The 72,089-nt window shown below is 38.8% G+C and overlaps 1 protein-coding gene across 1 annotated transcript; it reads right to left on the bottom strand.

Annotated features, from left to right (window-relative positions):
* Positions 1-47,255: 47,255 nt before the first annotated feature.
* LOC126272775 (zinc finger protein 436-like) lies at positions 47,256-47,900 on the bottom strand. Its single transcript, XM_049975920.1, has one exon. The coding sequence runs from the start codon at positions 47,898-47,900 to the stop codon at positions 47,256-47,258; it is 645 nt and encodes a 214-aa protein (XP_049831877.1).
* Positions 47,901-72,089: the final 24,189 nt, after the last annotated feature.

The following is a 72,089-nucleotide window of genomic DNA, read 5'->3' as shown; positions in this document are numbered from 1 at the left end:
GTTGTTTCACTTCTGATCGAACATGCTTAAAAACAACACTTTTTAATGTGAAACAGGTGCACACGTGGGTTGCTAACTGTAATATGAAATAGGCCCCTACGAACAGGTGCCACGACATTTTTATTTCCCATTACTGAAAAAGTACCATACTGAATTGTCAAACACTACATACAAAAGCCATCTTTTAGCTACAGCATTATGGGAACTCTCATGTCAAAAGTGGTGGCAGTTTTTACTCCCATATATTTACATGTAACTTTCTGTAAAATTTGATCAGGTCTGTTTTTTAAGATCCATTCACAGTTTTACTTATCTTGTGTCAACCTTTATTAGTGACCATTGGTACCACTACACTATGTATTTCTCCAGTAACTCTGACAATGTTCGTAGTGTGCACTTGTAGCATAGTGCAGTAATAATGATACTTTAATCCCGACAGCAGGTGATAGTGACGATACGAACAGCTCTCAGTATTCATTGCGCTCACGTGCAATTAGCATGCAAGTGGAGGTGGAGGCTAACGTTGGTGGTATGATTGACACAGACCAAACAATTGAAATGATTCTCACTTGTAGCAACCCAACTGTAGATACGAAAGCAATGCTCCTTCAAATCCAAAATTGGATGGCAAAGGGCAAGAAAAAATTGCGGTTAGAAAATGAAAAGAAAAATCAGGAAAAGGAACAATTTCAGTTAGAAAAGGAGCGAAAGGCAAGAGAGAGAGAGCTGAACAAGAGGAAGAAAACAAAAAAGAACTTATGCGAGCTTTTACTGATTTAAAGAAACAATTTGATGCAGTAAATGAAAAATTTGAAGTGGTAAATGGAAAATTTGACATAGTAACAACTGAAATAACTACCGACTTGAAAACTGATCTGAATATCCAATTGGGCAAGGTCAAGTTGGAAATAAGTGGACAAATCAAAGCAGTAACAACTGAGATCCGTAAACAGGTTGAGATCAAGCAGGCATCTAGTAAATTTGATGCAGTGCTAGGAGCCGCCAAGGATGAAATTAATGCCACAGTAGAAGCATACCACAGCGAAACTGTAGCATTGAAGGGTAATTGTGATACCATGTCAAAGGAGGTCAGCGCTGTGAAACTGGCTGTCACTAATATGGGAAAGGAGACAGACGATATGACGAAACAAGTGGAATCACTTGACATAGAGGGGCAGGTAAAGGCTCACACTGAAGCGTTATCCGACCTCAACACAGAGTGGATAAAAACCAAAGACCGTCTGATAGAAATAAAGGTAAAGACAGAATTGAAGGAAGTAGTAAGGGAAGGTACATATGATATTTTGGCGGAACCAGGAAAATCGGGAGACAGTGTTATCTGAGCTAGGACAGATAAGGCGAACTTTGGCACAAGACCTTCCTCAATGAAAGCAGCAGGTCATTGAAGAGGTGCAAACACTAAAGAACAAAGTGGAAAGTCCCTGACATCCGATGGGTAGCGAATAATAACCCAAATGCAGGAAGAAAGTGTATTGAAACACAAAACATTTCCAACCTTTCACCCACATAAACGTAACATATAACTGATCGTATTTTTGCGAGACTTCTCTGGAGTATTTCCCAACAGTTGGACAGACAAGAAAAGAATACAGTTTGTAACATGATGTAGAACAGGAGATCTGCCTGATGGGTAATAGAAATGACTCACGAGTAGGACCTATAACGAATTTGAGCGGATGTTTCCGAACAAATTTTGGAATGATGGTGTTCAGCAACGCTTAAAAAAAGAAGTGTTCAATGCCGAAATGTTCAATTCGAAACATGACAGTCTCAGAAGATATTTCAAAAAATATTCCAGAAAAAATAACTTCAGGGACTCGCCAATTACAAATAGAGATGCGATCATGATTTTGAAAACTAAATTGCCCCTCTCTATGAGGGAGGAATTAGTTAATGTTTCTGAGGATGATACCAAAGAATTTCTTTTCATATTAGACTCATTGGTTTTGAGTCACGAAGACACGGTAGCAAATGTTGGTAGCACTCCAAATGCAGTGAGCAGGCGAAACAGTGGAGGTTACGCGGCCAACAATGGCAATGAGGGAAGAGCGCGCAGTAGCGACGCTTACTGCCAACCGTCCGGCAGCTACAAAAATCGACAAGTGTCGTATGGAAATGGACAGTTTTGACCGAAGGATAATAATTAACAACGGTACAATTCAATGGATAGTACACAACGGCCACAGTACGGAAACTCGACACACAATTATCCACAAAATCAGTATGGAAACAAACAACCACAGCAAAGAAATTTTCAGAACAGACCAGCCTTTAACAGGACACGTGAGTGGAAATCAAATAAATGTCATGGGACGAGTGGAGGACAACAAAATTTTGCTAATAATGACAACACAATGCACTACATGGCCCAGAACACATTCTGACTTCTGACAAATATACATTTTTCCGATCACTCAAATGATTATACAGGAACTCGGAGCTGAAATGGCAATAGACTGCACAAATCTATTATGTGCAGAGTGGATCATACACAGGACAAGATCCTTGTCCACCACCCTTTGTGCCACAGTCGCAACACCAACACAAAACGGAGGAGACGTTAAGGGCGATATCCAATAGGGAGAACCATCACTATCAGGAAAACTAGGAACAGCATTTTTTAGCCTCCGCAAGAATGCTGCAGAATGAGATGGGGACACAGAATCCATCAACTAATTTTCAAATAGGTGCAGTAAGGTATGACAAAGACACCGACTTAAGTGATGACTTATTGCAAGAGACTGACAATAATGAAGGTGACAACATATGGGACGAACACCTTCAGGCTTCTACCACGATTCCAATAGTCAACATGCTCATAATCGCTTTTATTGATATGGGAGCCAATGTTAATGTTATATCTTCATGTTCAAGCAAATTTCTTCAGTGAGTAAAGTTTTATCACTCCCTATACAAGGCTGTACAGTGTCTGGAGCAATAGGAACTATGACACAGCATGTAATCTTGCAAGCATAACTTGGAGTAAATATTGACTCTGTTTCTGTTATGTGCAATTTCCATATAGTAAAGAATCTATCGGTACCATGCTTACTTGGAATGGAGTTTCTCAGACTGGCAAAAGCAAAATTTGACATTGAAAATGGGACTTTTAGATTAACGGTGAACCAGCAGGAGGTAACAATAACATTGTTACACAACAAGGTGGAACCAATGCTTAACAAGTGTCTATTTAAGGTATGGTACTTCACTGGCACACATAGTTACGGACGGGCAGATGACGAAACAAATCCTGTAGATAACTGTGAGCATGAAATGTTGACTTACTACCTGACAAAACTGAGTTATATAACAAAGCTTTTGGAGTGACTGGTTTGACTAAGGATCAAAGGAGTGAACTTTTGGCTTGCTAATTAGTCATGTGCAGATATTCTCCAACAAACCTGAAGTAATAAAGGGATATGAGTATTGTATGGATGTGCTACCCCATAAGACGTACTGCAAAACGAGCTATGCAGTTCCCTAATTACGGCTAGAATAAATTTCAGTCACCGTCAGTATGAGGTTGATATTTGCCTTAACTGCTGTCATAAACAAGAGCAGAAATCAGTGCAAAATGAAAGAAAGAAACAAAGAAATTATCCTTACTGATCCTGAACCCATTGTAAATAAACTGATAATTTTAAGTAATACTAATGCAGAGTATTCTCTATTTATGTTGCATATTCCATGAATTGACAGAGGATCACAAATTCCATTCACTGAAGTGATAGAAAAGGGACTCCCTTTATGAGTGATACTTGACAAACACTTCAACGGCACTGTGTGATCCACGAACCACTGTACAATGTGTGTAAAATAAGAAGGAATATTACGATGAAATTAACACGTGCCTATGAGCTTGTAGAGACACTGAAAATTTGGAGAACATGTAAAAGAATAATGAAAATGTCATGTTAATTTCATAGTTTGTAAGCATTTAAGCATTATATAGGTACTTCTATGTATATGTATTTTTTTTTATCTGCGACAATGCCTGTCATCTCCATGTAATGTATATAGGCCTAGCTCTTTATTGTGAATAGCAATATTTTCCATGTTGTTGTAGATGTTAAGAAACCCTGTGACCAAAACACAGATGCAGATGAACTGCACAAAGACAGTTTTTACTAATGGTCTTCACAATGGATATTTTCTCTATTATGGTAACTACATGAAACATCAAGTGTATAGTACTATGTGACTACTCAATTTCATCAATAGACATGTATTAAAAGCCACTAATATTACGAGTGACATAAGGACGACTGTCTTCCCTCCTCATGGGAGGCAGTGTAATATTAGTGTCTGTTTCAATAGCTTAAATAAACTTACATTCGATAATTTAACCATGCAGGCTCATAAGAGCCATACAAATTGTGTAAAAATTTCTTACGTCGTTGCTGATCAGCAACTATCTGATACTTCAAAGAATATCTTCTGTGCCACAGCGCAGAATACGTACTGTTCATAAATTGAATCAGTAGTGATATTTTGTGTTTCTTATTTTTTGACAGCTGAAGAATTGTATTCCTCTTCCGTTACCACAGCCATGATATATTTTTTAAAGACAGCGGACACGTATGTGGCGCGGTCTGCAATCACTAATTAGTTATTATAAAATATTACTATTGTTCAGTGCTATGTAAGAATTTATGTGTGCATCTAAGATGAAATATCGCATATGTTAAAGGACTTTATTTAAAGAAACAGCCAGCAAGATAGAAAATTGAAATTGTACATAGCCTATTGTCAGCAATACTGACCAAGGTAATTAAATTGGTTATTGTGTTCTCAAATCCTGTAGTGGCTGCTTATTACTTAAAGTATTTCCATACTATCAATCTCCTATTAATGGCAACAAAAATAACGGTGTTTTTATAGTTTTCATACAGCTACCAGGGACTGACTGCATGTCGGCAAACATCGTAGTTAAGGCAGAAGGTGCATTGCCATTTACCTTGTTTGTGATTTAAATCCAATTTCTTTTAACGTGTGGTGTAGTATAGCAAAGAAAATTTCCAGCTCTGTCTTGTCCCTTAGGTTGCTCTGTTCATAGTTGCTATGTCTCATATCTGGTCGTGATCGAACATGATCACGACACAAATAAATTAAGTGGAAATTCAAACTCTGTTTTTGATCTTGAGAACACTACACCTTCTGCAAATGATTTCAGGTGACACATAAAATATCATATACAGTACTTAAGTTTTTGGAAAGTCTTTGCTCCTCGAGCCAACAAGTGGTGCTAAACTCACAACAGATTTCTGTATCTTCACAAGAGAATAATAATTTAATCAAAACATAAATATTTTTTACACCTTTAAGCTCTGTGAGGATATTTATTTGAACATGGTCGGAGGTTTACAGAGGCAACACCAGTCTTGAGTTGGTGTATTGAATACTGCAGGAAGACCTCCGTTTGTCAGGACGAATACATAAAGAAATACGCAATAATTAATGTCGTAAGTTACTGCTTGCTTCAGTAGATGACTAATTGAACAGAACCACTCCCTGAGTACTATACAACCTATGCTGATGCAGTTCTTCTGACTTCCCTGTCAAGTTCCTACTATTCCTTTCAAAACTGAGGTACTTTTCTTCAATAAATTGCAAAACTAAAGCAATAAAAATATGTCAACTTATTAAAATTACAATAGATAAGCATTAGCTTATGATTGCTTCTGTAGTTATAAAGGACTGCTGCCTCTTGGTGCTATATTGTCTAGTTTGACACAGCTCTTGTGTCTTTGCATATTAACCTCCTACTGTACAGTTCGAAATTCAGAAACTTTCCACAATAGCAACTATGTAGCAGAACTATATTTCTTGTCACAACAGCACAACAACAATAACATTAAGCTCTGGAGAACAGTTATATGACCACTGTCTCACACTCTATGAGGAACGGGACACTTAATGTGCAGTAGCCATTGCCAAGTTGGCATCTTCTTCACAGCACAGTGACCTTAATCGGTGATGGGAGTGCTTATATATCAGCACTATAATAAATGATAACGTATTAAAATCTCTGTATATAATTATTAGCCCATGTTATCTTCTGTAGATGATAAATTGAGCAGGACTGCTACCTCCTGGTTCTGTACAGTCTATCTTGACAAAGCTCCAGTAGCAACATAAAGCAGAACTATATTTTCTTACAAGAGCAACTATGAAGCAGAACTAAATTTCCTTACAATAGCAAGCATAAAGCATAATTATATTTTCTCACCACAACATAAGAACACTATTAAGCTCTGGTGAATATTCATTTGACCATTGTTTGATATTTGATGAGGAGCAGGATGCTCACAGTTGTGATAACCACGTTCAACTTGGTGTCTTGTATACAGCAGACCAACCTCTATTTGTCAGAGAGAAAACTGTTAAGTCCTATTATACAGACATAAACATCTCAGGAACTTTTTCATAAAAATCACCTGAGTAGCTCCACCAGTGCACTGCCCTTTATACTTTGTGTGCATGATACTACCACCAGCTGTATACATGCATATCATATCCCATGACTTTTGTACCTCAGTGTGTGGTTTATCTCGACACAGCCCATGTAACTTTCAGTGGTAAGTTCCTACAATTCCCACCCAGATCAAGAAACTTTCTTTATTAGCAGACATAAAGCAGAACCAGCTCTTTTTACAACAGCAACTACAAAGAAGAACTGTATTTTCCTGTCATTTCAATACAAAAATACCATTAAATTTGGTGAGAATAGTCACTCAGCCACTGTTTCAGACTCAATGAGGAAGACGACCCTTGCACTGGTAATAAACCTTCCCACCTAAGCAAACTGTATGCAGCAGAAAGATTCTACTTTTTAATGGAGGATACTTGAAAAAAAAAAAAAGAAAAATAAGATGGTTACTTATTAACATCTCTAGACACAAACATTTACACATGATTCCTACCACATATGACGAATTGCACAGGACCACTATCTCTCGGGGATATATGGTCTGCCTTGACACTGTTCTTGTGACTTTTTGCAGTAAGATTTTATTGTTTTGATTAGGAAACTATTCTTCAACAGCAACTATAAAGAAAAACTGTGTTTTATTTTAATAGCAACTATAAAACAGAAGTATATTTTCTTATCTTAGCAGCTGAAAAATACCATTTACCACTGTGACGAGACTTGTTCAATCACTGTTTGAGGCTCAGTGAGGATTAGGGCACTTATGAATTTTGTATCCTGCACAGGGACCTCCACTTGTCAGAGACAATATGTAGAGAATATGAACAGTGAAAAATATGGTAACTTATTAAAATCTCCATGTTTGCTCCCATAGATGACCATCTGTGTGGAACCATTGCTTCATGGTGCTATACGGTCTATCTTGACTCATTTCTTGTGATGTTCTACAATAAGTTAGTGCACGTTCCCTTAAAAATTCACAAACTTTTCATCAGTTGCTACTATAGTGCAAAAATATATTTTGTTATCATAACTAGACAGTTACCCATACACCACAAAGCACTATGAGAATACTAATTTGATCACATTATTCAGACTCAGTGAGAAAAAAAGACATATACAGTAGCAATAACCACTTTTATGTTGGTATTTTGTATACAGCTGGGAGAGTACTTGAACAGCATGACCAATAAGAACTGAGGAATGTTTTTAGGAAATGGTATGAGTACCAAATGGTATTTTTTCAGCGAATGAGAAATGCATCTCATATATTATGAAATGTTTGTTTGTCATTAGTAATGACTTCGTTGAATGACAGACAGAAATATAACTAGTACTGAAATGGAAAACTTTCAAAAGAACAAATACAAAAAAGGAAGAGTTAAGTGTTTTGAAATTTAATGCCAATTGTCTGTTAAATTGAATTGCCTCACTGACAAACATTTCTGTAAAACATTTGGTATTTCTTATCCTTCTAAGGAAGCATAGACAGAGGTTCTTTTTTGACAATTATTTGAGGTGATGGGTTTAACTGAAGAAGATCCTCCAAATGTGTCACATTTTGCATTGTATAACCTTCCTTAAAGGTTGAATAAGCATTCCAGTCCTCAATTTCACTGAAGATTTTTGTCCAGAATTTTGCTGGAATTATTCACTTTAATTAATGAGAGTTGGGTCAGCTCTAGTTTTGGTGTACTGATGTACAGATCTGGTAGTGCACCCATATCGAAGAAGTCTTCACCTTGCATGTTAATAACTGTGTGGAGGCTTTTCAATGTGGCTGATGTAACCATTTCCTGACCTCCTTCAGGAACCATAGGTTTTCACTTCCTTTTCCAGTTTTTGATTATACTGAACTCCCTACCACAAGGCATATCTTTGACATGTAATGAGGAGGTTAAATATCCATAGTATAAAAATATAAATTACGGGAAAGGTACATAGCAGCCATCAGCACCATTCTGTTTCTATTTTGGACCACACAGTTGTCACAACACACTTGTAGCTTTTTCTTTGCTGTGAATCCACTCTTTAAAACTTTCAAGAAACAGGAAGCAATGTGATTGTCCCCCAACTGGTGACACCCTTGTGCCTCACACACATAACTTTTAACACTATCACCCACATATGCACACAAGTTATGATCTGAAAACCACCTCAAATAAAACGTATTGCTATTTGTGAGTGTGGGGCAGAATATAACCTGTTCTACATCCATTGATATCAAACATTATCACTTGGAGAAAGCTGTGACTCTTTTATAGACTTATTTACCAATCTCAAAGCCTTCCTGGTCTTACTTTTCATGCAGACCTAGTGCTGTTCTGAAGTTAAATTGATCTTTTGGTATTTTCACTTGTCCTTTTTTTTACTGTGTGATTAAATGATGATGGCATCCTCATGGGTAAAATATTCTGGAGGTAAAATAGTCCCCCATTTGGATCTCCGGGTGGGGACTAATCAAAAGGATGTCATTATCAGGAGAAAGAAAACTGGTGTTCTACAGATCAGAGCGTGGAATGTCAGATCCCTTAATCAGGCAGGTAGGCTAGAAAATTTAAAAAGGGAAATGGATAGTTTAAAGTTAGATATAGTTGGAATTAGTGAAGTTCGGTGGTAAGAGGAACAAGACTTTTGGTCAGGTGAATGTAGGGTTATAAATACAAAATCAAATAGGGGTAATGCAGGAGTGGGTTTAATAATGAATAAAAAAGTAGGATTGCGGGTAAGCTACTACAAACAGCATAGTGAACGCATTATTGTGGCCAAGATAGACACAAAGCCCTTGCCTGCTACAGCAGTACAAGTTTATATGCCAACTAGCTCTGCAGATGTTAAATAAATTGATTAAATGTGTGATGAGATAAAAGAAATTATTCAGCTAGTGAAAGGAGACTAAAATTTAATAGTCATGGGTGACTGGAATTCGACAGTGGAAAAAGAAGAGAAGGAAACATAGTAGGTGAATATGGATTGGGGCTAAGAAATGCAAGAGGAAGCCATCTGGTAGAATTTTGCACAGAGCATAACTTAATCATAGCTAACAGTTGGTTCAAGAATCATAAAAGAAGGTTGTATACATGGAAGAATCCTGGAGATACTAAAAGGTATCAGATAGATTACATAATGGTAAGACAGAGATTTAGGAATCAGGTTTTAAATTGTAAGACATATCCAGGGGCAGATGTGGACTCTGACCACAATCTATTGGTTCTGAACTGTAGATTAAAACCGAAGAAACTGGAAAAAATGGGAATTTAAGGAGATGGGACCCGGATAAACTGAGAGAACCAGAGGTACAAAAATGAGATCGACAGGAAATGCAAAATGACTAAGCAGGGGTGGCTAGAGGACAAATGTAAGAGTGTAGAGACTTATCTCACTAGGGGTAAGATAGATACTGCCTACAGGAAAATTAAAGAGACCTTTGGAGAAAAAGAGAACCACTTGCATGAATAACAAGAGCTCAGATGGAAACCCAGTTCTAAGCAAAGAAGGTAAAGCAGAAGAGTGGAAGGAGTATATAGAGGGTCTATGAATTTTCTGTATATGACATAATTAAGGCTGAGAATCTAATACGTTGTTGTTGTTGTTGTGGTCTTCAGTCCTGAGACTGGTTTGATGCAGCTCTCAATGCTACTCTATCCTGTGCAAGCTTCTTCATCCCCCAGTACCTACTGCAACCTACATCCTTCTGAATCTGCTTAGTGTATTCATCTCTTGGTCTCCCTCTACGATTTTTACCCTCCACGTTGCCCTCCAATGCAAAATTGGTGATCCCTTGATGCCTCAGAACATGTCCTACCAACCGATCCCTTCTTCTGGTCAAGTTGTGCCACAAACTTCTCTTCTCCCCAATCCTATTCAATACTTCCTCATTAGTTATGTGATCCACCCATCTAATCTTCAGCATTCTTCTGTAGCACCACATTTCGAAAGCTTCTATTCTATTCTTGTCCAAGCTATTTATCATCCATGTTTCACTTCCATACATGGCTACACTCCATACAAATACTTCCAGAAACGACTCCCAGACACTTAAAGCTATGCTCGATGTTAACAAATTTCTCTTCTTCAGAAACGCTTTCTTTGCCATTGCCAGTCTACATTTTATATCTTCTCTACTTCGACCATCATTAAGTTATTTTACTCCCCAAATAGCAAAACTTCTTTACTACTTTAAGTGTCTCATTTCCTAATCTAATTCCCTCAGCATCACTCGACTTAATTCGACTACATTCCATTATCCTCATTTTGCTTTTGTTGATGTTCATCTTATACCCTCCTTTCAAGACACTGTCCATTCCGTTCAACTGCTCTTCCAAGTCCTTTGCTGTCTCTGACAGAATTATGATGTCATCGGCAAACCTCAAAGTTTTTATTTCTTCTCCATGGATTTTAATACCTACTCCAAATTTTCCTTTTGTTTCCTTCACTGCTTCCTCAATATACAGATTGAATAACATCGGGGAGAGACTACAACCCTGTCTTACTCCCTTCCCAACCACTGCTTCCCTTTCATGTCCCTCGACTCTTACAACTGCCGTCTGGTTTCTGTACAAATGGTAAATAGCCTTTCGCTCTCTGTATTTTACCCCTGCCACCTTTAGAATTTGAAAGAGAGTATTCCAGTCAACGCTGTCAAAAGCTTTCTCTAAGTCTACAAATGCTAGAAATGTAGGTTTGCCCTTCCTTAATCTAGCTTCTAAGATAAGTCGTAGGGTCAGTATTGCCTCACGTGTTCCAACATTTCTACAGAATCCAAACTGATCTTCCCCGAGGTCGGCTTCCACTAGTTTTTCCATTCGTCTGTAAAGAATTCGCGTTAGTATTTTGCAGGTGTGACTTATTAAACTCATAGTTCGGTAATTTTCACATCTGTCAACACCTGTTTTCTTTGGGATTGGTATTATTATATTCTTCTTGAAGTCTGAGGGTATTTTGCCTGTCTCATACATCTTGCTCACCAGATGGTAGAGTTTTGTCAGGACTGGCTCTCCAAAGGCTGTCAGTAGTTCCAATGGAATGTTTTCTACTCCCGGGGCCTTGTTTCGACTCAGGTCTTTCAGTGCTCTGTCAAACTCTTCACGCAGTATCGTATCTCCCATTTCATCTTCACCTACATCCTCTTCCATTTCCATAATATTGTCCTCAAGTACATCGCCCTTGTATAGACCCTATATATACTCCTTCTACCATTCTGCTTTCCCTTCTTTGCTTAGAACTGGGTTTCCATCTGAGCTCTTGATGTTCATACAAGTGGTTCTCTTATCTCCAAAGGTCTCTTTAATTTTCATGTAGGCAGTATCTATCTTACCCCTAGTGAGATAAGCCTCTACATCCTTAAATTTGTCCTCTAGTCATCCCTGCTTAGCCATTTTGCACTTCCTGTCGATCTCATTTTTGAGACGTTTGTATTCCTTTTTGCCTGCTTCATTTACTGCATTTTTATATTTTCTCCTTCCATCAATTAAATTCAATATTTCTTCTGTTACCAAAGGATTTCTAATAGCCCTCATCTTTTTACCTACTTGATCCTCTGCTGCCTTCACTACTTCATCCCTCAAAGCTACCCATTCTTCTTCTACTGTATTTCTCTCCCCATTCCTGTCAATTGTTCCCTTATGCTCTCCCTGAAACTCTGTACAACCTCTGGCTCTTTCAGTTTATCCAGGTCCCATCTCCTTAGATTCCTACCTTTTTGCAGTTTCTTCAGTTTTAATCTACAGGTCATAACTAATAGATTGTGGTCAGAGTCTACATCTGCCGCTGGAAATGTCTTACAATTTAAAACCTGGTTCCTAAATCTCTGTCATACCATTATATAATCTGTCTGAAACCTGTCAGTATCTCCAGGCTTCTTCCATGTATACAACCTTCTTTTATGATTCTTGAACCAAGTGTTAGCTATGATTATGTTGTGCTCTGTGCAAAATTCTACCAGGCGGCTTCCTCTTTCATTTCTTTTCCCCAATCCATATTCACCTACTACGTTTCCTTCTCTGCCTTTTCCTACTACCGAATTCCAGTCACCCATGACTATTAAATTATCGTCACCCTTCACTATCTGAATAATTTCTTTTATTTGATCATACATTTCTTAAATTTCTTCGTCATCTGCAGAGCTAGTTGGCATATAAACTTGTACTACTGTAGTAGGTGTGGGCTTCGTATCTATCTTGGCCACAATAATGCGTTCACTATGCTGCTTGTAGTAGCTTACTCACATTCCTATTTTTCTATTCATTATTAAACCTACTTCTGCATTACCCCTATTTGATTTTGTGTTTATAACCCTGTAGTCACCTGACCAGAAGTCTTGTTCCTCCTGCCACCGAACTTCACTGATTCCCAAGATATCTAACTTTAACCTATCCATTCCCCTTTTTAAATTTTCTAACCTACATGCTAGATTAAGTGATCTAACATTTCACGCTCCGATCCGTAGAACGCCAGTTTTCTTTCTCCTGATAACGACATCCTCTTGAGTAGTCCCCGCCCGGAGATCCGAAGGGGGGACTACTTTACCTCCGGAATATTTTACCAAAGAGGATGCCATCATCATTTAATCATACAGTAAAGCTGCATGCCCTTGGGAAAAATTATGGCTGTAGTTTCCCCTTACTTTCAGCCGTTCGCAGTACCAGCACAGCAAAGCCGTTTTGGTTATTGTTATAAGGCCAGATCAGTCAATCATCCAGACTGTTGCCCTTGCAACTACCGAAAAGGCTGCTGCCCCTCTTCAGGAACCACGCGTTTGTCTGGCCTCTCAACAGATACCCCTCCGTTGTGGTTGCACCTACGGTACGGCCATCTGTATCGCTGAGGCACGCAAGCCTCCCCACCAACGACAAGGTCCATGGTTCATGGGGGGGGGGGATCTAATATGTATGTAATAATAAAGTGTAATTGTAGTTAATACGTCTATAATAGTTGTTATGTTATTGTCTAGTAATGATTGTATTACAATTCATTTTGGTAGGAATCCAAGAAATGGTGGTAAACCACCTAGAGATAGAAGAGATATTAGAAATTTAATTTCAGTTTTTGCATGGAGACTTGTGCTATGGTCGCAGGTTCAAATCCTGCCTAGGGCATGGATGTGTGTGATGTCCTTAGGTTAGTTAGGTTTAAGTAGTTCTAAGTTCTAGGGGACTGACGACCACAGCTGTTAAGTCCCATAGTGCTCAGAGCCATTTGAACCATTTGAACCATGGAGACCTGCATCAAACCAGTCCCAGGACTGAAGACCACAACAACAACAATTTCAGTTTTTATACACGGGCTATGTTCTTGAGGACAGTATTATGGGAATGGAAGAGGAGGTAGATGAAGATGAAATGAGAGATATGATACTGCATGAAGAGTTTGACAGGGGACTGAAAGAACTAATTCTAAACGAGGCCCCAGGAGTAGACAACGTTCCATTAGAACTACTGGCAGCTTTGGGAGAGCGAAATTCCCTCAGACTTCAAGAAGAATATAATAATTCCAATCCCAAAGAAAACAGGTGTTGACAGATGTGAAAATTACCAAACTATCAGTTTAATAAGTCACAGCTGCAAAATACTAACGCGAATCCTTTACAGACGAATGGAAAAACTGGTTGATGCAGACCTCGGGGAGGATCGGTTTGGATTCCATAGAAATGTTGGAACACGTGAGGCAATACTGACCCTACGACTTATCTTAGAAGGAAAGTCAAACCTTTGTTTCTAGCATTTGTATACTTAGATAAAGCTTTTGGCAATGTTGACTGGAATACTCTCAAATTCTAAAGGTGGCAGGGGTAAAATACAAGGAGCAAAAGGCTATTTACAGTTTGTAAAGAAACCAGATGGCAGTTATAAGAGTAGGAGGACATGAAAGGGAAGCAGTGATTGGGAAGGGAGTGAGACAGGGTTGTAGCCTCCCCCAGATGCTATTCAATCTGTATATTGAGCAAACAGTAAAGAAAACAAAAGAAAAGTTCAGAGTAGGTATTAAAATTCATGGAAAATAAATAAAAACTTTGAGGTTCACCAATGACATTGTAATTCTGTCAGAGAGAGCAAAGTACTTGGAAGAGCAGTTGAACGGTAGGGACAGTGTCTTGAAAGGAGGATATAAGATGAACATCAACAGAAGCAAAATGAGGATAATGGAATGTAGTCGAATTATGTCAGGTGATGCTGAGGGAATAAGATTAGGAAATGAGACACTTAAAGTAGTAAAAGAATTTTGTTATTTGGGGAGCAAAATACCTGATGATGTTCGAAGTAGAGAGGATATAAAATGGGCTGGCAATGGCAAGGAAAGCGTTTCTGAAGAAGAGAAATTTGTTAACATCAAATACAGATTTAAGTTCAGGAAGTCATTTCACAAAGTATTTGTATGGAGTGTAGCCATGTATGGAAGTGAAACATGGACGGTAAATAGTTTGGACAAGAAGAGAATAGAAGCTATTGAAATGTGGCACTACAAAAGAATGCTGAAGATTAGATGGGTAGATCACGTAACTAATGAGGAGGTATTGAATAGAATTGGGGAGAAGAGGAGTTTGTGGCACAACTTGACCAGAAGAAGGGATCGGTTGGTAGGACATGTTCTGATGCATAAAGGGATCACCAATTTAATACTGGAGGGCAGCGTGGAAGGAAAAAATCGTAGAGGGAGACCAAGTGATGAATACACTAAGCAAATTCAGAAGGATGTAGGCTGCAGTAGGTACTGGGAGATGAAGAAGCTTTCACAGGATAGAGTAGCATGGAGAGCTGCATCAAACCAGTATTAGGACTGAAGAGCACAACAACAACAACAAGGACAAGAACAACTTATGTAAATCACCAGTTGCACAGGACCACTGCCTTCTGCTGCTACACAGTCTACCTTAGTTCAGTTCTTGTGTCTCCATAACATGTTCCTACTATTCTCTGAAAAACCAAGAAATTTTTTTGTCACCTGTAACTATAAATCCAAACTATATTTTCTTACAATAGCAACGATAAAGCAGATCTATATTTTCTTATCATAACACAACAACACCATTAAGCTGTGTGAGAATAGTTATTCAACCACTGATTCAGATGCAATGAGGGACAGAATGCATAGAGACAATAACCATTCCCAACTCACCATCTTGTATACAGTATAATGATCTGCATTTGTCAGTGAGAATACCCAAACATTATCAGCAGTAAAAATTATGGCACCTTATTAAAATCTCTGAATGTACGCATTAGCACATGATTGCTTCTCCAGATGGGCAACTGTTCAGGACCACTGCCTCCTGTTGTGCATGGTCCATCTTCATACAGTTCTTTAAATTTCTATTATGAGATCTTACTATTCCCTTCTAAATTAACAATCGCTCTTCAGCAGCAACAATAAAGCTGAACTACATTATATTACAATAGGAACTATCAAGCAGAACCATATTTTCTTATTATAACAACACTACAGCATGATTAAGCTCTGTGAGAATACTCATAAGACTACTGTTTCAGACTCAATGACAAACCTAACATTTACAGTCACTATAACCACTTCCAACTTGGGATCTCATATTCAGAAAAGGGACCTGTGTTCATCAAGGACAATACTTAAAAATATCTGTCACAAGCATTAGCTCATGATTGCTTCTGTAGATGACCAGTTTTACAAGATCATTGCCTTCTGGTGCTATATGTTCTATCTCTACAGTTTTTATGACTTTCCATGATCGGTTCATACTATTCTCTTCACAATTAAGAAACTTTTCATTAGTAACAATTGTAAAGGAGAACTATTTTTGCCTGCAATACCTATGACAAAACAGAAGTATATGTTCTCATTATAACAAAATGTCAACACCGTTAAGCTTTGTAAAAATACTTATTCAACCACCGTTTTAGACTCAGTGAGGAACAGGATACTTACAGCAGCAAAATCGAATCACGTATATCAGTTGACTTAGAGGAAGGTATCAGTGATCACAAGCCTTCAATAGCAACTAGGACTATGAGTATTATAAGGAATGTTAAGAAAGATAGGAAAATGTATTTAGTTAACAAGAGTGACAGGATACAAATTTCATAGTATCTTAGTAGTCAATATCAAATATTCACTGAGGATATAAAAGTCAACAAAGATCAGTGCTCTGTTCCTGCTGTAGACCGTGCCACTCAGGTTGATGCTGAATTTGTTGTTTTCAGGAAGGCAGTTGTCCCAATCTTGCACTGCCATTTAGTGAAAAAATATGAGCTTACCAAATATCCGGCCAGATTTGTGACTGGATTCCAGACTTCCTTGCCAGATAAAAGTTGACCCATCACTATTAATGGAGCACAATCAACAGACATAAAGGTAATTTCCGTGGTAGCACAAGGGGTGTAATACTAAAATAATAATAATAATAATTTAATTGTCATTTGGCTGATTACAGCAATAGACAAAGTCAAGAGTATATATTTCTACATAAACTACGATAGTACCCTTACTGTTTACAATGTATATAAGTGATCTAGTAAGAACTGTCAGAAGCTCTTGAAGACTGTTTGCAGATGATGACATTGGCTACGAGAAAGTAGCAACCCCAGAACACAGTACTGGTTTGGGCAATGACTGTGTGGTGCAGGCTCTGGCAGGTGATCCAGGATGTAAATAAATGTAAAGTATTGTGCACACATAGGAAAAGAAATCCGCTACTGCACAACTACACTATTGACAGCAAATCACTGGTAACTGTATCTACTATGTGGAGTAACAGTTTGTTCCACTTCTTCCTCACAATCAGATAATAGAAGTTCATGTAAACCTATTGCTTAGGCACTTAGCATGTAGGGAATTTCCACAGTGCACACTTTCATTTTAGTTTGTGCAGAGATGATGCGGCATTACAACACAAGGACAGGCCTTAGAAGAGGTATCTAGAAAAGCAGACTCTTCAAATAGCAAAACTTCCAATACAGGTATCACCTTGGTAAACTTACCTAAGAAGTTACCTACTGAGCTAGATAAATCTTCAACTCATATCTTTGAAATAATAAATGACCTAATCTCAGTTATGTGAGAATATGAAAAGGGACTTGAAACACAGTGCAAAAGTTTTTCAAGTAACTATAACAGTAACCCAAATGCTTTAACTAATTTGGAGGAATTGAAATAGACATTAGTTGGGCAGGAAGTATAATGTAAAGTTGAATTTGTCATCTCTACACCCGATTCTTTGACCAATACTGTAGAATACAAAATAGAATATATATATCATGGTGATTCCCTGACACTTGTGACCCTCAGTTTGAGAAATATTTGTGCTGCAGAGGATGTGAATTTTGATTTCAACACATGTCACAGAAGTAGCTAACTAGTAAAGGTATCCATAGATATTATGAATTTAACCTTTGTGGTAATCAGTGTGAGAATGTAAATCCATATTTAAAGGAAGCTTTAAACCGTAACAAGTTTTCTAATGAAGATTTTCGCTCAAGGTGCACTGGAGATGAGAAAAGTAGACCTACCAGGGAGTATGCACTAGTTTTAAGTTTTGTGACAGTAAGCGTATGGGTATGGGTCAAATATACACATGAATTATTGGGTGCTGAATTCATGTTACATAAAGTGCCAGGTCGTTTATCATTGACTAAAGGAATAAAGTTTTTTAGTAGTGAACTCTGTGCTGTTTCTGTTTGTGCTACATTCAATAGATGGACTGTATGTGTATTATTTAATCTGAGAGGTAGAGGTGAGGATGTAAGCTCTGTTTATTTTACCAGTCTAGAGAAGGTTAAGATAGTTAATTTAAAGGGTACCAAAATATCATTACCAATGAGGGGTGTCTCACACCAGTCACAGAATTGGAAAATGGACCTTTATATATTTCAATCATATGTTTATGTTTACTTAACTGAGGCAAAAGTAGCCATAAATTTACTCCTCATTTACTGGAAACAGTTTATGTATTTGTGTATCACAATTAATGTTTTCATCTGCTTTGACAGAAAACTTAGTATTAAATGTAATCATTGATCTAACAGCAGAGCATAAACTTAATGTTGAACAAATGACTCATGGATGCATGGCATTGCTGCACATCAAATTTCATATTCAGTTTATTGAAATAGTATGTTATAGAAATATTATAAGTGTTGGTACATATATCTTTAGTAATATGGGTAAATTTATTATTTTCTTGTTAACTAACTGGGGCTTTACATCCACATTACCTTTTTCTTCAGTGCTTAGTTAAAGCTAAAGGAGATGTTTTATACTGCTTTACAAACAAAGTGAATCAGGAATTCAACTGTTTCAAGTCAGGTGAAATAAGTAAGTTAACATTATTACTGGAGCAATGGTGGAAATACTGTAGTATTACCTAATTGCTAGTAGAAAAGGTGAAGCATGTCACAGAGTAAATACTCTATCATATGCAACATTGGTATGCTAAAAAACACTAAACCCACAGGAGGTGGGTTGTCGACCACTAGCTTCTGAATGAATTATCTCATTACTTCATATTTAGTTTTCCATGGAGAAATTTCTTGCCCTTCAGCTATTCTGTTGCTATAATTAACATCCATCTCCTACAATAATATCTTGCAGCATGAATGTGACAAGGAAATCCTGTTATTTTGAGCATAAAAACAAGTGTTAGTGAATAATGATTATAAACTGTATTTGAGTGAAACAACAGTGCTTTAATTTATTTTGTACATGGGATTTTCTGCCTTTCCTATCCACTCATAAATAATAGTTAGGTTTGGTATATATTTTACAGGGGGGATAGATGGTCATCATCATCAGTTATCTGCTATATTAGCAGGTCGTTTGCCTCTCCATTTTCTGCAATCCATTGCTTCCTTCTTAAGGCTGCTGTATATTGTACTGTACATCATGTCATCCAGTATCTGGAATCTATTCCTTCCTCGCTTCCTTTACCCTTCTACATAACCTTCTAAAACTGTTTTTATCAGTCCGTCACTCTTTCTTAATATATGCCCAATCCAATTTCTTTTTCTTCTCTTTATTACATCTAGTAACTATCTTTTCTCTCCCACTCTTCTCTGTACCTCTTCATCTTTTTTTTACTCTGTCCATCCAACTTATTCTTTCCATCCTCCGCCATGTCCAGATCTCAAAAGCCTGCAGCCTTTCTCTGTCTTTTTTCCTCATAGTCCATGTTTCAGTGCCATATAGAAGAATATTCCATGCGAGACATTTTATGAGTCTCTTTCTGAGTTCTCTGTCCAGACCGCTGCAAAAAATTCTCCTTTTATTGATACATGACATTTAGTATGTGCTGTAAGTCATTAGGTACAGAAGTACTTCATTGCCTCAAGTGTATGCAAACGTTTCATAGTGAAGCTAAATAACAATTGATTGTGTGATTTCAAGTTCATCTTGCCAACGTCATATAAATGGGTGGTGTGGGGAGATGGGGGAGGGGGAGCAGTAAAGGAAAGTAGTTAATTTGCTTGTGGTTTGAGGATGGGCACCCAATGGCCAGGTTATCAGTGCCCTAACTATGATACTCATCTTGTGGCTGGGATTTGTTAACCTAGGCTCCATCAGAGTATAATGTGACCACTTCAGTGACCCAAAAATACAAACATAACAATCTAATAACAATAAAAACCAGGGGCAAAAGGCTTCTGACAACATATCTAAGAATATTGTGAAGGAGATGAAAACATCCATTTAAAATAGCCACAAGTAAGGGTCATAAGCTGTGCATACAGTTTCCAATTTTGAAGATGGGATGGGTACACTGTTATGAAGGTATGAGAGAGGAAAAGGAGAGACAAACCCAAGAGAAGGGGTTTTCTAATCTTTGGTCAGGTGAATCGATAGAAGAAATTGCCTGCACTGTATCATGGATGGTCTGTGTCTATGATGGGTGAGTCAAAAGTTCTCAGTGCACCTGTGAAATACTTATCCTAGCCATATGTCAGTTTAACAACTAATAGTATATTCCTTTGCTACGTTACATACCAAACTTTTCATGAGTGCCTTTTCTTGTTTCAGGTGTTGGAGTTTGAAGTGTCCATTTTGAAAAATGGGTAAAGTGGACATGCATGTGGTCATCCAGTATGTGCTGAAAAAGCAGACAAGTGCACAGTAGATCCATAATGGCAGGATGAGAACATTATGGGAGGAGGCAGAATTCAAGTGGGGCAACACCTCTTCACAGTGGAAGACTGGACACAACAGTACAGAGTGAAATATTATTGCAGTCCAGGATATCATTACCTCAGACTGGCATATGACAGAATGCTACATCACCGAGGGAGTGAGCTCATCTCAGGAAAGTGCTGGACACATCATAAGAGTTGTACTTGACATGCACAAGGTCTCATGTTGACGAATTCAAACAGTGTTCACAGAAGAAAACAAATGCTGGAGATGTATCATGTCCAATGAAAACTTGATCTTTTTTGAGGCAGATCCTGTGAAATTTCTCAAATGGTTCATGACAATGGATGAAACATTGGTTCACCACTTTCAACTCGAATCTGAGGTTCAATTGAATCAATGAAAACACCCAAATTCACCCAACCCCAAGAAATTCAAGCAGTCACATCAGCTGGGGTCCGAGGGGTGTTATCCTGGCTGAATACCTCAAACATGGTGAAACACCGAATGGTGCATATTATGCTGTTCAGCTTATGCATTTGAGAAAGACCGACAGAGTGAAACTCTTTGGATGTCAAATTAAACAATCAGCAGTCGACAGATGATGGCTGAAGTGACTGCTATAGCAAGTAGAAATCTATTAATACCACTATTGCTGGCTCCTGTTTTCATCACAATCGAAGTAGAATCTTCCTACACATTGGTCAGGGGTCTGAAGATGGTGTAGTAAAATCCTGAAACTAGTTGTCAAATAAAATGAGGTTGGTAACTAAACAGTTGAAAGGTGTTTAATTTGACATCCTGTATTGAACAGTAAGTCCTGCAACCACCTTTAAAAAGATGGACATACAGAGACTTGAAACTCTTTGGGATGTTGACAAAATGAGTGCTCTCGTACACGTGCACATCTGTCAATGCAGTGTCTGCTACTGACTCCTGTGGCTTCAAACTGCTTTGCAACCCATTTAATTCGCCCAATTTTGGCTCCTCTGACTTTCACCTCTTTCCTAAGATCAAGAAACATCTAACTGGAACCTATTTTTAATCAGTAATGGCTGTGGTAGAGGACTTTTTTGCCATGCAGGAAGAAATGTTCTACAAGAAGAGTATAATGGGCCTGAGCATCAGCGGCAAAATTTGTTGCCCTAAAAGACTAGATTGAGAAATAGACATAAGCATTTGGACTTATTGGGTGGGCTGAGAACTTTTCAGTCACCCCTCATAAGTCAGGTGAATCCGTAGAAGGAATGACCTGCAACACTTCTTTTATGCCTAGGGGTGAGGAAAGGGGTACCCATATCACTGCCAATAGGATAAGATGTAGGTGCAGTTCCTATAAAGGTAGGAAGCTGTAAAGTAACGGTTAGTCATGCTTATGAGGTAGTCTAAAAAGAAGTCAAAAGTAAATGGACTTACCTGGGTAACGAATGTTCTTTGAACTTCTGTCTCCATACATGCTGGCTTACAGAAAACTTGAGATGTGAAGTCGTGGGGAAAGTAGCATACAGTGAAATGTCAGCATGTAACTCCTCATAGTAAATTAAGACTTAAACCTCATGTATCTCGATAACTTGAGAAACTTGTACTATTAGGGATAACAATTTAAAAACAGCATTAATATACTAGCCTTTGAGCAAAAGTAATAAACTAATGATTGAGCCTGGTCAAATAGAACAAATCTCTTATGGATTTACTTTCTGCTATGAAAATCCAACAATATAATAGCAATGGAGTTGGATGAGTGAGAACATAGAAATGAACTTAGTAGATAAGATAAGGATCTTTTAAATAAAGGATCTTTTAAATAAATAAGCATAAATATGTGTAAAGACATAACTGAAAGGGAAATGATACTTTGATAAATACAGAAATTACAAACTTAAAATGAATAGCTATACATGTTCAGCTCTGGGCATTCACTGTTGCCCTGTGCTGCAGGAAGTGGATCAGAAGGGGGCCATCTCGGTCAAAGATGAATGTCAGCATAACCTGCAACTGGCAGCATTGGACAATTGATGCATGGTGCTGCTAGCTCTGTATAGTCACGTGACATGCACGCGCACCCTCGACAGCTATGTCTACATCTACCTACATATACAGTAGTATGCTACTTTGATGATCATTCCTACCTATGTAGGTTGGGCTCAACAAAATATTTTCGCATTTGGAAGAGAAAGTTGGTGACTGAAATTTCCTAAAAAGGTCTCGCCGCGACGAAAAACGTCTATGCTGTAATGACTTCCATCCCAACTCGTGTATCATATCTGCCACACTCTCTCCCCTATAACGTGATAATACAAAATGAGCTGCCCTTTTTTGCACCCTTTCGATGTCCTCCGTCAATCCCACCTAGTAAGGATCCCACACCGCGCAGCAATATTCTAACAGAGGACGAACGAGTGTAGTGTAAGCTGTCTCTTTAGTGGACTTGTTGCATCTTCTAAGTGTCCTGCCAATGAAACGCCGCAAAGAAACCTGCCTTTGCTTCAGTGACTGCCACCCTAACTCGTGTATCATATCAGCAAGACTCTCACCCCTATTGCACGATAACACAAAACGAGGTGCCCTTCTTTGCACCTTCTCGATGTCCTCTGTCAATCCCACCTGGTAAGGATCCCACACCAAGCAGCAGTATTCCAGCAGAGGACAGACAAGTGTAATGTAAATCTTATGTTATTCTGTCTCTTCCTTCCCTCACTCTCTGTCATCCATCTTGACATTCCCCTCACCCACCATCTCTTCACTCCTTTATCTTTCCATTTCGCACTCCCCCTGTATGTATCCATGTCCTCCTCACCCTTCTCCCTCCACATTACCAGAATAGCGGACAATTGGTAAGAGGAACACGCACCCAATTGTTGTCAGCACTGAGAAACAAAGAAGAAAACATTTCCATTATTACATTACACCTATAAAGGTGACAGAACAACTTTGTGTGCTCCTACTTACAATTCTTCCATCATGTTTTTCATTTGACGAAGGAGACAGGTACAGCCAACAACTGCAAACCATTTTTTTTTTTTTTACCAGATTTGGATATATATCATTTTTTGTTCTTCAGAAACTGTAAATAATTGTACTTTGGGAAACAAACCATTCACAACTGTTGGATATATGGGACTCCTTCGCCAAGTATCACTGCTGTGTAGTCAGTCTTCACAGGAGTCAAGTGTTGAGACAGGCTGGAATAATCATTGTGGTAGCATGAGTCAATGTGAACATGACTTTCACAGAAAAACTGTCACTATGTGTATGAGTGTTGAAAATTGCATAAAATGCTGCTGATCAAATTTCAGTAAACTGGAAAAAGCATACAGTGCCTCAGACTAATTCATTCCAGTTTAATTATCTCTGTGAAAATAAAATTCACATGACTTGCATCATCTTACATCATTCTTGTAGCTAGGCAGGAGCATATGAAGGGTGAAGGGAATCATTAGTAGTTTTGAGCCACTACCAAAAACAAATCTGGGATCAGTGTATCTTGTTCCTGAAATTTATTTTAAAGTACTTTTATGCAAGATGAGATAGATGAATTATTAAAATATTATATTACATTATTCAAGTGGCCACAAAATCTTTATTATAATTGCATTAATCTCAAACTTTCAAAAATGTAGAAGTAAATAGTAAATTTTAAAAAATAAGATAAAGGACAGATGCACTTCATATGCAGCAGGCAATATAAGACAGCTACAGGTCTTTTATTGAATCTGGTTTTTATTCATTATAATTGTAAAACAAACGTAAATACAAACATATAATTTTTCATTAATGTGACATGTTACGTTGAACTTTTTGGCTATGTCACCTACATCTACATCGTTTGCGAAACATGCAATCCTCATTGCGTCTTCTAAGTGACTGGACAACCGATTATGATATTTATTTTTCACGTACTTCATTTTCGAAAATGAAGATTCACAAAGTTAAGTTCAAGGAAATAGTATTAAAATGAACTGTGCACAGTCTCGTAAATTTTTATAATTGTTAGGCACACATTTCCAAAATTCAGTATACTGTTGTGTTTCACAATGTTCTATAAACTGAGCTTTAAGCTGTGTGTCATACTGAAGTTCGATTATTTCATTTAGCAAATTAGTTTTAGGAAATCCAAATTGGCAGAATAATTTGATATCATCATGTCCAACATGCCAAGGGTTCTCTACAAGAATGAAACAGCTTTGAATATTTCTAATATCTGCAAATCTGTTTTTTATTTCTTCCAAATAGGCTTCCAAATATTCTTTCATGTTTTGGTAAATAGTTTCGGCAATAGTTAAGCCTGATTGGAGCATAGCAACAGTTGGAAAATTAGATCTTCTACTTCGAGTTCATTTATATATAATTGCAGTTTGGCTTCAAATGTAAATATTTTGTTAGTCATTTGCCCAAATATCTTGTTTGGTCCTTGTAATTCCAAGTAAGTGTGTTGAATTTTTGTCTAATATCAGCCGAAAAAGCTGTAAGTATCCACCATTCATCAAGTTCAGAATAATTTTTGCCACTTTGTTGTAAGAATAAAATAATTTCAAATTTCAAATTGACAAACCATTCCAGCACTTTTCCTTTGCTTAGACACCTGACAGCAGTGTGTAGGAGAACTTCACTGTAACAAGCTTGCAATTCCTGCCGAAGTTCTTTAAACTTTTGGTGATTAAGTTCACGGGCACAAATGAAATTTATAATGCTTATAACTGTTTGCATAGCATTCTTCAATTTGGTATTTGAAATTTGACATGCCAAACTTTCTTGATGTAGTAAGCAGTGAATGGAGAGTAAATTTGGCAAATTCCATTCCTTCTTAATCAGTGCTGTCAAACCATTGTTGATGTCCGTCATTGACAGACAACCATCTGAACATACTGATATTAATTTGCTCCTAGATAAGTCTTTTTTTTTTTACAAGTTCTTCAATTGCATCCACAAAATCACATCCTTTTGTGTGATCATTCATGGTGATAATTGCAAAAGATCTTTCTCTATTACCCCATCATTTGTGCAGTAATGCACAAATAATGAAAACTGTGGCATCAAAGCTAAATCTGTACTGGAACCACATGCAAGACTGAAGTATTTGCATAGTTTGACTTTATCAATTACTGCTTCAAACACATATTTTGAAATATCTTCTATATGATGTCGACATGTGGATTCTGAAAGTGTGAGCTTATTTATTTCGGCTGATATTTGTTTACTGTTGGAGAAATTTTGAAACAAAGTTTCAGAAACAGTCATCATACAGTGCTTCACTAATTCAGCATACGTGAAAGCTTTCATATTTCTTCCAGAATATTACATACTTGGTATGATGCTCTTGTGACAGCCTCACTTTGCACAACTGCTGCTGACATGACATTCTGTTGATGACGAATGGTAGATTTTAGATGAGCAAATTTTTCCTTTCTTTCATTTGAATTCGAAGGAAAAGCTACTGTAAATAAATTGTGCTTACTTGTGTAGTGGCAAAATAAATTGTCTCTTCAGTCCCACAACCTCATCCCGGCATATTAAGCAAGTAGCACTACCTCCTCTGTGCCCTCTTACAAAGCAAAATTCTTCTTCCCATATTTCTTGGAAACTTCTTTTCTCTTCACTTACTTTCCTCTTAGTCACTGTTCTTGAGGGTACATCAGACATTATTTATTCCACTAATAATTATATCACCAAATATGAGCACAAATACACTCAATATGTGACGAACGCTCAGGGGTACCAAAACTTAGTTCACGACTGACATGACAAAGCTAACAATGAGATGGCTGCAGGATGAGCCCGCCGACAAAAAAGTGACCGTGGACACATGGCGCATTTGATGCATGGTTCACATTGTTGGCCAGCAGGCCGCTCATGCCTTTAGTGATGCAGAACACCGGCAAGTGGCGCATTAAATGAAAGTGGTGGATGGTATTCAGTTACCTAATTACTTCCTCGACTTTAATCACAATTCTACATAGTTTCTGGAAGCAAAACACCTCTACACCAGGCATGTAGGTAACTAATGCTACCCATACGAAGTCGAGGAGGGTCACGGGCCACACGAAAACATGATCTGGGCCACTGTTTTAGTGGGTTTGTCGCATCTTCTAAGTGTACTGCCAACAAAGCGCAGTCTTTGCTTCGCCTTCCCCACAACATTATATATGTTGTCTTTCCAATTTAAGTTGCTCGTAATTGTAATTACTAGGTAGCCCTCTAGAGACGGGCTGCAAACTTCCACACTCTGGTCAGAACCACTCCTCGTTACACACACCACGATATTATCCTCCTATCACCAGTTTGCCCATTCCAGGCTTCGGCTAATTTCTTTTTGAACGCCTGGTGCAGTCAAGCATTACTAAACTGGCAGTGTTGTGTTTATCCAAACTGAATGACAGTTTGTTTCCTGAGAGCCAGTTACTAATTTCAAGAAAATTTTCAGGTGTTAAAGTCACTCCTTTATGCTCAATTTTAATTCTTGTGTGATTAACAAGGAGAATTAATTCTGCTTCTTGTTTATATGAGGCACTGAGAGCATAATCGGACTAACCCACACGTTTTGTGCATTTGAGGTATTGACATGATGTGATAACAGTATACGATTATTATGCAATGCCTATTGACCTGTTCGTTTATCTGAAGTTTTGTGTCATTTAGCAATGTACACACTGCTGTTGGACTCAACCGCTGATAGATACAGTTGAGACCTGGAGTGGAATATGTGTCAGAGTCCTGTGCTTTGTACTCTCCATCCACTGTCACTGCGTGTGATGCTGGCAGATGAAGGACTTGTGTATTCAGCATGGAGCAATGCATTGGACCAGTGACCACATGGAATTGTATTTCAGTTGTTCAGCATGGGAGCCCCTGTGAAAAGTGTGGAAGAGGAAATGCATGGCTAGTAGTAGTTGTGTTCAATTCTTTTGTTTGTGGATAACATTGTCAAATGTACAGTAATACGTATTCAAAGATGTCCAGAGGTATCTGGAACAGTTACTTTGCTCACAAAGTGCAAGTTGCTTTCCATACGAAAACACAATGAAATACAAACAATACTTTATTTGTTGCTATATTGTGTAATTGAGTAACGATCACTTTTAATGTTATGTGTACAACAATGTCTTACTACCCACTGAGCTGTGTTGTGCAATTGCTTCACCTGTGAATACCAATGCCCACATTGACCATTACTGTTGTGTAGTTAATTTTATGTTGATGGATGGATATTTTCATTGCAGAGATGTTTGCCTACAGTGGGGAAGTGCCAGGAGAAGTGAGAGTGAGCAAGACTACAGCAACAACTTTCCCAGAGGACGTGCCAGACACAAACGACGATGCCGTGATATGGAGCTGAGGAAAGAAGCGCCTTAGAAATGGAGATAAATGGTTTGAAACGTCAGGAAACAGTGGAGAGCTCTAGGTCAAGAGTATTCCTACCGTAAGTGTAACCTTGTACCTCGAAAGGAATTGTGGACAATCAGTGAATGTTCGTGCCGGTATGAGGGCCACAAAGACATTAACGAAGAATGGGAGGAAGAAGTGTTCAATAAGTTTTCTAATTTAAGCAGCCACAATTTGCAGTCGGCTTTCCTGTTTACCATGATTAAAGTTGTTGATAACACAGGGTCTTGCATAGGTCAGCAACATTCCTGCAGGGAGAAGACAAGTTTCTATTACTTGCTCAATTCAAATTGCTCTTCTGAAACTAGAGTGTGCAAAAGATACTTTCAGAATACTTTGGTCCTATCTGCTGGAAGAATTGATAGGGTACTGAAGAATAAAGGGGGAAAAGCAACACCACCTTGTGATAGTAGATGGTAGATGGAAAGATGAACCCAATAATAAAACTCCTCCCCACAAAATTGATGTAGTAAAACATTTCATAGAAAAATTTCTAGCTTATGAAAGCCATTATGCATATCATAAAAATAATTGTAGAAAGTATTTAGCACCAAACTTGAATTTATCCAACAGAGGAGAAAATGCCCGTTTCTCATTTTATTTTCTGCAGTACTTTTTACAGAAACTGCAATTTATCATTTCAGCCATCAGGTAAAATTAACAGCTGCTGATAATGATAAGGAGAGAATGGAGTTAATTGCAGAACGTGAATTACGGTAGCAAAAAACTGAGTATGTATGCGCAGTTTTACAGAGTGATACTATGCTTAGCAAATCAGATGGTAATGTTACAGTGATAACATTTGATTTGATGAAAACTTTGCTATTACAGATGTCAGTTGTGGACATATTGCTTTGGCATCCACAATATGCACAATATGCACAATGGTGATGCATACATGTTTCTGTGGAATGAATCCATTGCATCGAGAGGGCTACAAGGAATTGGTTCTCGTTTGTTGTATTTTACAGGCAATTTTGTCAGGGCTGTAAAACTAATTATGTACTCTGATCAGTGTGGACGCCAGAACAGAAACACGAAATTTGCTGTACTATGCCAATACGCTGTAAGCAGCTCAGAGTTCTGTGTGAAGGAAATAGACCATAAATTTTTAGTTAGTGGACACTCCTACTTGCCCTATGATCAAGATTTTGGCTTGCTTCAGAAACGAAAAAAGTATTTTCCAAACACTGGAATGATGTGGTAGTGTTTGCCAAAAAAATGAGTTTTTTTCAAGGTAATCAATATGAATGCAGAAAACAAATCGAAAGAAACATCACGAGTCAAAAAACGTTTTGTGGCAATTGTAAAATACAATGGTTGAACTACAGCGGCTGCAGTTCAAAGCAACCAACAGATTCAGAATATGGTATAAATACTCAAATCAAAGCCAAGTGCCATTTCAGGGAATTGATGTAGCCAAACAAACACCCACATGCATCATCAGTCTCGAACTGCTTTATCCTAATAGACACATAATTACAGAGGCAAAAAAAGGAGGATCTGCTCAGTTTGCTTCTGTATGTACCCCCGCTTCCTCAAGATTTCTACAAAAATTAAAAGGTGTCTTCAAATGCATTGCCTGTGGATGATTTTGAAATGCAACATAGTGCTTAAGATTGTAGAAACCAATGTAAAATGTTACATGTAATCCATACATTGTATAATAATAATAATAAACCCTGTGGAGGCCCGGGAAAAGAATAGGCCGCCGGTATGTTCTGACAGTCGTAAAAGGTGACGAAAAGAACAAACCACTAATAGGGCTAACCCCCCTTTTAGTGTGATTAGTTGGTTCAGGACAGAATTAAATAAGCCTCAGACAAGCGCCATCATGGTCGGGGATGACGTTTGAACCCAAAATGGTAATGACACTGCTAGCCAACTGGAAAATGATTTAAATCCAAATAGAGGTGTTTTGCAGGATATGCTTCCTGCAACCACACTAGAAGGAAAACAGAGACAGAGGATGAGATGGTCAGATGAAGTTAATCAACACCTCATGTTCTGTTATTACCAAGCAACAAACCTAGGAACAAACACAACTGGATACAGATCACAAGTATTCACAACATTTATTATCAGATACCCAGAATTAAAATTTTTAACAGAACAATGACTAGCTGATCAGATCCGTGTAATAATCAAAAGTAACAGGATACCCCAGTCAGAATTGGAAAACATCAAACAACAAGTACAACAAATACTGGAACAAAAAATGTGCAATCAGAAGAAGAAGAAGAAAATACAGTAATGGACTCAAACATCCCAGAGCAAACAAACAAAGACAAACACGCTCAATTAAACAATCAGAGGAAAACGAAATCTTAAGACAGCCTCCAGAACAAGCACAAATGGAACTCGAAGTGACACACATGTTAGATATAGAAGAAAAATTTCAGCTGACATATATAGAGTACAAAGACACAAATACAGACATTAGACCATTCTTGCATAGACCACCAAATAACCCACAAGTCGAAACAACAATAACAACTATCAACACAATCATAAACAACAAAATAAATGAAAATACAACTATGGAAGAGTTACAACTGGTTTATATAGGACCACTCACTACACTAAATATACAAACTAGGCAGAGGTCAGAACAAACCAACACACAGAAGAAACCCACAAAACCAGCATGGCAACACAGGCTACAGATCAGAATAGAAAAACTGAGAAAAGGCATCGGATAGCTAACACAATATATAAGAAATGAAATGTCAGAAAAAAAAAAAAAACGAAAAAGGTTGGGTAAAATCTCACAATATGAAGCGATAGAGCAATTAGATGAAAAGAAGCAGAAATTACAAGCATTGGCCAAACGACTTAGAAGATACAAAAGAAGTGAAAATAGAAGGAAAGAAAACCAAACATTCAACACAAACCAGAAGAAATTTTGCCAGACGATAGATAACACACACATTAAAATAGACAATCCACCAACCATAACAGACATGGAACACTTCTAGAGCAACATATGGTCAAACCCGGTACAACATAACAGGCATGCATGGTGGATACAAGCAGAAACAGATACATACAAGATGATACCACAAATGCCTGAAGTGATAATTTTGCAACATGAAATCACCCAAGCAATTAATTCTACTCACAATTGGAAAGGCCCTGAAAAAGATAAAATAGCAATATTCTGGCTAAAGAAGTTCACCTCAACACATTCACATCTAACTAAATTATTTAACAGTTACATTGCAGACCCATACACATTCCCTGGCATTTTTACACATGGTATAACTTATCTGAAACCTAAAGATCAAGCAGACACAGCAAACCCAGCTAAATATCGCCCCATTACATGCCTACCAACAATATACAAAATTTTAACTTTAGTCATTACACAGAAATTAATGACACATACAACACAGAACAAAATTATAAATGAAGAACAAAAAGGCTGTTGCAAAGGAGCACAAGGATGCAAAGAGCAACTGATAATAGATGCAGAGGTGACATATCAAGCTAAAACTAAACTAAGGTCACTTCACTACGCATACATTGATTACCAAAAAGCTTTTGATAGTGTACCCCACTCATGGTTACTACAAATATTGGAAATACACAAAGTAGATCCTAAATTGATACAGTTCCTAAACATAGTAATGAAAAACTGGAAAACCACACTTAATATCCAAACAAATTCAAATAATATCACATCACAGCCAATACAGATTAAGCGTGGAATATACCAAGGAGACTCATTAAGTTCTGTCTGGTTCTGCCTTGCTCTGAACCCACTATCCAACATGCTAAATAATACAAATTACGGATACAATATTACTGGAACATACCAACTCAAAATCACACATTTGCTATACATGGATGACCTAAAACTATTGGCAGCAACAAATCAACTACTCAACCAATTACTAAAGATAACAGAAGTACTCAGCAATGATGTAAATATGGCTTTTGGAACAGACAAATGTAAGAAAAATAGCATAGTCAAGGGAAAACACACTAAACAGGAAGATTACATATTGGATAACCACAGCGACTGCATAGAAGCGATGGAAAAATCAGATGCCTATAAATATCTAGGATACAGACAAAAAATAGGAATAGATAATACAAATATTAAAGAAGCACTAAAAGAAAAATATAGATGAAGACTAACAAAAATACTGAAAACAGAATTGACAGCAAGAAACAAGACAAAAGCTATAAATATTTATGTTATACCAATATTGCCCTACTCATTTGGAGTAGTGAAATGGAGTAAAGCAGACCTAGAAGCACTCAATACACTTACACAATCACAATGCCACAAATATAGAATACATCACATACATTCAGCAACTGAAAGATTCACATTAAGCAGAAAGGAAGGAGGAAGGGGATTTATCGACATAAAAAATCTACATTATGGACAGGTAGACAATTTAAGAAAATTCTTTCTAGAACGAGTAGAAACTAGCAAAATACACAAAGCAATCACTCATATAAGTACATCGGCTACACCACTGCAATTTCATAACCACTTCTACAACCCTTTCGACCACATAACATCAACAGATATGAAGAAAGTAAATTGGAAAAAGAAAACACTACATGGCAAGCACCCGTATCATCTAACACAGCCACACATCGATCAAGACGCATCCAACACATGGCTAAGAAAAGGCAATATATACAGTGAGATGGAAGGATTCATGATTGCAATACAGGATCAAACAATAAACACCATATATTACAGCAAGCATACTATTAAAGATCTCAATACCACAACAAATAAATGCAGACTTTGCAAACAACAAATAAAAACAGTAGATCACATCACAAGCTTGTGTACAATACTAGCAAATTCAGAATACCCCAGAAGACATGACAATGTAGCAAAAATAATACATCAGCAGCTTGCCTTACAACATAAGCTTATAAAACAATACATTCCCACTTACAAGTATGCACCACAAAATGTACTGGAGAATGATCAATACAAATTATACTGGAACAGAACCATTATAACAGATAAAACAACACCACATAACAAACCTGACATCATACTCACCAATAAAAATAAGAAATTAACACAACTAATCAAAATATCCATACACAATACAACAAATATACAATAGAAAACAGGAGAAAAAATTGAAAAATACATCCAACTAGCTGAAAAGTCAAGGACATGTGGCATCAGGATAAAGTTGTTATTATACCAATTATACTATCAACTACAGGAGTCATACCACACAATATCCATCAGTACATCAATGCAATACAGCTACATCCAAACTTATATATACAACTACAGAAATCCATAATTATTGATACATGTTCATTTACCCGAAAGTTCCTAAGTGCAATATAACATACATACAGTTAAAAGGAAGTCACACTTGATCAAGGTCCGCGTCACTTTCCATTGTTGACCAGACATAACGTCTGAGAAAAGAAAGAATAATAATAATGTATGCTATCATCACACACAATCTATGATGGACTGTCTACAATTAACACCACGAATAATCAGCGTACTAATGGACCTCTCACTGAGAATGTTCAACTACTCTGAGGGAAAATGAAATAAGCCACAACAAAACTGCTAATAGTCTACTATATAATTCATGTTTGTAATGTATCTATGTCAGAATATTGTTCAATAAAACCACATTTACATCGTATACATGTTAAAAGGCTGCAATGCATTATGGAAAAACATTCTTTGTGAGCTCTTATTATTAGGCCTGTTTCCTCCAAATTGACTTCCCTGGGTTAGTGCCTCATATGATGGAAGATCATTTATACATAGCAAGGACAAAAATGTATGCATTATCAATCCCTATGGTACTCCAGTAGATATTATTCACATTCTTTAGATCCTGTTTTGTTGTGTACAAGACCTGGGTTTCTTAAGACAACACACTGTATAATTTTAACTAGACAGAGTGTAAACCAGTTATTAGCAATATCTTTGATACGATAACATTTTAGCTTCTACAGAATACTGTTAATTGCACAGTCAAATGAATTTGATAGGTCACTGCAAATACCATTTGGAAAATTCTGTCACTTTAATTTTGAGTAATTTGATTTGTGGATTAAAAAGTAGTGCATTCTTTTGAAATCCAAATACAGTCTGTGTATCTCAAGGTGAGAGGTGTGTGATATCATTTTTTCCCAGTATCTCTAAGGAGAAGGTAAGTGCTGAGATTGATCAGTAATTATTAATGTTCATCCCACTACCTTGCTTATGAAGAGGTCTGACAACAGCATATGTCAGTCCATCTGGTAATATCCCTTGTAATAGTGATATACTGCACATTTGCTGAAAACATTGCATTTAGATGAAAACCAATATTTTAGTACTCTACTCTATACGTTATCAAGTCCGTGAGAGTTTTTGGTTTGGAGTTAATGACATTCTTAATTTCTTTGTCTGAGCATGGAATAATTGTAAATCACCTTATGTATGTGGCACTGCTTCTTGCATGTATTCTATTGCTTTGTCCCTTGAAATGTCCATGGCAGCTTCTGAGCTACTTGAAGGAAATGATTAATAAATATGTTTACTAGGTGGCTGCTATCATTTATTATGTGGCTGTTTTCTTTAATAACAGTCCTCAAATTCCTTAATTGATTTCCCAGTTTCTCTTTCAGTGGTGGACAATAGAGATTAAATATTATTGATGGTAGTTTTGCTTTTTGAATCATTTTTACTAAAACATTGTAAAGCATTATCTGAAAAAAGCTGCACAAATATTTTCAGGTCTTAATAAATGTACAGAAAGACAAAATATGAAAAACAAGTGCTGTGTACTGCAGTCCTACAATTACAATTCCCAAAAATCACAGTAAGAATCAGTCAACTTGTTCAAATATAATTTGTAGGATATATGAAGCGGAGCTCTCACATAGGCTCAAGCTGGCAGACTAGGGTTCATTGTCACAGTACTAGGAAAATGAAGTTGGTATACAAAGGAGACTGTTTTCACTGGGCCAATCCCACCTGGAATATCCAATAGGAAATAGGAGCAATACAGAAAGTTGCAAGTATACAATGAAGGTCCATACGAATGGCCACACATTTGTTTGGCTCACTGGAGGGTGTCATGGTCTGTGGCCACGGCAACTACGTCTCCTGTCCTTGTAAAACTAGACCTGTAACTAAGTCTTTACATGACTTTTCTTGTTTGTAAACTGTTTGAAGAGGCAGAGAAAGTGTATGAGGATATTGAAAGGGTAATAAAGTATGTAAACGATATGAAAAGCTAATAGTCATGGGAGACTGGAATGCAGTTGTAAGGGAAGGAGTAGAAGAAAAAGTTACAGGTGGCTATGGACTTGGGAAAAGGAATGAGAGAGGAGAAAGACTAATTGAGTTCTGTAACAAGTTTCAGCTAATAATAGTGAATATTCTGTTAAAGAATCCCAAGAGGAGGAGGCATACTTGGAAAAGGTGGGGTGATATGGGAAGATTTCAGTTAGATTACATCACATAGGATGGAGATTCCAAAATCAGATACTGAATTGTAAGGTGTACCCAGGAGCAGATATAGACTCAGATGACAATATAGTTGTGATCAAGAGCAGGTTGAAGTTTAAGACTTTAGTCAGGAAGAACCAATACGCAAAGAAGTGGGATATGGAAGTACTAAGCAATGAAGAGATACCGTTGAAGATCTCTAAGGCTATAGATACAGCAATAAGGAATAGCTCAGTAGCCAGTTCAGTTGAAGAGGAATTGACATTTCTAAAAAGGTCCATCACAGAATTTGGGAAGGAAAACTTAGGTACAAAGTAAGTAACTGCAATAAAACCATGGGTAAAAGAAGAAATACTTCAATTGGTCGACGAAAGGAGGAGGTACAAAAATGTTCCAGGAAACGCAAGAATAGAGAAATACAAGTCGCTGAGGTGTGAAATAAATACGAAGTGCAGGGAAGCTAAGGTGAAATGGCTGCAGGAAAAATCTGAAGAGATCAAAAAAGAAATTATTGTCAGGACAGACTCATCATACAACGTTTGGTAACATTAAGAGGGTGATAACATTAAGAGTGTAATGGGAATTCCACTCTTAAATGAAGAGGAGATGGCGGATAGGTGGAAAGAATGCATTGAAAGTCTCTATGAGGAGGAAGATTTGTCTGATGTGATAGAAGAAGAAACAGGAGTCAGTTTAAAAGAGATAGGGGATCCAGTACTAGAATTTGAATTTAACAGAGATTTTGAGGACTTAAGATCAAATAAAGCAGTAGGGATAGGTAACATTCTATCAGAATTTCTAGATTCATTGAGGGAAGTGACAACAAAACGACTATTCACATTGGTGTGTAGAATGTATAACTCTGACAGTATACCACCTAACTTTCGGAAAAGCATCATCCACACAATTCCCAGGACGTCAAGAGCTGACCAGTGCAATAATTACCACACAATTAGTTTAACAGCGCATGCATCCAAGTTGCTGACAAGAAGAATGGAAAAGAAAATTGAGGATGCGCTAGATGATGATCAGTTTGGCTTTAGGAAAGGTAAAGTCACGAGAGAGGCAATTCTGACATTGCGGTTAATAATGGAAGCAAGACTAAAGAAAAATCAAGACACATTCATAGGATTTGTCAACTTGGAAAAAGCCTTTGATGATGTAAAATGGTGCAAGATGTTTGAAATTCTGAGAGAAGTAGGGGTAAGCTATAGGGAGAGACAGGTCATACACAATATGTACAACTGCCAAGAGGGAATAATAAGAGTGGAGCACCTAGAATGAAGTGCTCATATTAAAAAGGGTGTAAGACCAGGATGAAGGATGTAGCCTTTCACCCCTACTGTTCAATCTGTATGTTGAGGAAGCAGTGATGGAAATAAAAGAAAGGTAGACTGGAACCTCCGCCAGTATCAGCCGCACAGTCCATGACTGCAGTGCCTTGGACTGCTTGGCTACTCCCATGCAGCCAAAATCGAAGAAAGATGAAGGTAATAAGAAGTAGTGGAAATGAGAACAACAAGAAACTTAACATCAGGATTGATGGTCATGAAGTAGATGAGGTTAACTGCTACCTAGGCAGTAAAATAACCAATGATGGATGGAGCAACAAGGACATCAAAAGCAGGCTAGCAATGGAAAAAAGGGCACTCCTGGCCAAGAGACATCTACTAAAATGAAATATCAGCCTTTGAGGAAGAAATTTCTGAGATTGTATGTCTGGAGTACAGCACTGTATGGTAGTGAAACATGGACTGTGGGAAAACTGGAACAGAAGAGAATTGAATCATTTGAGATATGGTGCTACACACGAATATTGAAAATTAAGTGGACTGATAAGGGAAGGAATGAGGAGGTTCTGCGCAAAATCGACAACTGACGGGGTGGGGTGGGGAACCTATACTACCATGATGTATCCGCTATCCTCACAAAAGTGATCCAAGGATGAATAAACCAATCACCACCAATCCACCCCTCACATATCCGGTACTGAGGTACTCATGGCAGCCCGTCTTCTTTTCTATTAGTCTTTACACTTACCTTGGTTTGCTAACTGCACCCGTGGTCTTGTATTTCGAAATGTCTCTTAATGCTCATGGGGATTAATGAGGTTGTTAATAAAAGTTAATGAAAAATGCATAAATATCGCAAAAATATATTTTGAGTGTTAAATATTGTGGGATGTAAGTTACATACTGTAACATCCAATAACGTATTTCAAATTTCGACACCATAATTATCTTTCATCTACACATAACGCTTTTTAATAAAAAGAGAACAAGAACAGAATCAAATCTGAAGTATATCTGCTGCATCTTGGATGCCAGCGCTGTTTCTAGGCATACATATGTTGTGATTACAAGTGTTTCATTATTAAAGTAAAGAAAGGAAAAAAAAATTCTATGATTTTTCTCTTTCATCACTGTCAGTGGGAGTAATGTTTTCAACATACATCCACATAGAATTTTCTAACCATACAGAAGTCTGTATAACAAAGTAAGATACCTGAATAAACAATTACTTGGTTCATCATCCAGTTAGCTGAGTTTTTTCATACCATCACTTCATCATAGTTGGACTAATCTTTACCACTTTCTGTATTAGATGCACAAGTCTACACACAAGCCCAAATGCAACACAAGTTAATAATCTCAACTAATACAGTTACATTCTAACTGAAAGCTGTGGTGTGCTGCTGACAGTAATTTGGTTTCACAGTGCAAGTCTTAACATCCACTTTACACATTGTTTTTGGAACTGACAATCCCATTCTTGATGCACTCTAAAAGACAAATCCAAAAATTTCTGACATTTAAGTTTACATATTTTTCAGAGAAAGTCAATATAAAACATTTGCTGACAAGCAACACCCATAAACAATAAATGTGAAAGTGTTTTATTTTTCTTTTCTACCACCATTTAGGCTCTTTCTATAAAAAATGAAATAATAAACAGTAAAATACCAGACAACTGAAGTGATCAGCAGAAGAATTCCTAACCCACCAGAGCACATGTTGAGTAATTTTATGTTATATACACAGTAAAATAAAAAACAAGCAAGTTAAAAAAAAAACTTAACTGCAGTAATACAAAAAAATTGTACAGAAGACAGTCCTTACTAATCATTCATCTGTAATTTAGTTGTTACAGGTCTGAGGAATTTGTACATACAATGGTAAACATGGCCACACTAATCCTTCCTGAATTGAAGGTTAGCACTTTCTTCCACCAACCCTTTCAATGTAAATCTTAAAATTCACATAGAATAAAAAAAAAGAACATCATTAAATGTAAAAGCTTTGCTGATAAATAAGCAGTTTCTGAGTAAAGTAAAAACAGTCAACATATCATATCATACTTTGATTCCTCCTCTGAACTATTTTATAACTGAACAGTACAAACAGGCAAATGTGACGTGCACAAGAGGAAAACAATTTTAACTTCCTCACAATGATATGTTTACACTCCTCATCACTACAACATTTACAATACCAGCTTACACATCTTGCATGTCATTTCATTCACTTCTTTACATTCCAAGAAATTTTGTGGAAAGCATTTTCTTACAAACTAATATGAAATACAAGAGTGGGCATGGAAAGTGCTCCCGTATATACAGTAGTGCAAAGAGCATATCGACAAGTAACAGTTACAAGTAACACAGCACTATTTCACAGAAGCATTATTGGAGAAGCATAGTCTTTCAGTATAAAGTAGGTAAAAAGCCTAACAAAAAATGTAGGAACTTGGTGCAGTTTGAAAGTTAAATTAGATATCCACTGCTGGTTTGTGAATAGTCAGTGTGTTTTCAGGGAAAAGCTCATATCCTATGTGTTATTTATTGACACTGGTGTAAAGGAACAGAGAGTGATGGGAAATATCTGAACAAACATTCTGCAAACACGAAGGCCACACAGTCCAGAGAAAATGCAGTGGAGTAAAAGCTGTCTCAGTGCAAAAATGTGCAGTCAGATCTAGAGACGACTGCAAAGCTGTGTAAAGGTTAGTGACTTGCTTTAAATGTTGAGAAATGTAAAATTGGGTATGCTGCAAAATGAAGAAACATAGTATCATACGACTCCAGTACTAACGAGACACAATTGGAATTGGTCAACTCGTACAAATATGTGGCTGTTACACTTCATAGAAATACAAAATGGGATGACAACATATGCTCAGTTAAATGTAAAGCAGGCAGCAGATTTTGGTTCATTATTAAGAGTACTGGGGGTACAAAGTCAATATAGAAAACACCCACGTGACCCATTGTAGAATGTCGCTCAAGGCTGTGGGACCTGTACAAAACACGATTAATGTGGGACATTTAACGATACAGGGAAGGGGAGCACAAATCTGTTTGATTCACAGGAAAGTGTCACAAAGATGCTGAAGAAACTGAACTGGAACCCTCTCGATGATAGACATGAACTGCCCCAAAAAAATCCTACGTACATAGTTTTGACAAAACCAGCTCTGAGCAAAGAATCTAGCAACACAGTACAACAGTCTACCTATTGCTCCCTCAGGTATCACAAAGAGGAGATCAGACTATTTGTGGCAAACATGGAGGTGTTTAAGCAATCTTTTATCCTGAAGAAGACCTAATAACTAGTATAATGGGTTTGCAGCATACAGACACAGATCTGTCGCTCCATTCATGTGAAGATTTGGTAGTAAATTACGAATGTGTTGCACTTTGAGCCCAATGTTTTGTACTCTTTACAAGTGTTCCGCAAACACTAATATGAGGGCCAACAGCAGAAATAAGTTAGCCCACACATTGGGCTGACCACCTCGAGGCATTGCGGTGCTCACTGCAGTGTGTTTACTGTATTTTTCCCCTTTTCTTTTATTAACAAATAAGGGAATAACAGCATTTTACTGCAGTCTGTGCAGTAAAAATTTTAGTAATTCGTTTGAAATGAGCTCTCTTGAACATTTGTTAGTCATTTACTTGTCACACAGATTATCTAAAATTAGAATTTAATGTAAACTCTGCCTCCATCAAATTAGAAAAGGAATAAGACAAGGATGGTCCTTACCCCCTTATTTTTTATTTAATCTTTTCATTGACATTCGAAGGAAACACACTTGTTGTTAAATCCCTATACATTGCAACAGTTCTGCAGCTATTGGATTAATAGCTGAAGGAGAAGAACATATGCACAGTATACACAGAAGTAATATTCACCCTGCACAATGTCAGATGTGAAGTGGCTGCTAACACAGAGACACAAAACGTCTGGAACATGTTGACTTATTTCCTCTACAAACATTGGCCACCATCAAATTGTTCAAAGTCCAGGAAGTGTTTATTACAGTCTGCTGCTCCACTTTTGTCACAGTTAACAAATGTACCAAAAGTGGAGAAGAATTGCTACCCAGTCACAAATAGGGTCTGTGAACTTCACAGTCCTCAAAAGTTTAAACTTGCACTGGCTAATAGAAATCCTATCACGGTAGTGAAATACTGGCCACAACCTATATAAATATTGTACACAGTGTAAATATTTGATTATGTCCAGTTATATTCTGTGTAGCACTGTAAATCATTCTGTCTTAATTTCTTAGTTTATAAACTGTCAATTGATTAATTTATCCACAAACATTTAATATTCTTTTTATTCGGTATCTATTTTGAACAGTACTTGTGACATGAATACAGAAAAGGACCAGTTCCTTCATAGTGTTAAAGAGAATCTTAGTGTTATAGAATATTGTATTGGACAAGAAGCCTTTGCTATAGGTAACAATAACACATTTCAAGCATAAATTAAAATCAATACTAATACTAGTACAGATGAGTTTAGACAAAGGTTATTACGGATTTTTTGATCAATCAGTGGTCTCTCTGATGTCCAAATATGTAAATCTAAGACAAACAGTTTCTTGTATTGTTCAAATAATGAAGGGGAACAAATTAAAATGAAAATAATCTTTCCTTTGTTGTTTGATTATGTAGATGGCCTACATATACTCAAGAGACTGACTATACAGATCCTCTTTCAGTTAACAACTGGAGCTGGAATGATGGCAGTGAAATAAGTGAGAGAACTGTCCTGCTCAGGAAGAAAGATAATGCAGGATGGCCAAGTGAGGAAGACTTCAGGAGTAGTGGAACAGGTGAAGACAGCTTTCTCTGATAAGAGCACTCTACCAGTACTGTGTGCCTGTACTGCAATGAATACCCAGTTCATGAAAGTATACATACGAAGCAGAGCATTGTGTGGGAGCAAAATGTGGGCATCTGGTAATAAGGAGAAGAAAAAAGGGGAAATATGCAAAATGCAGACTCCAACAGTAGTAAAGAAATAAATTGGCAAGTGGAGTACAAAATTATGAAGTGCTAAAAACAATGCTTGAAGGAACAAATCCATATAAAAGACAGATTTGTGGGATGTCTGCTACAGTATAGTTGAGTCAGAGCTGTAATGAACAGCAGAGGGGAAAAATAGCTGGTGAAGACAGAGAAAATGTGAAACACACTACAAAGGATTTTGGGTGCAATTTTTAGGTGGAGAGGAAGAGATTAGCATGGGGCAGGAAAAGATACAGGTCAATGTCCAATATATGAGAGCGTAAAAGGAAAGTGTAATTCGATTACTGGGAAAGTAATGCCTCCATGTACCACCGTACTAAGTGCCAATTTCTTTAGGGCTGTGGACGGGAGGAGCCTGTCCTGCCATGACAACCACAGGCCCCAGATGTTACACACTTAAATTCTTTATCCTAGGGCTGCATCAAGGATAGCATTTACACCATTTTAGTTTAGACACTCGGAGCAGAGATAGGCAACTATCGCCATCACTGTGTGTGGAAGAATGTGCACCAGGCAACCAAGTAAGAGAGTTGTCATGCCCTGTGTGTTTCAAAGTCTTTCTTAGTTCCATTTCCTGGTACGTTCTCCCATGGCAAAAATTTGATATACAGGGTGTCCACATGAAATCTCACTGATTTCCAACTGCTATTTAAAAATAAATAAATAAAACTACTAAACAGAGATACTTGCACAACTTGCAGCATCATTAAAAGCAACTCAAAATGTCTTATATACCTTTCTCTGAACAATTTTTTTAGTTTTGTTTCAGGTGCTGAATAATTACTAGAAATGACCCCACCACAAGATCATGTGTGGCATGCAGAAATGAAATTGCATACTGCTTCCAAAGAAAGTTTAGTCACAGATTTCAAAGGGAGCTGCCAGACATGAAGACAACTGAGGCTCGGTATGTTTAGTTTGTACCACTGAGGGTAAACAGAAACTCAGGTTCCAGCAGAAAAGGCACATCTAATGAAATGCTATAAAGGGACATATCAAACAAACCCATCAAAGTCAGTGCACCGAGCTTCATGAGAGATAAACACCCCTCACTCGGTAGTCTGTGAGGGGCTGCATAAACAACTCCACCTGCACACTTATGGACTTCAAATTGTGCAAATATCGAAGTCAAATGGCTATTCACATTTGCTGTTTAGATTTTGCACCTGTTTAAACAAAATCCCAAATATCTGGGAAGCAGATTTTCTCCTACTAAGCAAATTTCTGTAAATGTAGGAAGGTCAATCGTTACAACATTCACATCTCAGGTTCCAAAAGCCCTCCAAAGTTTCTGAGAATGTGTCATAGACAGGAGAAGATGAATCTGAGGCATGCACTGATGAAAGACAGTACAGTCTGACCATTTTTCTGCAGCGAGGAAATAGTAATGAGAACTGTTTATCTGGGTGTACTTCAGAAGTTTTCTGTCCCTCAGCTTCTTCCATTCCAGCCAAATGTGATCGTCCAGCAGGATGGTGCACCACTTCACTGCAGTTTACACATTCACAATTTCCCAAATCAAACATCTGAGTGGGGCCAGATAGGATGCAGCAAAGAAACAGTTGCAAGTTCATTCCGAGCGAACGTTTGTTTTAGGATAGCTAGCTGCATGTAACTTTTGGGGCTGACATCTGCCAGCCTAAATGGGAGACACACATGCATCTGTCACCACCTGCCATGGGAAAGCTATCCAATGTCTCTTACTGGACACATACATTCACCACCTATAAAATGATATTAAATATTCAATCATTTCCAAAATCGGTACACTACATTTTAACATTCAGGAGATGATTGTATCCAAATTTCCGCTTTATAACTATCACAGTTTCTGCTAAAAAAAGTAAAAACCAACATTTAGGAAACTAAATTCAGTTAGGAAATATAATAGTTTATAATTATTTTTCATGTTTGTAATATAAAAATCAGACAAAATTATAATTGGTGTCTAAGATTGTTGTGGGAGTGTATGTGAGTGAATGAGAGTGTCTATGTGGGACATGCGTCAAATTTTAATGTTACATTATGTACCATCTTCAGTAGCCTGCAAGAGTTACTCAAGCCTGTTGTGGGAAAATGTTCAAGGGGAATTTGTCCACTTTGCCTATTATGTATTTCTAGGTGTGATTGCTATTGTAACAGAGCATCCAGAAAGTCAGCTGGAGTATTATCTGTATCTAAAGGATATTTCCAGATTTATTGCCTTTTCGTTTTCGTTTATTATACATTACTTTAATATTTGAAACAATTACTAACAAAGAGATAGAGGGGCTGGCCAGTACTTACCTCAGCTCAGTACAGCCAATAGAGACACAAAAAACAACCGAAAATTTAAGCTCCTAGCTTTCAGAATAAATGTTCCTTCATCAGGGAGGAGAGAGAGGAAAGAAAGGGAAGGAGGGAAAGTGGATTTAGTTACTCACAACCCAGGTTATGAAGCAACAGGGAAAGGAAAACAGGGAAGGTAGCAAGGATGGAGGCATGGTTGTCAGAGGGAAGCCAAAGATATTCTACTGCAGGTACTGTGCCAGCTTCAAAGCTGGCACAGTACCTGCAGTAGAATATCTTTGGCTTCCCTCTGACAACCATGCCTCCATCCTTGCTACCTTCCCTGTTTTCCTTTCCCTGTTGCTTCATAACCTGGGTTGTGAGTAACTAAATCCACTTTCCCTCCTTCCCTTTCTTTCCTCTCTCTCCTCCCTGATGAAGGAACATTTATTCCGAAAGCTAGGAGCTTAAATTTTCGGTTGTTTTTTGTGTCTCTATCGGCTGTACTGAGCTGAGGTAAGTACTGGCCAGCCCCTCTATCTCTTTGTTAGTAATTGTTTCACATCTTTATATGAGATTTTCCATTAATTAGTTACTTTAATATTTGTATATCAGGGTGACGTAGATGCCTCTGTATGTAAGGATTGGTGCAAGCCAGTTTTGGCATGAGTATGGTCATGAGCGAGCATTCTGATTGGCAACGAGTATGGTTAGCAAATCAGAATTGAGATGGGAATGAGGCTGCAAGAAGGGAGTCTATCGCTAGCTTTGAATGCGGATGGTCATGTTACTAGTGTGACTCAAACTAATGTGTAAAATGAAGGACTACTGAGTTCCTCGTGTTTGATATGTGTCATGACTAATGCTGATGTATAGTTACGGACAGTTTTGGGAAGTTTTAGAACTGTATTGTTGGAATGATATTCGCGTGTGAAAATTTGGCCTTCATAGTATCCGTGTGGCATGTTTCAGTAATCAACCACTGAGCATTTTTGGTGAGCAATTTCATTTTTGAAATCCACCAGAAGAACCGAATATAATAACTCATGTTAGTGGTGGAATTAATGACTGTGGAAATGTTGTTTAACTCGGGTCTGATTTAGACAGATTTCTGGCTACTGTGCATGCTAAATGAGTGTATGAATTGTGAACCTGACAAAAATAGCCAATAGTTTAAATGTGGACTGAATAGTACCGTTTCCTTGGTTATAAGAACAAATAAACATTTTTATGTGGAAATTTCGAGCATTATTTTCCAGAAGCCAATCCATTATCTTACCAGCCGATAAATTTTTTATTGACAGTTTTTCTATAGAGCTTCATTTTATTACTAGAGTTGCGCATCCTCAGAAGTTGTAGATATTATATGGTGTTTTTTATGAGTACTGCTTTTACATAATCTTGTAAGTATCTACATTGCCAAGTGAAGGGACATCAAACAAATGCCAGTGAATTTCTAATTTGCAGCCTGCACAGCACAAGGAATTTCAAACCCAGCCACACTGCACCTTGGCGATCTCAGGACACGAGCCCTCCAGATTTCTCCATGTGGCATTACGTGGAGGACAATTGGGTGCGCATCACCTGCACATAACTTGAGTAATCTCCACAGAGATACAGATACAGACACAGATACAGATACAGATACACGAGTCTCTGTTACAGCATATGTGCTCATGTGCACAGCTGCTGCAAACTGTAGTATCTGTCCCTCACAAATTTCTTAAAAATTGCATATGAGAATCAATGTGGTTTTGTGTGGGCATCCCCTATACCATGTGTTTAGGCTCTATACAGCAAGTTCGATAGCACAGCACTGCCAAGAAATGGTACTGAACGAACCATGTCACCCTACATCGAAATCCTTCTAATGAAATTACTGGCAGATCAAAACTGTGCACCATCTGGGATCCAAACCTCAGCCTCAGCTGTTGCAGGCAGCCATTCCTCTATTCTGGGAGCGCTAGCCCAGCAATGACATATGTGGGAGAGCTTCTGTGAACTAACTTTGTAAGGTAGGAAGTACATCTGTGTGGAGGCAGGTCTTGAATCATGCCTGGCTAGCTCAGCTGGTAAGAGCACGGCCAGCTAAGGGTGAGTCCCAGTTGGCACACAGTTTAAATATGCCAGGCAGTTTCAAAAGGCCCACACTCCATTGTCAACTGACAGATTTATTCAGTTCTTTTTATGTTCACGTTGAGACCTACATTGAGCTTCTCGGAGGAAGCGAATTACACACATCAGCCACTTTTTTATTTTGAAACAAACACTTAATTTTATGGGCAATTTGTATTTTTTGCTCCTTAGGCATTAGCAAACAGCCTGATGGTACAAATAAAACAAATGTTATGAGCACCATCATCACGTACAGTCTTATGACACATTTCTCTCATCCACAAACAAGAACTAATGAAGTTTTCACGCTCTCAAACTAAAATAGAGCCAATAATCACAGCACATGATACATCACAAATAATAGATAATGCTACATTGGCACAGTTTAGTTCAGTAATTATCAATTCTTCTGTGAATGTGGGTTTTGAGCTGATTACTTAAGATGTATACACAGATAAAGCAGTTGTACATACTTCCTATCGAAAGTCTGCTTCATCCACTTCAGTTCGGTACTTGTAGTGTTTGTACAGTGAATATTTGCACACATTGTCTAAAATGCTGAATGGTGACAGTAAGAAAAGCACTGCTGAAAAAGACTAATACATAGCTTTGAACAGAAGTAAAGTGTGGAAAATAAAAAAAACTCAGATGAGAGGAGAATGACAGCTTTTGGAGTGTGGCACTTCAGAAGAATGTGTGGTAAGTTTCAGTGTTTAGACAGAAGCAAAAAAGAGACACACAGAACAGAACAACACAAAGAGCTGCACCAAATCATTCTTTGGACTGGATATTACAACAACACCAACAACAAGAACAACAACAACAAATACTAGTGAAATTTATTCTCATTTGCAAGATGAACAGCATTGTCATACGTGTGTTGCTATCCAAATTGTATCACCATTAATGTTGTTTGTGTCAAATTTTGTACAAAAAATATCTGTAGTGTTTCTCTCTGGCTGAATATACAATCATGTATTGAGTTTGACTCATGTGCCCTAGATTTTTTATGCAATATTTCCAAAGTGTTCTTATATTGCTTGAAAAAATATGGGAACTGTCATTCTACTGGTGAACTATATGGGAACCCCATACATCATTTTGTGACTATCTCAATTGGCAGTGCAAAATAAACACATTACTGTGAGTTCTCACAACAACACAGGAGCCACAAAGACTCACGCGGAATTGTACACGGCATTTGGGATGCAGGAAGCACAACAGCAGTCGTGCACCTTGGTGTGCTTGAGCATGTGGTCTTTGCGAATGAAGCCCTTTCTGCAGACATGACAGATGTATGGCCGCTCTCCAGAGTGCAACAATTTGTGGCGGGCCAGGTGTGCTCTGTTAGTGAACTTCTTGGGGCACTCGTCGCAAGAGTGCCGTTTGCCGGAATCGGCTCCAGCACTGTGCTCCGTGAGGTGGGCTCTGTATGTCGTGAGGCCGGGGAGCACTGCCCCACATAGCTCGCACTCTAAGTATGTGCCGCCAGAGTGGGAGACGATGACGTGCCGCCGCAAGGTAGAGTCGCTGTCGAAGGACACACCACAGACGGGACACATGCGTGCCGACTCGGGGGAGCCGTCCGGCGAGGCGACCGTCGCCGTAACTGCGGGAGTTGGAGGAGGAGAACGTTTTGACTCAGCTGCACATATTGTGATGCCAGGGTACTGAGACTGCAGCTTCTCGATGTGTCGGGGGAGAAGAACTGCTTCGCCTCTGCACTGACCGGCCGTGACGGGCGTCAACTGTGGCACGCCAATCTGTGGACTGGTCTGGCTCACACTGTCATATGTATTACTTTCACAGACCATCTGCGGCATGATCCGGTAAGCATTCTGTCTGCCATTCCTGAAAGAGGTGTCATCAGGGGGGAAGGACGAGACGGTCTTTCGTACAGCGCCGCCTCTACCACTACTGTCAGGAGCGACAGTAACTGCAGAACTGGTAACACTTGTAGTCGGTACGGACAATGACTGTGAGCTGTTGCCTGACCTATGAGGATGCACGAGCTGCTGCTGCTGCTGAAGGTGTTGCAGGCAGAGGTCGTGCTGCTCCTGCTGCTGTATTCGGTGCCGTATTTTGTGCTGCTCGTGCACTCGCTGCTGGTACAGGTACTGCTGCTGCTGGGAGTGCATCATATCCCATCTCATCTGGAATGCGAGGCTGTCCTGGGGACCATCAGGTACCGACGGTGGCTGGCAGAACTGGGACCCAAACAGCCTGGGCATATCGTGTCGCTGCCACTCGTACTCGTATGAGCAGAAAGGCTGTGGCACGTATGCCGGTGCTCTGCCTCCATCTGGCATCAGTTGTGGCTGCTGCAGTGTTGGTGTGCCCACCTGATATTGACGAACATTTTATCATATTAGTAACTTAAAAGTTAGAAATATTTTTGTTAGTAATATAAATTAGCAACATAGTTTCATCAAAAAATCTCTCAGATTTGCAGATTGAAATTTCAACTTACATGATTCAAGTTTTGTCGTACAGGTTTACTTGTCAGTACTTCTTGAGTTTCAGAACATGACTGCAAAAAATTCGAGATGTATGGAAAATAGACACTCTGAGCTTTGATTTATAATACGGGCAGTGGCCCGATTGCAGAGTGCACTACTAGTGGGCAAGCACGTCAGAAAACGGCACATAACGGAGTGATGCGTACAGTCATGTCCTCAAATTTGCTGAATCTGAGTCTCTGTGATGGTTCAGTGATGTTCTCATACCGAATGTCAGGTGAAAGCTCCAACAGACAAAACAATTCACAGACAGTATGACATATTCTGTGTGTCTCGCTGCTTATATGTTGTGAAGAAGACATGCTGGCTGGTACCACCGGCAGAGGTGTGTCACTATTGTTTGCCGGGAGCCCTGAAAAGTTGACAACATTCGAGAGCACAGAACTGCAGCTACCATTGGGCACATTCTACACAAACATTTGCATGTAAAGCCGTACCAGCTGTAGCCATTGCTATTTGGGATAGTGATCTTCCTTCTGACTTTCAGAATTACTTGCAGTGACTACTGGAGGAAGGCTTTTTCAGACAAGCTGGTTTCCAATGAGAAATCCATGTTTTGTGTTTCTGGAAAGGTGAACCATCATAATATGCACATTTTGGGGCACAAAAATCCACATGAGATTGTGGAACACACTTGTGATGCACCTATATTTAGTTTGTTTGTGCCATTTGGTCTTCAAAACAGGTCAGACTTTTTTTGGCAGAGACAAATGTGACTGATTTTGTGGACCTGGATGTGCTGCAGCATAGGCTTATGCCACAATTACAGCAAAACAGAGGAGAAACTATTTTGCAATAATGCTCCATCACACTTTTTTTCAGATGCTCATAATTACCTCAAGAGCAATCTGCCTCAGCATCAGACTAGATGTGCATTTTGGCACTAGTCTTTTTCAGCAGCCACTATGGTCATCTGTCTTAGGTCCATGCAATAACTTCTTTTGGGTTTATGTCACAGATTGTACGTTTGTGACTCTGCTGTCAGTTAATCTGGAAGTGTTGCAGGGAATTTTAACAATGAAGTTGCTGATACCATTCGTGACATTCACGAAGAGTTTGAGCATCATACTGATGATTGGCGTGTCACAATGTCTGGACGTATTAAGTGGTCTAATGAACTAAAGGAAGAACATAATACTATGTATAATTAAAATTAATCAGGATAATGTACAAAAACAGATTTTAACCATGTAATTAAAAAATTATCTTTCCGATAACAGTGGATGAAATGCAATTAGTGTAATTCAGTAGACTCAGAATATAGAGTTTAATGTCCTGTAAAAGTTCCATGACAATGGCTATGCTGATTCCTGATATACAGTTTATCTTCTGCATGTTTGCAGTTTTCTCTGCAGCTTCTTCTGAAAGCTCAGATCACTTGTGAATAATTGAGGCTTTACTTTTTGTATACCATCTGTGACACAATCACACCATTTCACAATGCAGTAACCAACTTTGAGCAGTTAGTGGTTATCTTGAGAATGAAGGCACAAGGTGTATGTGGTTTTTGTTGCATTGTGAACAATAATAGTAAAATCAATCTATTAACAGTTTTTGTCATATGTGAAAGCAAGTTTTTCTTTACTAGTTTCCATTTCTTGAGTTGTCACATCACCTAACAGAGATTATTCCAGATACAGCCAAACTATTAAATTTTACCAAAATTCATTATAAGTTGTCCTACACAATTCCGTGCCATGCCATGTCATTATGTGATAACCCTATGTATATGAGAAACAGACAAGTAAACTTAAAAATAATGTCACTAGTATAAAATATGTACAGAATTTGGCAGCAAAAAACAGATCACTTTTCAAACTAGATGCCCTCCACACTACGGTCATTCTTGACTGTAAGCATGACATCCTGAGAAAGTCGTCGAAATATGAGAAGGTTGGCAAAGTGCTACACTGCATTGAAATTATTAAAAAATGATACAAAACTGAATATTCATTGCTGGTAGATAAAATGCCTGTGTACAGATAAGGATGTGTTATTATATAGGTCATAAAATAAAAGAACACACCTGCACTTCTCAGTCAATTATGAACCAGCACAAAAATGTAAAAGTGAATATATTCCACTTTGAAAGACTATGGCAGAAAAATGGTGAACCAGCTTCACATCTGAATCAATTATGAGTCTACAGCTATGTGACAAATTCTCCATCACACTCACAATTGTGCAATGGGAAGCACCTCTCCAACCCAACAACTCCAGCCCAACAACTCACAGACAATGACAATTCCCAAAGTTGGCGAGTGTCCTGGGATGCTACAACTGAGCAACAAACATTACAACGATTCAGTGCATGTTGACAATTAACACTCTCCTGCCCTATTTCTCAGAACGCCCAGGGTCTTTCAGAATGCCCTGACTTCTCCAGTAAATTAATTATACCTGAGATTTCCTGATTTTCCAGACACGTTACAACCTTGTAACCTGCCCTTGTCACCACTCACCACATTCTGTTCTATTCTCCTACTTTCGTTTGACATGAGCTATGACCCTACTGTCTAGAACTACACTATTTTCTGGCTGTCACACTTGCTTCAGTTTCTCTACTAGCACTAAATGAATAATATAATACTTAAAATGTAGGATAAGATAGACTGCTACTTACCAAAAAGAAGACACATCACGCTGCAGACAGGCATGATTAAAGACACTCGCATACAGTTTTTGTCCACAGCATTCATCAGTAAAGAAACCACACACACACACACACACAAACACACACACACACACAAACACATCTTGCGCACACCTGGAAGCAACTCCAGTATCTCGGGCTGGAATGCTGACCTGAGATGCTGGAGTTGGCTGTCAGGTGTGTGTGTGTGTGTGTGTGTGTGTGTGTGTGTGTGTGTGTGTGTGTGTGTGTGTCCTTTACTGACAAAGGCTGTGGACGAAACCTATATGTGAGTGTCTTTTAATTGCTCCTGTCTGCAGTGTGACGTGTCTTCTTTATAGTAAGTAGCAATCTACCTTTTCCTACTTTGTTGATATTCCTACCTGGAGTTTCCAGTGTTTGTTTCAATATAATACTTAGATTTACATGAAAAACAATCTTTGGTGAGATTAAATAAACTGTTAATGGTTACCTTCACTTGCCCACAAAATGTTCATCTTCTTTGTGATTGAAAACTTTCACATTTTCTCTCACACTTCAAATAATGTGATATGTTCGTATGTACTAAATGATACAAGTGACTCACTTTACTTTAATGTGTAATTATAGGAAGTATCAAAGCAGCAAAGGCCATAATACTACCAAAACTTTGCAGATGTGTGACTGGCCAATGTAGGATAGCACCATAGGTATTTTAATAAAAATACTCAGTCTCAATGACAAATGACATTTTATTCCATTACTGTTTACTAATAAAAGAAATTATTCAGATAGTGAAGGGAGACGAAAATTTAATAGTAATGGGTGACTGGAATTCGAGTGTAGGAAAAGGGAGAGAAGGAAGCATAGTAGGTGAATATGGATTGGGGCTAAGAAATGAAAGAGGAAGCCGCCTAGTAGAATTTTGTACAGAGCACAACTTAATCATAGGTAACACTTGGTTTAAGAATCATGAAAGAAGGTTCTATACGTGGAAGAACCCTGGAGATACTAAAAGGTATCAGATAGATTATATAATGGTAAGACAGAGATTTAGGAACCAGGTTTTAAGTTGTAAGACATTTCCAGGGACAGCTGTGGACTCTGACTACAATCTATTGGTTATGAACTGTAGATTAAAACTGAAGAAACTGCAAAAATGTGGGAAATTAAGGAGATGGGACATGGATAAACTGAAAGAACCAGAGGTTGTACAGAGTTTCAGGGAGAGCATAAGGGAGCAATTGACAGGAATAGGGGAAAGAAATACAGTAGAAGAAGAATGGGTAGCTCTGAGGGATGGAGTGGTGAAGGCAGCAGAGGATCAAGTAGGTAAAAAGACGAGGGCTGCTAGAAATCCTTGGGTAACAGAAGAAATATTGAATTTAATTGATGAAAGGAGAAAATATAAAAATGCAGTAAATGAAGCAGGCAAAAAGGAATACAAACGTCTCAAAAATGAGATTGACAGGAAGTGCAAAATGGCTAAAAAGGGATGGCTAGAGGACAAATGTAAGGATGTAGAAGCTTATCTCACTAGGGGTAAGATAGATACTGCCTACAGGAAAATTAAAGAGACCTTTGGAGAGAAGAGAACCACGTGTATGAATATCAAGAGCTCAGATGGCAACCCAGTCCTAAGCAAAGAAGGGAAGGCAGAAAGGTGGAAGGAGTATATAGAAGGTTTATACAAGGGTGATGTACTTGAGGACAATATTATGCAAATGGAAGAGGATGTAGATGAAGACGAAATGGGAGATACGATACTGCGTGAAGAGTTTGACAGAGCACTGAAAGACCTGAGTCGAAACAAGGCCCCCCAGTAGACAACATTCCATTGAAACTACTGACGGCTTTGGGAGAGCCAGTCATGACAAAACTCTACCAGCTGGTGAGCAAGATGTATGAGACAGGCGAAATACCCTCAGACTTCAAGAAGAATATAATAATTCCAATCCCAAAGAAAGCAGGTGCTGACAGATGTGAAAATTACCGAACTATCAGTTTAATAAGTCACAGCTGCAAAATACTAATGCGAATTCTTTACAGACGAATGGAAAAGCTGGTAGATGGGGACCTCAGGAAGGATCAGTTTGGATTCCGTCAAAATGTTGGAACACGTGAGGCAATACTGACCTTACGACTTATCTTAGAAGAAAGATTAAGAAAAGGCAAACCTACGTTTCTAGCATTTGTAGACTTATTGAAAGCTTTTGACAATGTTGACTGGAATACTCTTTTTCAAATTCTAAAGGTGGCAGGGGTAAAATACAGGGAGCGAAAGGCTATTTACAATTTGTACAGAAACCAGATGGCAGTCATAAGAGTCGAGGGGCATGAAAGGGAAGCAGTGGTTGGGAAAGGAGTGAGACAGGGTTGTAGCCTCTCCCCGATGTTATTCAATCTGTATATTGAGCAAGTAGTAAAGGAAACAAAAGAAAAATTTGGAGTAGGTATTAAAATTCATGGAGACGAAGTAAAAACTTTGAGGTTCGCCGATGACATTGTAATTCTGTCAGAGACGGCAAAGGACTTGGAAGAGCAGTTGAACGGAATGGATAGGGTCTTGAAATGAGGATATAAGATGAACATCAACAAAAGCAAAACGAGGATAATGGAATGTAGTCCAATTAAATCGGGTGATGCTGAGGGAATTAGATTAGGAAATGAGACACTTAAAGTAGTAAAGAAGTTTTGCTACTTAGGAAGTAAAATAACTGATGATGGTCAAAGTAGAGAGGATATAAAATGTAGACTGGCAATGGCAAGGAAAGCGTTTCTGAAGAAGAGAAATTTGTTAACATTGAATATAGGTTTAAGTGTCAGGAAGTCATTTCTGAAAATATTTGTTTGGAGTGTAGCCATGTATGGAAGTGAAACATGGACAATAACTAGTTTGGACAAGAAGAGAATAGAAGCTTTCGAAATGTGGTGCTACAGAAGAATACTGAAGATAAGGTGGATAGATCACGTAACTAATGAGGAGGTACTGAATAGGATTGGGGAGAAGAGAAGTTTGTGGCACAATTTGACTAGAAGAAGGGATCGGTTGGTAGGACATGTTTTGAGGCATCAAGGGATCACAAATTTAGCATTGGAGGGCAGTGTGGAGGGTAAAAATCATAGAGGGAGACCGAGAGATGAGTACACTAAGCAGATTCAGAAGGATGTAGGTTGCAGTAGGTACTGGTAGATGAAGAAGCTTGCACAGGATAGAGTAGCATGGAGAGCTGCATCAAACCAGTCTCAGGACTGAAGACCACAACAACAACAACAACTGTTTACTAGATTCAGTTTTACTAGACTATCTACAGACCAATAGATGACACCGTCAATGACCAGCCTAGATGACAAGTAGAGCTCCTGTGTACACTGGGAGGCACCAGTCACAACTGCTCACAGATATTTCCGACAACAGCAAACAAAGATGCCAATGTAATGGGTATGGGACAAGTGACAATGCGTGCAATGTACTGCTCAGTAAAAATGTTGTTTTCCTTTGATTGACAGGTTTCCTTTGTGGAATAGTATGTTGTCAGTTGACAGTACACACGAGTTGACTTCCTGTGGGAAATACGGAGATGCCACAGTACCAAACAATTCGAAAATGATGAGATTAACCTCCTGTTTCTGTGATCACAGATCAGTTGCAGATGAAAAGAGAAACAGTAGGCTAGCCATTTTGGTAAATGCTAAACTAGCTAGTTAAGAAATATGACACTGCATTTCCCTTCAGAAATTTTGAGAAGAATATCTGTCTAATTTCAGATTTCATATGGGAGTGCTCAGAACCTGCGCAGAAGTTGAATTCAGACAAATTGTTTTTGTAGTGTTCAAGCATTAAGGGAACTGATAAACAAAAGTATCTAGTGTACTGCACACAGTTTCAGTCATTTCTCGACATATGTGATTTCAGAGCATTGGACTGTGTTCTCTTCACTGGGTAGGCATGGCTTCATCTTTCTGGTTAGGTGAACAGTTGGAGTACAAGAATTTAGTCAACCATAAATCAAAGCGTTTTTCATGAAAATGCCTCTCACTGTCAGAAAACTGGAGTACAGTATACCACACCACATTGCCAAATAGCGGGCCCTATATCCTTTGAAGCAACAATAAACAGTGTCATGCACTGAGACACTGCTACACAGATTGTTCCGTTTCTTGAAGCAGGTGAACACTATTGTCGTTTACAGCAGTGCAATGCCATTTTTTACAGGTCTAATAAAACAATTCATTTCTTAAGCAAATTTTTTGGCAATCAAACCATCTGTTAAAAGTTGGTGTCTCCATGTTCTCCCGATTTAATGCCTCTAGACTTCTTTCTGTGGGAAAAGCCACATACACTGGCACTGACATAGTAAGAGAGATTAACAACATCAGTGTAAACATGCTCCTGAAAATGATCTGAAATGTGGTAAAATGAGTCTGTGCATGCATTACTGGACTGGGCAACCACCTGAGAGAAGTTATATACAACATGTGTGACATTGCTGAATATAATAGACATCATAAATATCGAAATGAGTGATGTGCTGATCGCCCTGTACACTGTTCAGATCATACACTGTACTTCACAGTTCTGGGATGTACCAAAGGAAGAAAGGTCATATTACTATCCTCTAGTAAATGAGATTAAATAAAATAATAATATTATGAGAAGGAAACTTGCTACTCACCATATAGCAGAGATGCTGAGGCTCAGATAGGCACAACAAAAAGATTTTCACACTTAAAGCTTTCAGCCAATGGCATTTATCAACATTCCATCCTGGAGTTTACATTGTTTGATTAAATAAAATAAAATTATTCAGTGTAGTGGCTGTTAAAGATTATTTTTACACTCATCCATAAACTGCATGTAGTTTGGTGTACTTATTGCACAAACTGCTCCTTCCAAAATGGAAAATGCATGCTCATTCACACAATAACCACTCACACGGCCAATTTTTCCAGGCACTGGGCACAGAATGCTGCCATGTCTGACGTGAGCACAAGTCTGATAGGGTGTGAGGTGCGGATAAGGAAGGGGAAGATGAGGGATAGAAGGATGGTGGGATAGAAGGCATGTGTTGTGCTGGAGTGGGGGCAGGGAATGGGACAGGTAGGTGGAGCACAGGAATTAGTATAGGCCAAGACGAGGGTTATTACTGAGTTCCCAGTTGCACAACAGGCTGTGAAGCAGTCATTAAAGTGAAGCATATTGTGTTGGGCAGCATATTCAGCAGTCGGGTGTCTCTACTATCTCTTGGACACAGTTTGGAGGTGCCCCTTTGTGTGGACACATAGCTAGTTAGTTGTGATGCTGATGTAGAAGTGACATAGTGGTTGCAGCTTATTTTATAGATCACATGTCTGCTTTCACAGGTAGCCCTGCCATTGATGGAGTAGGAGGTGCCTGTGATGGAACTGGAGTAAATGGTTGTAAGAGGATATATGGGACAGGTCTTGTAATCTAGGTCTATTCCACTGACATTAGCCAGGATGCAAGATGTTAGGAGAAAGGGTGGAATAAGGATGAACAATGATATTACGTAGATTTGGTTGCTGGTGAAATACCACTGTGGGAAGGGTGGAGTGGATATTTCTCATTTCAGGCCATGACAAGAGATAGTCGAAAACCTGGTGGAGAATATGATTCAGTTGGTCCAGTCCTGGGTGGTACTGAGTCAGTTCTGTCCTGTGTGGTACTGAGTCAGTAGAGAAGTGTTCCTCTACAGCCACACAGTGGGTATGTGGGAGGTAGTAAGTGACTGGAGAGCCAAGGCACAGGAAATCTGTTTCTGGACAAGGATGTGACAGTAGTCTTGGTCTGTGATAGCATCAGCGTGACCCTTGGCATATTTTGAGAGGAACTACTCTTCACTACTGATATGATGAACAGGGTAGCTAGGCTATACAGAAGGAACTTCTTGGACTAGGATGGGTGGCAGCTGTTGAAATGGAGATATTGTTAGCAGTTGGTAAGTTTGATGTGAACAGAGGTGCTGATGGAGCCATCTTGAAGTGGAGATCACCACTGAGGAAAGTGGCTTGCTGGGTTGAGGACGACCAGATGAAGTGAATGGGGGAGGTGGTACTAAGGTTTTGGAGGAATGTTGAGACAGAGTCCACACCGTCGGCCCTTATCACAAAGGTGATATGAACATGAACCAGGAGAGGTGTTCCGAATTCAGAGTGATTAGGAAGGATTCCTGTAAATGGCCCACAAATAGGTTGCCATACGAGTACCCACTGATGTACCACAGATTTGTTTATAGGTTATGCCTTCAAGGGAGAGGTAATTGTGGGTGACAATATAGCCAGTCATGGTGACCAGGAAGGAGACTGTGCAACTGGAGTCAGTCGAGCAGTGGAAAAGGTAGTGATTAATATCAGCAAGCCCATTTAGGACAGAGCCTTTATCAGCAGGAGGTCATGATCAGTTTTAGGTGGTGGCTTGCAGTTCTTTCTGCAGATTTAAAATTGGTTTCCATGTTGAGGGATTCAGTAAATGATGCTGAGACAAGGTTGAACTGTAGGAAATTCTGGAAAATTAACAGGAGGGCAGTGGGATAGGATCACAGTTGGATGGAGGAATGAACTGAGTGAGGCAGAGTTCAATATTAGTTTTGGATTGAGTCTGATTTGTTGGGTTGGTGTCAAAAATGTGTTTCCCCTGTACAGACTGGGGAAAGGAGAGAAGCCCAGAATGACAATTTGTGAAAGGGGCAAAAGGTATGGCTTTTGGGAAGGACTAATACTTCTCTAGGACTGGGATTTTGGAGGACATGTTCATGTCTTTTTTTGGGTCTCCTTGGGTTTTGGAATGTGTATGCTAGTGGGAGGAAGTTTCTGAGGGCGTGGCAAATGTAAAGGTCAATAAGACAGGGTTTGTCATGTATGAGAAGATGTGGTGGAGGCTCCTGTAGAGGTGATGGATAGTGATTGTGCATGATGGGAGTAGGAAGTGCACAGGTTGAAATGTTCTTCAAGATGGTGTTATGCATGCTGCTCTAGTTCCCAGAGCACACGAATTTCAGTACAAAAAATGAAATATAGGAATTTGGGCTTGTAGATCACGATAATTTTACAAGTGGAGAGGAGGTGTCACAAGTGAGGTTTGAGATGATTTATATGGTTTTGCAAGACTAGGTTGGTGAGGGCTATGGACTGACAATATCTTAAAACAAAGAGATCCTTTTCGAAGGAGAAGTTTCAGCCAGAGATATGTAATTTGGTGGTCATGCCATTTGGGGGGATTGCATGAGCTACGTAACAATGCCAAAATAGTATGTGGGCCTGAGTTCTGGCCAGGAACAGGGAAACTTTTCTGTACTGAGATAGATAGAGACAGTGTGGATTCATAATGGAAGTTAAAAAATGCATAAAAATACACAGGAAAAATAAAAAAGGAGCAGACGGATTAAGTATACGGAAAGAAAAGTGAAACCTGAGGGAATAGAAGCTACAATGAAAGACAAAAATAAACTTAAATCGATATGAAAACACAATGGGATCAAAGAGAAAAGTAAATAAAAAGACAGCATTCACTCATCCCATACAAAGAAGCCCCTTCCATACAGCCTAGCCCCCATGACCATTGCAGCAGCATTGGTGAGCAGACACTCAACAAAAAACATACTAAAGATCTCTCTGAGGCCTTCATAGATCAAAATTACCCTTCCAATCTTGTCCAGAAGCAGATCTCCCCTGTCTCGTTTCTACGGGCATCTACCACCTCTCACCTACCTGCTGTCCTGCGACAAAGAAGCTATCCCCTTGTGACTCAGTACCATCCAGGATGGGAGCAACTGACTCACATTCTCCAACAGTGTTTACACTATCTCCGGTCATACCCCGAAATATATCCTCCACAGCCATTCCACAGTGGTATACTTGCACCCACCAAACATACACAATATCCTTGTTCGTCACTACTCCACCCCTGTTCCTAACTCTCTGCCTCATGGCTCATATCCCTGCAACAGACTCAGAGGCAAGACCTGTCACATACATCCAGCCACTACCATCCCCTCCAGACCTGTCATGTGCAGGGCTAATTGTGAAAGCAGACATGTAATTTGTAAACTAAGTTGCAACCACTATGCCACTTCTACGTGGACATGACCACTAACAAGCTGTCTCTCCACAAGAATGGCCACTGCCCAACTGTGGCCGAGAGATGGCTGGACCATGCTGCTGCTGAACATGTTGCCCAACACGACATGCTTCACTTTAATATCTTTAATAACTTTAATAACTTAGGTAGGAATGATCATCAAAATAAAATAAGAGAAATCAGAGCTCGAACAGAAAGGTTTAGGTGTTCGTTTTTCCCGCTCGCTGTTCGGGAGTGGAATGGTAGAGAGATAGTATGATTGTGGTTCGATGAACCCTCTGCCAAGCACTTAAATGTGAATTGCAGAGTAGTCATGTAGATGTAGATGTCATGTAGGTGTAGATGTAGAGCATACGTCATCTGGATTTTTCCTACCGACATGAGCTTTTCTGAACTGCACATGTGGGAACTCTCCCTACAAGATGACCTTCATTCCCATACCACCCAGGTCTCAACATTTGCGAATCCCTGTCCTCCATGTACCTGCCCAGCTGGCCGCTTCCACTCCACCCGTCCCACACACGCAAGCCCTGCAATACAGTAGTTTGTGGTCCTATGTTGCCTCCATATGTGTTATGCACATATGAGCTATGCTTTTGTGAATGTGTGTGTGTGTTTTTTCTATTTTGGAAGTAGAACGTTCGTTGAAAGCTTAAATATTTTAGCAGTGTTTTTCATAGTGCCTGTCTGGGACTCAACGCTTCCTCTGCATGGTGAGTAGCCATCTACCCTTTCGATATTGTTGTTATTCCATCCTAGACTTTGCTTACAGCATGCCTTTTAGCGAACCTGTGCTCTAGACGTGTTCCTGATGCCCGACGTCAGTGATGGTGGTGGCACCTTTGGTGGTGGTGGCAGTGGCAGTGGTGGTGGCGGCCCCTGGGACTGTGATGGTGGTGGTGGTGGTGGTTGCAGCAATCTCTGTGCCCCTGGCAGTGGCAGTGCCGGTGCACAAGCTCCCTGTTCTGGCGGCTTCCTGCTGCCCCCTCTGGTGTCGTCACGAGAGCTGCCGCCATCCCCTGAAGCCCAGAGGGTCTTGAGGAAGTCAGCCCGTGACCGCCTTGACTTTTCTGTGTGTAAGAGAGTGAGTTCTATCTTAGGGCTATTACAGGTCAACTGATAGAAAATGTACATTTAACATATAAAAAAGCAGTTTTGTTACATAAATAACCTCTTAATTGCTATACCAATGTGTAAGCATCAAGGTTTATGCACTCTGTTCAGCAAGAGAAGATTCAAAGAACAGCATTGTGGAAGCAGTATATAATTTATATTTATTTGTAGACTACCAGTTTCAGTTAAGTGACGATCTCTGAGTCCTCAGATAATGCTACAAATGTTAACAGAAACAATGAGAGCTATATTCCAGATACCTATGTTCCACCACAACCAGCTTTTTTCCTAAATGCACATTTTCTGATGACAGAGTTCACCAGCAGTCTATGTAGCTAATTCAAGAGAAAAAAATAATTACAAAGCCTCCCAGTAAACTCTCACAAGGAGATATTCATTTCAGAAGAAGCCGTGGGCAGTGTAACAAATGTATCTTAAATACAGTGGCAGTAGTTTCTATTAACATATACATTACTTAGATGTGGAGCACAAAATGTACACAACATTGTGTTAAAGGAAGGTTTTTTGGCCAGAAATACATAATTTTTTTAGTTGCAGCACTTCTCATGTATACATGTACGTATTGTCATCTACATTTTCACTGAGTGCATAAACTGATAGTCTACTCCAGCATTCAAAAGAATCTGCGGAAGGTACATCCTCTGGCTGAAATGGCAACTTTTGGCAGTTCTGGGATTCCGTTCCTTAAATGAATGGAAACTGTGAGGTTCTGTCTGTATCTGCATAAAAAGGAAACTTTATATTACATTATTTGAAACTAAACTAAAGGATTCACTATTTATTACCAAAAATAGCATTTCTGACAGATTGTAATAATCATTTCAATAATTTGGATTTGTGTTTGCAAGGAAAGGAATACACTATTTCAGATACCTGTATGATTACAGATATTAGTAGATTCCAGTGTAAACTTAGCTTGCATTGTAACTATATCAGAAAATTTTCATCATTTCCTGTGTTGTTGTGCATCATTGCTGCAAAGTGAAGCAAGAATATGTGGAAGTAAAATTTTCAAGACTTCCTTCAAATATTGATGAAGTCTCCAATGAGTTTCAGAGCCATTTTCAAGATCTTAAATGGCTATATCAGGATATCTTTAATTTTAACAATCTGATAAAAATTAGAAGTGATCTTCAAGAAGAAGTCTACAGATTACAAATGATCTATTGAAGTTATCCAGAATGCAAGCAAGAGAGTGTTAAGTAAGGTTAGGATGTTTAGCAGCTCTCAAGGGTTTTTTTTCCGTGCCCTTTGCAGCAGATTTCACATTGGAGTGCATCAAAATGGCAATAGGCAGAGAGATGGCATTGTACATCATCCAGTACAATGGAATTTATTGACACTATAATAGCTGGAACAGGATGACTGCCTCCCTCCGAGCAGTTCACAATACTATGCTGTGCCCGCCAGCCGGCCGCCGTACTGCATTTTACACTTACCAATGCTGACGCTAGTGCACATGGCTGGCTGGCCAGCAGAATGGGCACAGACAATCAAGAAAAGAGTCATTCTAGGTACTGCTATTACAATACAGGGTGCCAGTAAATCCCCACTATCCTTTCAAGGAATCATAATAGGAAAACCATTAGAGATAGAGAACCATAGTTCATTGTAAGACATTTAGCAGCTCTCAAGGTTTTATTTCCTTCTCCTTTGCAGAAAATTTGACACAGGAGTGCATCAAAATCGTGACAGACTGAGAGAAAGCACAATACGTCATCCGGTACAGAGGAATTTATCGACTCTAGCACGAGAGGTAACTGTCGGCAAAATGAGTGTAATGCAGTGGTGCAAAAATTTTAGAGAGATAACAATCAATTGTTGACAAAATAAGGTAACTTGATAGATAAAAAAAGCTACTTGCCAAGTGGTGGCAGAACACACACGCTTAAAGGATTATAATTAGGTTAGCTTTCGGAGCCAGTGGCTCCTTCTTCAGGCAGAAGGTTGAAGGGGAAGAAAGAGGATTGAAGGGCAATGAAGAGGCATGTAGGAGGACTGGAGAGGTCTAGGGAAAGGGGTAGGTTTTGGGAAAGTCACTCAGAACCTTATTCCAGTGGAGAACTATGGGATGATAAGGAAAGACTGAATTTTGCATCTTTTAGTGTGTGTTTTGTGGCCGTTTGGTGAGTAGATTTTTTTTATCTATCCTATCATCTTATTTCCATAAAAATTTTACAGACAGGCAACTCCTCAAAATAGATGTCTCACGCGCTTTGATCAAGAGTCGATAGACTGCTCACCACATTTCGATGTAGACACCAAATATCATTTCATCGTGCATCACATGAATTGCAGTAACTGAATTAACTGTCTGATTAGTGTTATGTAAGCAACTACGTCTATTCAGTAATAAGTTTTTAACTGTCAGCATTGTAGCCAAAGAATTGTTCACTGCAGTACGTTTTCGCATGTTGTGTAATGGCCTCCATATGTGCTGCAATGGCTACCCGAGAAAGTGCCTGTTTTCAGAAGATGGACTATTGCACATTTAAGGATAAATGGATCGACATAAGATTAGGATCCAAATCTACATCTACATCTACATGGTTACCCTTTAATTGACACTTAAGTGCCTGACAAATGGTTCATCGAACCATTTTCATACTACTTCTCCACCATTCCATTCTCGAATTGCGTGTGCGAAAAAGTAACACCTAAATCTTTCCGTTCGAGCTCTGACTTCTCTTACTTTATTGTGAAGATCACTTCTCCCTACGTATGGGGGCCGCAAGAAAAGAGAAAGTTGCCAATTGAAATTTCTTAAATAGATCTCGCCGCAAAGAAAACCACCTTTGTTTCAGTGACTGCCACCCCAACTCACGTATCATATCAGTGAGACTCACCCCTATTGCGCGATAACACGAAATGGGCTGCCCTTCTTTACACTTTTTAGATATCCTCCATCAATCCTACCTGGTAAGGAACCCATACTGCGCAGCAATATTCCAGCAGAGGACAGACAGTTGTAATGTAGGCTGTCTCTTTAGTGGGTTTGTCACATCTTCTAAGTGTTCTGCCAACAAATCGCAGTCTTTGTTTCACCTTTCCCACAATATTTTCTATTTGGTCTTTCTAATTTGAGTTGCTAGTAATTGTAATTCCTAGGTATTTAGTCGAATTAACAGCCCTTAGATTTGTGTGATTTATCATATACCCAAAATTTATCGGGTTTCTTTTAGTACCCATATGGATGGCCTCGCATTTGTCTTTTTTTATTGCCAATTGTCACTTCTCGTACCATACAGAAATTCTCGCTAGATCATTTTGTAACTGGAATGGACTGTCTGATGATTTTACTAGACGGTAAATTACAGCTTCATCTGCAAACAATCAAAGGGGACTGCTAAGATTATCACCTAGATCATTTACATAAGTCAGGAACAGCAGAGGGTCCATGACACTACCTTGCAGAACGCCAGATGTCACTTCTGTTCTACTCGATGATTTACTGTCTATCACTACAAACTGTAACCTCTCTGAGAGGAAATCATGAATCCAGTCACACAACTGAGATAATACTCCATATGCACGCAATCTGATTAATAGTCACTTGTGAGGAACGGTATCAAAAGCCTTCTGGAAATCTAGGAATATGGAATTGATCTGAGATCCCTTGTCATTGTTGTCGTCGTCTTCAGTCCTGAGACTGGTTTGATGCAGCTCTCCATGCTACTCTATCCAAGGCAAGTTTCATTATCTCCCAATACTTACTGCAACCTACATCTTTCTGAATCTGCTTAGTGTATTCATCCCGTGGTGTCCCTCTATGATTTTTACCCTCCATACTGCCCTCCAATAGTAAATTTGTGATCCCTTGGTGCCTCAGAACATGTCCTATCAACCGATCCCTTCTTCTAGTCAAGTTGTGCCACAAACTTCTCTTCTCCCCAGTCCTATTCAATACCTCCTCTTTAGTTATATGACCTACACATCTAATCTTCAGCATTCTTCTGTAGCACCACATTTCGAAAGCTTTTATTCTCTTCTTGTCCAAACTATTTATTGTCTATTTTTCACTTCCATACATGGCTACACTCCATACAGATACTTTCAGAAACGACTTCCTGACACTTAAATCTATACTCAATGTTCACAAATTTCTCTTTTTCAGAAACACTTTCCTTGCCATTCCCAGTCTACATTTTATATCCTCTCTACTTCAACCATCATGTTATTCTGCTCCCCAAATAGCAAAATTCCTTTACTACTTTAAGTGTCTCATTTCCTAATCTAATTCACTCAGCATCACACAATTTAATTCGACTACATTCCATTAACTTCGTTTTGCATTTGTTGATGTTAGTCTTATATCCTCCTTTCAAGACACTGTCCATTTCGTTCAACTGCTCTTCCAAGTCCTTTGCTGTCTCTGACAGAATTACGTCATTGGCGAACCTCAAAGTTTTTGTTTCTTCTCCATCGATTTTAATACCTACTACGAATTTTCATTTTGTTTCCTTTACTGCTTGCTCAATATACAGATTGAATAACATCGGGGAGAGGATACAACCCTGTCTCACTCCTTTCCCAACCACTGCTTCCCTTTCATGCCCCTCGACTCTTATAACTGCCATCTGGTTTCTGTACAAATTGTAAATAGCCATTCGCTCCCTGTATTTTACCCCTGCCACCTTCAGAATTTGAAAAAGAGTATTCCAGTCAACATTGTCAAAAGCTTTCTCTAAGTCTACAAATGCTAGAAATGTAGGTTTGCACTTCCTTAATCTAGCTCCTAAGATAAGTCGTAGGGTCAGTATTGCCTCACCTGTTCCAACATTTCTGTTGTTGTTGTTTGATGCAGCTCTCCATGCTACTCTGTCCTGTGCAAGCTTCTTCATCTCCCAGTACCTCCTGCAACCTACATCCTTCTGAATCTGCTTAGTGTATTCATCTCTTGGTCTCCATCTACGATTTTTACCCTCCACAGTGCCCTCCTCAGAACATGTCCTACCAACCGGTCCCTTCTTCTCGTCAAGTTGTGCTACAAACTCTTCTTCTCCCCAATTCTATTCAATACCTCCTCATTGGTTATGTGGTCTACCCATCTAATCTTCAGCATTCTTCTGTAGCACCACATTTCAAAAGCTTCTATTCTCTTCTTGTCCAAACTAGTTATCGTCTATGTTGCACTTCCAAACATGGCTACACTCCATACAAATACTTTCACAAACGACTTCCTGATACATAAATCTATATTCGATGTTAACAAATTTCTCTTCTTCAGAAACGCTTTCCTTGCCATTGCCAGTCTACATTTTATATCCTCTCTACTTCGACCATCATCAGTTATTTTGCTCTCCAAATAGCAAAACTCCTTTACTACTTTAAGTGTCTCATTTCCTAATCGAATTCTCTCAGCATCACCCGATTTAATTGGACTACATTCCATTATCCTCGTTTTGCTTTTGTTGATGTTCATCTTATATCCTCCTTTCAAGACACTGTCCATTCCATTCAACTGCTCCTCCAGGTCCTTTGCTGTCTCTGACAGAATTACAATGTCATTGGCAAACCTCAAAGTTTTTACTTCGTCTCCATGAATTTTAATACCTACTCCAAATTTTTCTTTTGTTTCCTTTACTACTTGCTCAATATACAGATTGAATAACATCGGGGAGAGTCTACAACCCTGTCTCACTTCTTTCCCAACCACTGCTTCCCTTTCATGCCCCTCAACTCTTATGATTGCCATCTGGTTTCTGTACAAATTGTAAATTGCCTTTTCTCTCCCGGTATTTTAACCCTGCCACCTTCAGAATTTGAAAGAGAGTATTCCAGTCAACATTTGCCTTTTCTTAATCTTTCTTCTAAGATAAGTCATAAGGTCAGTATTGCCTCACGTGTTCCAACGTTTCTACGGAATCCAAACCGATCCTCCCCGAGGTCCGCATCAACCAGTTTTTCCATTCGTCTGTAAAGGATTCGCATTAGTATTTTGCAGCTGTGACTTATTAAACTGATAGTTTGGTAATTTTCACATGTGTCAACACCTGTTTTCTTTGAGATTGGAATTATTATATTCTTCTTGAAGTCTGAGGATGTTTCACTTGTTTCATACATCTTGCTCATCAGATGGTAGAGTTTTATCAGGACTGGCTCTCCCAAGGCAGTCAGTAGTTTCAATGGAATGTTATCTACTCCGGGGGCCTTGTTTTGACTCAGGTCTTTCAGTGTTCTGTCAAACTCTACACGCAGTGTCGTATCTCCCATTTTGTCTTCATCTACATCCTCTTCCATTTCCATAATATTGTCTTCAAGTACATCGCCCTTGTATAAACCCTCTATATACTCCTTCCACCTTTCTGCCTTCCTTTCTTTGCTTAGAACTGGGTTTCCATCTGAGCTCTTGATATTCATATAAGTGCTTCTCTTATCTCCAAAGGTCTCTTTAATTTTCCTGTAGGCAGTATCTATCTTACCCCTAGTGAGATAAGCTTCTACATCCTTACATTTGTCCTCTAGCCATCCCTGCTTAGCCATTTTGCACATCCTGCCGATATCATTTTTGAGACGTTTGTATTCCTTTTTGCCTGTTTCATTTACTGCATTTTTATATTTTCTCCTTTCATCAATTAAATTCAATATTTCTTTTGTTACCCAAGGATTTCTAGCAGCCCTCGTCTTTTTACCTACTTGATCCTCTGCTGCCTTCACCACTTCATCCCTCAGAGCTACCCATTCTTCTTCTACTGTATTTCTTCCCCCATTCCTGTCAATTGTTCCCTTATGTTCTCCTTGAAACTCTGTACAACCTCTGGTTCTTTCAGCTTATCCAGATTCCATGTCCTTAAATTCCCACCTTTTTGCAGTTTCTTCAGTTTTAATCTACAGGTCATGACCAATAGATTGTGGTCCGAGTCCACATCAGCCCCTGGAAATGTCTTACGATTTAAAACCTGTTTCCTAAATCTCTGTCTTACCATTATATAATGTATCTGAAAACTGTCAGTATCTCCAGGCTTCTTCCATGTATTCAACCTTCTTTTATGATTCTTGAACCAAGTGTTAGCTATGATTAATTTATGCTCTGTGCAAAATTCTAACAGATGGCTTCCTTTTTCATTTCTTAGCCCCAATCCATATTCACCCACTATGTTTCCTTCTCTCCCTTTTCCTACTGACGAATTCCAGTCACCCATGACTATTAAATTTTCGTCTCCCTTCACTACCTGAATAATTTCTTTTATTTCATCATACATTTCATCAATTTCTTCATCATCTGCAGAGCTAGTTGGCATATAAACTTGTACTACTGTAGTAGGCATGGGCTTTGTGTCTATCTTGGCCACAATAATGCATTCACTATGCTGTTTGAAGTAGCTTACCCGCACTCCTATTTTTTTTATTCATTATTAAACCTACTCCTGCATTACCCCTATTTGATTTTGTATTTATAACCCTGTATTCACCTGACCAAAAGTCTTGTTCCACCTGCCACCAAACTTCACTAATTCCCACTATATCTAACTTTAACCTATCCATTTCCCTTTTTAAATTTTCTAACCTACCTGCCCGATTAAGGGATCTAACATTCCACGCTCCGATCTGTAGAACGCCAGTTTTCTTTCTCCTGATAACGACGTCCTCCTGAGTAGTCCCCGCCCAGAGATCTGAATGGTGGACTATTTTACCTCTGGAATATTTTACCCAAGAGGACGCCATCATCATTTAATCATACAGTAAAGCTGCATGTCCTCGGGAAAAGATTGTGAGGATAATGAAAAATGCTAGCAGCCGAAAATCATGCAAACCATTCTTTAAAGAACTGGGGATTCTATTCCTACCATGTATCTATATACTAGAAGTTGTGATGTTCCTAAAAAAAGCATGCAAAAAAATGGAAATGTATTTATTCAAAATAAATCTGTACATGAACACCATACAAGGGCAAATAGTGACATACACAGACATCATTGTTATACCACACTGTGCACATTTGTTTAATGAGCTGGCAAGTAACCTGAAGGCCATAAACAAAATCCATAGCTTTAAAAAATCTGTCACATCATATCTCTTGGAAAACTGTTTTTACTCAGTAACACAGTACCTTGAAAAATAAGTTAATTTTGGTTGAAACAATATAAAAATGTAATGTAACAATATAGAAATATAAAAATGTAACAATTTATAAATGTAATGTATACAATCAATGTAACAGTATATTAATGTAATGTAATTTTGTCCAACATCTAAGGTACAGTATATGTACCACAAAGATTCAGGACGTAAATAAATTAAAAAATAAAATAAATAAATAAATAAATAGTTTCCCCTTGCTTTCAGCCGTTCGCAGTACCAGCACAGCAAGGCCGTTTTGGTTAATGTTGCAAGGCCAGATCAGTCAATCATCCAGACTGTTGCCCCTGCAACTACTGAAAAGGCTGCTGCCCCTCTTCAGGAACCACATGTTTGTCTGGCCTCTCAACAGATACCCCTCCGTTGTGGTTGCACCTACGGTACGGCCATCTGTCTAACTGAGGCAAGCAAGCCTCCCCACCAACGGCAAGGTCCATGGTTCATGGGGGGAGGTGAGATACCTTGTCGATAGCATTCATTACTTCGTGGGAATAAAGAGCTAGCTGTGTTGCACGAGAACAATATTTTCTGAATACGTGTTGGTTATGTATCAAAAAATCATTTTCTTCGAGGTGATTCATAATATTCGAATACAGTATATGCTCCAAAGTCCTACTGCAAGTTGAGTTCAGTGATCATGGTCTGTAATTCAATGGTTTGCTCCTATTTTCTTTTCTTTTCTTTTCTTTTCTTTTCTTTTCTTTTCTTTTTTTAAATATTGATGTGATTTGTGCTACTTTCCAGTCTTTAGGAACAGACCTTTCGTCAAGTGACCTGTTGTATATGATTGCTAAGAAAGGCATTATTGTGTCTGCATACTTGGAAGCAACCTGATTGGCATACCATCTGGACCAGAAGACTTGCCTTTCTTAAGTGATTTGAGTTGGTTCGCAACACCTAAGATATCTGCTTTTACGTCACTTATGCTAACAGCTGTTCTGGTTTTGAATTCTGGAATATTTACTTCATCTTCTTTCGTGAAGGTATTACGGAAAACTGTATTTAGTAACTCCGCTTTAGTGGCACCATCATCGGTTACATTTCCATTGCTGTCGCGCAGTGAAGGTATTGACTGTATTTTGGCACTTGTGTACTTTACATACGACCAGAATCTCTTTGGGTTTTCTACCATATTTAGAACAATGTTTCATTGTGGAAACTGTTAAAAGCATCTCGCGTTGACGTCTGCACTAAATTTCGAGCTTCCATGAAACTTAGCCAATCTTGGGGATTTTGCGTTCTTCTGAATTTGGCATGCTTTCTTCGTTCCTTCTGCAACCGTGTTCTGACGTGTTTTTTGTACCATGGTGGATCAACCCTGTCTCTTATTAACTTATGTGGCATGAATCTATCTATTGCTGTCGATACTGTATCTTTGAATTTGAGCAATATCTGGTCTACACTTACATAATTAGCTTGGAAGGAATGGAGACTCTCTCTTAGGAAGACATCAAGCGAATTTTTATCTGCTGTTTTAAGTAGATGTATTTTGCATTTATTTTTAGTGGTTTTGGTTGACATGGTTTTGAGCCTCGCTACAATGACCTTGTGATCACTTATCTCTGTATCCATCATAACGCTCTCTATTAGATCAGGATTATTTTTGGCTAAGAGGTCAAGTGTGTTTTCGCAACCATTTACAATTTGTGTGGGCTCATGAACTAATTGTTCAAAGTAATTCTCAGAGAAAGCGTTTAGTACAATTTCGGAAGATGTTTTCTGTCTACCACCGGCTTTGAACATGTATTTTCCCCAACAAATCGAGGGTAGATTGAAGTTTCCACCAATTATAGCTGTATGAGTGGGATACTTATTTGTAACGAGATTCAAGTTTTCTTTGAACCATTCAGCTATTATATCATCTGAGGGGTGGGGGGTCAGTAGAAGGAGCCAATAATTATTTTGGTATGGCTGTTGATTATAACTACCCATAGTAATTCGAAGGAACTATCTATTTCAACTTCACTACAAGATAAACTACTACCAACAGACACAAACACACCACCACCTACTTTATTTAATCTATCCTTTCTGAACACGGTTTGCGCCTCTATAAAAATTGCGGCATAATTTATCTCCGGCCTTAGCCAACTTTCTGTTCCTACAATGATTTCAGCTTCAGTGCTTTCTATCAGCATCAGCTACAACAGTTTACAACTGCAATACGTACTGTTGGTTGGTCGATTCTTGTCGTTTATTTGCCCTGTACACTTTGAGACTGGGGCCCTTTTTGATTTTTCCCGAGACTGTCTAACCTAAAAAACCGCCCTGTCCATGACACACAGCCCTGCTACCCGTGTAGCTGCCTCCTGTGTGTAGTGGACACCTGACCTATTCAGTAGAACCCGAAAGCCCACCACCCTGTGGCGCAAGTTGAGGAATCTGCAGCCTACACGGTCGCAGAACCGTGTGAGCCTCTGATTCAGACCCTCCACTCAGCTCTGTACCAAAGGCCCGCAACCAGTCCTGTCAATCATGCTGCCGATGGTGAGCTCTGCCTTCATCTTGCTTGCAAGACTGGCAGTCTTCACTATCTCAGGTAGCCGCCAGCAACCAGAGAGAATCTCTTCCGATCCATAGTGACACATGTCATCAGTGCCGACATGAGCCACCACCTACAGTTGGCTGCACCCTGTACCCTTGATGACATCTGGAAGGACCCTTTCCACATCTCCGATGACTCCCCCCCGTATGCATATGGAGTCCTTAGCTGCCATATCCCTAATGGGGCCCATCACCCCCCTAACATTGGAGCTCCCAATGGAAAGCAATCCCGCCCTCTGCACTTGTCCAGTCCTCTCAGGAAGACCGGCCATTGCCGCAACAGGCAAGGCCACCCTTGATGGCTCAGAAGTACTTTCAGTACAGGATTTTGGCTCCGAAAAGACACAGGACACATGTGGGCTGAGCCCTGGTAGCCACAAGTGTACTGTCTGGTGCAGTGTAATGCACAACAGGGTGACAGACCCATTTTTCTCCATAGAGAAAATAGGTAATGAAAAATGTTTGCCTGGACAAGCTTTGACAGTTTCTGCCACAGCAAAGCTAAGAGTAGCCATTCAACATCTTTATGCAGAATAGTTCACGACCATACTGAAGTTTGAATGTGAGAGGTGTGTCGAAAGACACGTTTCCTGAGTCAGACTGATCATGATGGTCCCGTGGCACACAGCCATTGCTCTCCGAATGTCACGCCACTAAAATCCTTCTTTGTAATTATACTGAGAATTGTGTGTACAGTGAATTGCACTGCTAGCCTCCATGCACAAACTTTGGGAGATGCTTAACTTTTTACAACAAACCATAATACTTTATCTCTAATAGTTTCCCAGTTATGAGTTTGTAAAATGATAGTTGGAATTTAAAGATAGCCTTTATACAGCAATAGCAGGCATGGAAACGTTTTTTTTACTGCATTTGTCAGACTATATTCCATGTCAGAAGATTACAGTTATGCTGAAATTTGCCTTCCAGTGATTGCTTCAGCAGAAAAAAAGTTATATCTTTTTTGTAGAGCAGCTGAGATTGTTGGGATAACTGCATCTCAGCCACATGATTAATTTTCACTGGA

The sequence above is a fragment of the Schistocerca gregaria genome, chromosome 5 (assembly GCF_023897955.1).
Source record: "Schistocerca gregaria isolate iqSchGreg1 chromosome 5, iqSchGreg1.2, whole genome shotgun sequence".
Lineage (NCBI taxonomy): Eukaryota > Metazoa > Arthropoda > Insecta > Orthoptera > Acrididae > Schistocerca > Schistocerca gregaria.
Note: the sequence above shows the minus strand (reverse complement) of the source record. Positions and strands in the feature narration are given on the sequence as shown.

What these genes read in the sequence shown, in the direction of transcription:
- LOC126272775 (XM_049975920.1), bottom strand. Translation starts at nt 47,900, where the DNA reads ATGCCGCAGATGGTCTGTGAAAGTAATACATATGACAGTGTGAGCCAG.